The sequence below is a fragment of the Quercus suber genome, unplaced genomic scaffold (assembly GCF_002906115.3).
Source record: "Quercus suber isolate HL8 unplaced genomic scaffold, Cork oak 2.0 scaffold_654, whole genome shotgun sequence".
In the NCBI taxonomy this organism is placed as follows: Eukaryota; Viridiplantae; Streptophyta; class Magnoliopsida; order Fagales; family Fagaceae; genus Quercus; species Quercus suber.
In genome coordinates, this window is record NW_027070095.1 from 291,636 (window position 1) to 363,724 (window position 72,089).

Sequence of the window (72,089 nt, forward strand, 5' to 3'; positions counted from 1 at the left end):
TAATTAGTAGAGCATTACATTTTTCCAGAATTTACAGAAGTCTTGGGTCAACTAGACCAGCTAGAGTGGTTAAACCACCTTTCTTTTCTTTTTTTGGCTAACTGTTAAACCACTTGACCCATCAATGGTGATCGTCATGGACTCCTAGGAACATGGTATCTCAAGCAACCAGGGTATCCTATAACTAGAAAAAGGAGAAAACAGAAGGAAATGAACATGTACTTGATGTTTGATATGAATATTGTAAAAGAATTGGCAGCTAAATGGCAAGATAATTATTCATTTCAAGATTCTTTTAGCAAGTAAATGTTTTCTTTTCAGCTCACAGACCTAAGAACTTCCTCCTGCTTTGACCTCTAATTTTCTATAAAATTGTTTTGAACTCTTGTATAGCCTAGTTTAAGTAAAATGAATTGGTGGAATAAAAACCAGTTGTAATTAATTGGTTTGAGAAGGAAAAATGACAAGAAAAACTATCAGATAACGTTTCAAGAGGCATTATCCCATTAAACATAGAGAACAAGAAGCAGTAAGAGTGCAATGCACTCTACCATGGAATACTGATTTTAAAGTTGACACCACTTTTATTTTCTTTTACTTCTTCACATTGTCTTTGCTGATTAGTTTTACATGGCACAGATGTATACTACTATGCTTGAAACAATGCCCAGGGTACAGGTCTATGTTCATAATTACAGAGGTACACATCAAGATAAAGAAGAAGAGGTTGAAAAGACTCTGATGCATCAACAGCTCATATGTTGAACTTGATACTTACGTCCTTTTTGTCTTGGGGCAAAAGGAAAGGATCCCTGACACTAAGCCCAGATACTACTGTAAGAACAGGATCAAAGCACCGAAAGACAGCACCCATGATTAGCATTTTCCCAAGCTTGGGATCTACCGGAAGTATGGACAAAAACTTTCCTGAATGGATATTACAAAAAGAAAAAATGAGTGAGAACAATGAAATAACCATGAAAAAATATACAAATGATGAACACAATTAAGTACAAAAAGCTAAACTGACAAGAGTCGAGAGACTAACCAAGATTTGTCAGACTTTCCTTCTCATCTAGTGCCCCAATCATTTTCAGAAAATCAACGGCATTTTGTACCTGTCATCCCATTGAAGTTGTCAATTTATGCCATTGACTCAAAAGTAAATGATAAAATTGATGTATCAAATCACTGCACTACTTAACATTGAAGGGTTTCAAAAGAAATATCACGATTAAGAAATTTCCTAAACAATAATATCCAAATATTAATGACATGAACAATAAAAAAGGGCATCATTTTCAATTAATTTTAAGTACAAAGCAACATATCAGTAAAAGTGCATGGGATATTCAATGAGCAATATTACTTACAGCCAATGGTTTTGGTGGCTGAAGAGCTGAAGACAAGAAATTTCCTATACTTTCAACTTGCAAACTTTTAATTTGCAAGCAAAGAGAGTTCAAAGGAGTTCTCAAAAGTTCAGGAAGCTGATATTCGGAGAAAGCTTCATAAACACAATTGGGGTAAAGGTGGAAACATTCACCAGGTAGCACACGTCCTGCCCTACCCCTTCTCTGCAGCCAAATATAATCCAACGAAATATAAGATAGCCATTTGCAAATTACATGTACATCGGTAAACAAGTAAAAATAAAAATGAATATGCAACAGATAAGGCAAGAAAAGATGTCAAATAACTTCATAAGATGTGCTACATGCAATCAGCCACATACTGCCAACTCTTCAATCGGTCAGCATGAAATGGTTCTAGGTCATACAAATCACCAAGCAAGACCAGATTCAATCCCATAAAAGTCAACAGAACCTCTTACTCATAAACAAATATGTCCATACACATATCCACCAACAGGAAAATAATCATATCCAGAAAAAGTTCTTTTTTTTTTTTTTTTTTTTTTTTTTTTTTATGACCAGGAAATTTGAATTAAAGAAGAAAGAAAGAATAAACAAAAAAAATGAGAGCAAGATTCATGGCATCCATTTTATCACTACATGTACAATGGCAAACCAAAGTGGAGTAAGGCCTAGTCATGCAAGGCAACCAAACTTTGCAACAAGAATATAAAGATAGAACCCAGGGGTCAGCACCAAGCAAAGAAAACCACGAGGAGTCAACACCAAGATCCCAATATCTGTCTTCTATGTGGGAAGTAGTAATCTCATTGTGTTCTGTCATCCTTGGTACCCCCATTGAATGAAGTTGGTTCTTCATTTGTTTAATCTGACTAGTCAAGTCTTGAACAGCTGTCATTAGATTTTCTAAGGTTGGCTCCGTGGTAGACAACAATGGAGTGGGCTTGGACTAGAAACTGCACTGCCATTTATCTTTTTTTCTTCAAATTGTGTAATTGGTTAGCTGTTCTTTTGCCTCATACTGTCTCTTTGATTTTTTTGAAAGGCGCCAAGATAAGAGTGGGATAGATAACTCTGTAGATAAAATCGTGGTACATATTTTTTCCTAGAGTTGGCTCTCATTTTTTCCCAAGTTTTAAAAAATCCTCGGGAGTGAGTATGGAGAAGTCAAGAGCTCCTCCTGCTGTTGGTGGTCGAGGGGCTGGTTCTCTGGCAGTGTATGACCAGCAGCTCTCTCACTACTCCCGTCCCTCTGGTTCTGGAGTTAATCCCACCTCATCTGTTGGTCCGAAATCCCCTTCCAAATCTGCCTGTGATGCTAGGCCTTGTGGCCATCCTTGCCAGCATTTCTTATGGTTTGAGCACTGTTGCGCAAGAGAAAGTGCGTCCAGGCCAGTGATTTAAAGAACAAAAAAATTTAAAGTGAACCAATTATAGTTTCAGTACTCCAAAGCTCTACCAGCAACTCACGTTTTGGTGAGACCAACTTTGTCGTGTTCAATTGACACACCAAATGTTCAAACAATTGGTCTATTTCAAATAACCAAATGTTGAAAATCAATGGGTTTGACTCTTAATAACCTAAAAAAAAAAAAAGGTTTCTCAAATATTACCATGGTTCTCTAAAATAAAAGCTTCAACAAGAACTTGGATTGCCAACTAGTTCAAATGCTTTGAACTGATCATTGTTTGGGCCTTGAACTGCTGAAATTTCAGAACACCCTTATTGCACATGTGTGGGATCTGGGCTTTCAATTTTTTCCCAATTGGCTCAGATTTGGGCTATTCAAAAAATAAAATAAAATAAAATAAAAAATAATCTTTAAGGACCACTATTTTATTTTATTTTTGATAGGTAAGTAGTGCAATGTTTTTTTGGGGGGGAATAAGTAAGAAAGATGTATATTCAAAAAACTTCTATGCAGAAAAAGCAAAAAGCAAAACAAGGAGTACAAAAAAGAGAAAAAACAAAAATACAAAGAAGAGAACTAAGGAGCACAGGGATAGAATCACTAGATGTGAGTCCCCAACCTTAGACCAAACAAAAAGAGAGCCACTAAATGAAGCAAGCAGCTGGTCATCAAATCTGTCCTTGTTCTCAAAAGAAAATACAAAAATATTCATTCTAAACAAAAATATCATATGGCAGGTCTAAGAGAAACAAGGAACTCGGACAGATGAACAATTAGAAAATCCCCAACACCTTGACCAATCAAAAAGCGTGTGCTGAAACACATATTTTAATTGATCCAAGGAGTTTTTAGTGTCCTCAACCAGGTGACAATTCCGCTACTTCCAAACAATCCACAGAAAACAACCTACTAAGCCATGCTTCCCAAACCAATTCCTCCAACAAAAAACATAAATTCGCAACAGACCTAGGCATGACCCAATGAATCCCAAATATCTGAAATACATCCCCCCACAAAGCATGGGCAACATCACTATGAAGTAAGAGATGATCCACTAACTCCCCATTACTTGACACATACAACACCAATTCACTGAACACATTCCTTTTAGGAACTTTATTGGTCCAAATATCCTACCATGGAAAGAGGCAATTAGTAGCAACTCGAATCACCTGATAAAAAGATTGAGTATCAAACTTGCCACTTCCTTCTAGGCACCAATGAATCCTACCCCTCGCCTCACCCCTTGGAACCCAAGAATAAATATGATCAAGAAAAGAGAAGGCTACCTCTAATTCCCATTCATGAAAATCCCAGTGAAATCTCAAGTTCCAACCCCTACAATCCCCATCCACCAGGTGACCCAAAACATCAAAGATAAAAGCTTCCTCATCACTTGAATATGCAAAAAGATTGGGGTACAGAAGCTTAAGAGGAATGTCTCCAGCCCACGCCAGAAGAGAATATGATTACCCTCTCCAACTTCGAATGCCAAATGTTGCAAAAAATTATCCCATCATGCTCTTAAACCACACCCATGAGCCACCCTACTAACTTTAGTACTCCAGCCCCCCGTCCTCCGCATATTTGGTAGCAATAATCTTCTGCCATAAATGAGATGTTTCATGCCCAAACCTCCACAACCATTTCCCTAACAATGCTTGATTAAACTACACAACCCTCCTGACCCCAAAGCCACCCACATCAACGGGTGAACAAACCTTGTCCCATGCCATCAAGGGATGGTAAATAAACCCCCCTCTAAAGCCTCCCACAAGAAATTCCTCTGAATTGTTTCCAATCTATCAGCCACATATTTAGGGATGGTAAATAAAGATAAATAGCATGTTGGAAGGCTTGACAAAGTACTCTTTAACAAAGTGAGTCTACCTCCCTTTGATAAGTAGAGTCACTTCCAACCCAAAAAATTTCTTTCTATCTTCTCCAAAATGGGATTCCAAATAGAGGTAGCCTTAAACAGGGCACCAAAAGGCATTTCTAATATTTCATTGGCAAACTACCCACCTTGCACTGAAGAATACTTGCTAAATCATCCAAGTTACTTACCTCCCCAATAGGAACAATTTCACTTTTTCCCGCATTAACCTTCAAACCAGTAAGTAGTAACTGCTTATTTTCATGCCACTATTTTATAACAGACCAGATATCAGGAGTTTCAAGTCAGTTCAGGTAAAGGTCGTCAAACGGGTCAAGAGGGGGTCTGTTTGTTTTTAAGTGGATCGGGTAAGAACTCGTCAAATGCTAAAGAGGCAGGAGGCACTCAAATGGGGTGTGCTATCAATTTCCTTCTAAGATTTCCTCCATGGCTTGGCGGTGTCATGCAAGATCAAAGGCTGCCAGTGGGATTGCAGTGGCACAACATGGGGCAAGTCTGTGGCACAGCATCGAGAAGGGACAATGGTAACTGAAGGACTTTTTTTGTGTCAATTGGCCTCAGTATGGACGCTTGTACAATAGCAGTGTGTGGCGGTGGCTTTGAGGAGCTTGAAAATTTTCAATGAAGGTCATCAGAGGTAAGCAACCTGACCTTTTGGTGGATCAGGCTGTGCAGGTTGTTGATGGGTTGCTGGCAGCAGTGTGGTGTGAATGACAGTGGCAGGCTCTTCTCTCTCTCTCTCTCTCTCTCTCTCTCTCTCTCTCTCTTGTTTTTGTGGGTAGAAAATACAATGTGGCAAAGGGATTTTTTTTTTTTTACTTTTAATCTTTTCTGGTTTTGGCTTGACCAGCAATGCTTCAATAGCTTCAAATAGACCCAATTTTTACTGGGGTACCAAATTTGATGTAGGACAAGCCAGAATTTTGTAATAGGAAAATAAAGATAGAACCTAAGAGTCAGCACCTATGCTTGCTTGAAGTTATCACCAAGCAAAAAAAAACACACCACCTAAGGTTAGAATCGACACTAGACCATAAAGACAATTTCAACATAAATTTTATTTATCAAAATAATATTCCTTTGATAGGAGTACATTATTGTGCTCGTATAGACTACAAAACCTTAATTCAAACTGATGAAGGAAATATTACTCAATGAATTACAAAAAATAACCCTGATTTTAACAAAAATACTGATAATAAACCTACTTAATACTAGGACCTAAAAATAATATACAATTGACCAAAAATACAATTACCTTGCAAAATTAAATACTAGTATATTAAAATAAATAGCTCTATGAGCATCACACATCACCTAGATTATCAAAAGAAAGAAAGAATAAATGGATGAAAGCAAGTTGAGCTTCATAGCATGCATTTTATCTTTACAAGTGCAAGGGAAAGCCAAAGTATATAAGCCTGCCTAGGATACGATAGACTTACTTGACGAGCAGATGCTTGTGATATCCAAGAAGGTAGCAGACAAGGTGTATTATTCAAAGCATCATAGGTAGTCTCTTTTGCTTTTCCACAATCTACCACAAAAACTACATCATTGATTGTTATACTTGCCTCTGCCATATTTGTAGCAAGAACTATTTTACGTACATTTGGTGGTGGTTTCTCAAATATAAGTTTCTGCAGGAAATGACAACAGAAAACAATGGATAATATGATATGAAATCAGCAACCCCAGATGAAATGCAAATCATGTTACAAAAGCACATTATAAATGATATGTTTTAAACTACACGATGATATGAAAGCAAAATGAACCCTCACAAGCAGCAAGAATTAGAGGCATTGTCACAAGCTTTGAATGCTATTCTTTCAATGTATAAATCCTTTGTAAATTACAACTTTAACTGTAAGAAGTATTAATGGATGAATACATCCTCACAAAGCATGCAACAATTATGATGCTCCACTTCCAAAATATCATCAATAGACTCAATACCTCAACCAGAATACCAAGTACACACATTTGAAGAAAGAGTTGATAACCCATATCAAACATCTGAGGAATATTTTGCACACAATTCACTAACAACAAGTCTCCTTGAACAAGTGATATCTAACAGATTCTCTGCATAAATCAATTTCACAATCCTGAGAATAACTTCAAAAGTAGACCAGCCAACCCCAATTTCTTCCAACAAGACATAATTGCAAACCTAAGCATTGTAATCAAATACATTTCTACACAAATTAGTATCACAAGAAAAGGAGAAGCCCCAATCACAGACCTCACTGTATCCAGATACTATTTAGCATTTCACCACTTCTGCAAAAAAGGAGCCTATTTTTGAGATATCCCTAACCATGACCAAAACTAGTAGTAGTAATAGTTTCTAATCCATGCATTTTAATCAAATGCATTTCTATACAAATCAGGATTATATAAAAAGATGTACCAATTACAAATGTCACTGTATCCAGTTACTGTTTAATATTTCACCCACAACCATGGCAGGGATTACACCTACAAACTTCATTCTTCCCTTCTTACTAAGCCAAAATAAAACAAAAACAAAAACCTTTGAGCCTCATGGCCTTAGTCCCACATCACTAAGGAGTAAATTGGTGTGAGTTTATATACACTCATCACTACCTTAAAGATCAAAATACGCTTTTTGAGGTTGGCTTGGGATTATACCTATAGACTGATGAGAAAACAAATTTCTGATCTTTGAGCCTCATGGGCTTATTCCCACACCTACAAACTTCATCCTCCCCTCCTTCATTTCATATCCTATCTTTCTTTCTATTTCCACTTGTCAATCTTAACATTCTCAATTTGTATCCTATTTTTCCTTGTATTTCACCTATCCACAATAGTAGGACCATCAACAGGTCAGGTTAGAGCTCAAATTTGATCCAATAAATCAGATCCGAAACTGGTTAATACGTTCAACAGTTAGGATCCAACAAAAAATTTCAAAACCGATATAAATGGACCAAACTGAATTTTGTTCTGATCCAATTCTGTTAGCATCCAAATCCAATTATTTATTTATATTCAAATCATATTTTATCTATTAATTGAATTCACTTTTTATCCTAGCTTATTAAAAAAGAGAATTTATCTATTCAGATATAATGAGCCTGCACTTTTTAAGGACTTAGTGTTGGGAATGCAAATAATAACATTTAATTTTTTTCATTGCTAAGTTACACACGCACCCAGAGGATCTTGAACCCACAGTCTCACCCTCCAACCAATTGTTATGAAAGAAGGAAATGCCAATTGAGCTATAGTTCATTGGCATGTTTTCTACATTGCTTGAATTTACTTTTTTTCTGGCTTATTAAAAAAAAAAGAGAACTTTTTTTTTTTCTTTTTTGATAAGTAATAAACTTCATTAAATATGAAAAAGATCGAAAAGAAAAAAAGAAAAAGGGCACACAGGCAGAGTGCAAAGAGACAACAAAGAAAAAATCTAAACAAAAATGAAGCATGTTAGGTAAAGACATGAAAGTAACGACAGCTGAAGCATTTTCCTGTTCTAACAAAGTTTGAAGGAAGAAAAGCTTCAACTCATGAATTGACCTTTCATCCCCTTCAAAAGTACGTGTATTCCCCTCCCTCCATATGAGCCACATTAGACAATGAGGGATCATACTCCAAAGCAACTTAGTATTGAATCTACAATTCCTTCCTAACCAACTTGCTAAAAGATCCACAACCCCACAAGGCATGACCCGATAAACTCCAAAAAGGGAACTCACCATATTCCATAATTCTTGTGCAACTAGGCAATGTAGAAGTAAGTGATCAACAGTCTCCCCACTCCTCTTACACATACAACACCAATCCACCACCACCAATTTTCGCCTTCTTAAATTATCAACAGTTAATATTTTCCCTAACGCCACTATCCAAATAAAGAAGCTAACTTTTGTAGGTACTTTTGGTTTCCACAAAGGTTTCCATGGAGAAGGACAGATTATTGGAGGTTGTAAGGCCTTATAATAAGAGCGAACATTGAAAACACCCCGAAGAGAACATTTCCAACACAATTCATCCACCCCATTCCTTCTCACAAAGCAAGCATATATAAGTTCCATAAAGGAGAAGTATGATTCTGATTCCCAATCTTGAACCAGTAATAAACCTAATATTCCAATGGAAATTACCCCGACTTGTTGCTAGAAATATTGCAAAGTTGTGGGTACATATTTTCCAAAGGAAAAATCAACATATTTCAAATGTATGATTAGAGTAGCTCGAGAGAGACAAGTAAATTAATTTCTTAATGTAATGCGGTCATCTCTCCATGTCTCTTCCTCACCAACTTCTCACCTATCTCCACCACCACCACCACCACCACCTCTAACCTCTATACCATTCCACCCATTTTCCTCACAACAGTTTCCCTACTAATATCTTTTCAATCCCTTTTTTCCATGGACTATCCCCCAGTCACATCCCACACCACTTTTTGAACTACCTAGCCAACCACTCAAACCAAATACTAAACCATCCCAAACAAACACAGACAAACCAAACCAAAATACACACATCAAACCTAATCAGCCACCATCCAATATCGATAAACCACCCCCTTTAAACACATCTCAAACCTCAAGTAAAAAAGGTCCAACCTACACATGTTCACGCGATTTTTTATTCTCCATCACCGCTAGTGCTTTCCAACCAATGTCAACCACCATGGTAGCCGTCTTCCCTTTGCTATCCAGGGCTAAAATACTCTGTATTTTCTGGTATATTCCCTTCCATTCCCATCGGTTCTTACCCTCCGGAATGACAACCGACCCCTTGCCATTTTTTGCCCCATATTCCAATACCGATGTATATTGACCCCTCTCATTCTTATTCTTCTGAAATATCATCACCCACCCTGCCTCTCAAAAAGTTTTAACCACGTTCTGTTCTGACGGTAGGGCAACAACTTCTTCCACAGAAGCACAAAACCAGTGTATTCCTGCCTTGCCAAAAATTATGTTATTCATACTCTTTCTTAACCTTTCAAAAATTTGCAAACGACGGTTACTCCCACCCACTAATAAAAGCAATTCGTAGAATTTTGATTCTACTTGAAAAAAATTTCTGCGCCTACTCTCCCTATCTCGCTCCCTAATCCCTTCCTTTCTTGGTTTGGAAGGCTCCTTGGGAGCATGGTTGGCCAGGGGATTAACTGGAACATGTAGATTGGACCTGTTTTACTTGAAAGATTTGGTCTGTGTTTCAAGGGGGTGGTTTATTGATATTGGATGGTGGCTAATTGGGTTGGAAGTGTGTGTGTTGGTTTGGTTGGTTTGTATTTGTTTGGGATGGTTTAATTTTTGGTTCGAGTGGGTTGGCTAGGTAGTTCAAAAAGTGATGTGGGATGTAGGGGATAGTCCTTGGAAAAAAGGGATTGAAAAGATATTGGTAGGGAAACTGTTGTGAGAAAAATGGGTGGAATGGTATAGAGGTTAGAGGTGGTGGTGGTGATTGTGGTGGTGGAGGCAAGTGAGAAGTTGGTGAGGAAGAGATAGGAAGAGATGACCACATTACATTAAGAAATTACAACTTACCAAATTAACGGGGTAAAAAAAATTGAAAAAGAGAGAGAGAGAGAGAGAGAGAGAGAGAGAGAGAGAGAGAGAACTTATCTATTCACATATAACAAACTTGCACTTTTTAAGGACTTAGTGTTAAGAGTGTATCTTTCATATAGTGAATGATCGTACAATAAGGAGGATCTTATGGAGGAAATTCAGATTGAAAAATATAGTCATGCAAGAGATAAGGAATTTTAATGGGAAATAAGATTTCCAAAATTTGTTAGGTCTTGGCTTCTTTTCTCCACGTGGTATGCATTATCATTATTTTATTTTTATGTTACCTACTATTTAGTTTTCAACTTGTTTGACAGAACTCTTTGTACCTTTTCTAAGCTTGTATTCTTAATCATATAAAAAAAAAAATGAGCAAGATGGAGGGTGAGGTTGTGGATTCAAGACCCACTAGGTGCACATGTATTACCAATAATAAATAAATAAATAAACAAGAAACTTTTTTTTTTTTTTAGGTAATCAGAAAACTATTATTAATGAGTAAATAAGGAAAAGTACAAGTTGTTCATGATGATGAACAATAAGAAATAATAGAACAAACAACACAACAAAAAGAGTAATCAGAAAACTAAGCTAAGGGAAGACATAAAGTCAGAGAGAGAAGAACAATTAGTAAAACCCCAACAATGAGACCACTCCAAAAGACTACGCTGGCATAAAACCTTTAACTCATCCAACGTCTTCTCATTATCCTCAAAGGAACAACGGTTTCGTTCCAACCACAAAATCCACATTAAGCACCCTGGAACCAAATTCCAAATGTCCAAATTATGTTTCCCAAGCCACTGATGCTAACAAGATAACAAACCCGCCACTGATCCTGGCATAGCCCAATGAATACCAAAAGCCTGAAGCATAAAAGTCCATAGGGAACGAGTAACGGGACAATGAAGAAGAAGGTGGTCTACCAACTCCCCATCACAACAACACATACAACACCAACTAGCCAACGGGCAACCCCTAAGCATTAGATTATCCAAAGTGAAAATCTGACCATGTGCAACTATCCACAAAAAGAACACCACTCGCCTAGGAATCTTTGGTTTCCAAATACCCTTCTAACAAAACAAAGAATTCGAAGCACCCCGAATTGCATGGTAGTAAGACCGGGTGTCAAACTTACCATCACCTTTTAGCTACCAACAAAGAGTATCACACCTATCACCCCAAGGAATACAAGTTTGGATAAGCTGGCGTAGAGAATAAGATACTCCCAATCGTCAAAAGCTCTATAAAACCTTAAATCCCATACTCTAACAGTACCCCCTTCTGAAATCCACAAAACCTCAGAGATACAAGCATCATTGACCGCTGAACACACATAGAGCTCAAGATAGAGATCTTTTAGAGTATTATCACCAATCCACCTATCATGCCAAAAGTGGATACGAGTGCCTTCACCCACTACAAAAGACAAATGCTTAGAAAAGCTCTCCCACCCTTCATTAATACTTCTCCATAGGCCACACCCACAAGTCCTCCTGCAAACTTTAGTACACCACCCCCTTGACCCTCACCATATTTTGTGGAGGTAACTCACCGCCAAAGATGGGTAACTTCATGACCATATCTCCACAACCATCTCCCTAATAAAGCTTGATTAAATGACACCACACTGCTTATCCCCAAACCACCCATCTCGACGGGTAAACACACATTTTCCCAAGCCACCAAAGGATATTTGAAACTCCCCTCAAAAGACCCCCAAATAAAGTTCCTTTGAATACTTTCCAATCTAGCAGCCACAACTTTAGGAATAGTAAAAAGAGAAAAAGTATGTTGGAAGGCTTGAGAGAGTACTCTTTAGTAACATGAGCCTACCACCTTTACATAAATAGAGACGCTTCCACCCACATAGCTTCTTCTCCATTTTCTCCAAGATAGGATTCCAAATCAAAGCTGTCTTAAAAGAAGTCCCTAACGGCATCCCCAAATATTTCATAGGTAAGTTGCCCACTCTACATTGAAGAATATTAGCCAATGCATCTAGATTTTGGATTCAAATGCAATATACTAACATCCATAAGATTATCTATCAAATCCAGGTATTGGTTCAAATAATCCAATTCATTCAAAGTCAGACTCTACTGAGAGCTCACCAAATTTGACAAATTGACTCCCCTAACTATTACCATGATATTTTGAATAATAAAATCAATTGACTAAAGGCATGGACAGCAAAGCTAACCTTCAAGCAGAAATAAAATTTCCTAAAACTTCATGATTTAATCAAATTTCAAGTCCTTATGGAAACCAGGAGAAAGTGATAACCAACCTGTTCAGATGTTGCCATCGATCCATGGCATGTTAGAAGCAGCACCCGGTTAGGATCTCCTAGTAGGGGATGAGCTTTAAGTTGATCTCTCAAACAGCTAATATCCTCCCAACCAGTCATGAATACTAAGACCGCACCTGGTCTTTCCTTTCGACAGATATGACACAAAACAGCCTCAATAAGATTAAATCCAATGCATTCAGGCATCCAACATGCTAGAGAATCACGTGTCCTGGAGCTATACTTCTCAAAGCTTGATTTGTTAAGAGCATCCTGTGCAAGAATGACAAGATAACTAAGAGCATACAACAATTATCAGAAGAATCTTCAATCAGCTTCTGCCATAGTCTTGCAAATTTTTTTTTTCAATGGAAACAAATACATTGCAGTAATTTTAGTTTCCTTGAATTAAATTCAACCATTATACAGAACAACCAAAAAGATTAATTTACAAAAAGCTATTACTCAATTAATTTCTAGAAGTTTCAGAGAACATTTAACTAAACCCACGTGGAGGTCGACATGTGAGTTGCAGAGTTGGTGTCGTCTGTGCAAATGTAGTTAGGAGACAATGACCATCTTTTGATACATTAAACGTAGTGAGGAGACAGTGGGCCATCTTTTGATACATAGTAGTGTGGAATTTGAGCTGTGGAGTTATGTATATAGGTCCTTTGGGATTCAGTTGGTATTACCAGCTATGGTCTTTGATCTATTATGTCGGTGGCGGAATGGGTGAGCTAATTATTCTTCAGATATATACAATCTTGTGTTTTTACTTTTATTGTGGACTATGTGGAGGGAAGGAATCAATTTACTTTTGAAAATGTGGAATGCACGAGGACTCAATTGTTTGCAATCTTCAACAATTCCTTATATGAGTGGTCTTATGCTTCCGGTCTTACAAATAGTGATTCTGTTGAATCATTCAAAGAGTCATTATATATGAAAAAAATTCTTTTCTTTGTAATTTTTTAGGCTCCTTCATGCCATTTGTGCATGAATTGGTCTCTATTCAATAAAACTATTCTTATCTATCAAAAAAAATATTTTCTTCTCTTCTTCTTTTTTTGGCTAAAATTTAGAATTTTCAATTTCTCCTTGAATCCACCCCCGTGAACCTGGGTAGCACTCCTTTGCCTTTTTTAAAAAAATGAATTATTTACTGTTAAATAAAAAGGCATATTTGAGATCGTTATTTGTGTGGTTCCACACCTTTGGCACAAATGACATGCATTCTGTGATAGATCTTATTGATTTCCTCTCTTTTTTAATGTAATTATTTGACAATGTAATTTTTTAGGACTATTTTTTGAATACATCTTGTGTACATGTGGTGAGGTATCTCCTGCATTCTAATAAAATCTTATTCGTTATAAAAGAGGGAAAAAAAATCAAGTATCAAATTGATCACAAATATCCCACGATCTTTCTGCAAAGCCAATGCAAATTTTTTACCAAAATTTTGGATTTAAGATTTTTTAATTACATTTCAAATGTTTCTGAAATACCCCATATGAAATCCAAGTTGTTGGCAAATGCACATACCTCAACAAGAGCAGTAATCTGGCTTTTCCTTTTCCGTGGCGCTAGCTGCTTCTGTGTTTTCCACATTTTGTCTTGGCCATAATCATCAATTTGGTTGAAAGAGGTCAACTTATATCCTGTCATTTCCAGCACATCTTCTAAAAAGTGTGCTCTCACTGGATATGTAAAGCCCTGAATAATATCCAAATGCAGTTAAATCATATGGAGAAAAACTTACTTGAATTAGTCTTTATTTTACATGCAGAGCACAATATAAAACCTAAATGTAACTCTCAAGTCACTAAATAAAAGAATACCAAAATATATATACAGGACGCTGGCAGCTGAATTGTGACTAAAATCAATAGCAACATGGCATGATTAGGGTTTATATTATGTGCGACTACTAAAAGTGAAGTAACCAAAGAAGAAAAATAGAAGGCAATAGGACTGCTCATAAACGTTCAAAATGATTGATACAGCTTGCTGCAGACTAGGATAATTTGTTCACAAATCGATGTACTCATAAATGAACTCAATTTTTTTAGCTTACAGGAATGTGAAATGTTGGAGCTCCGCCAAAGTAGCTGGAGAAAAGCTCAGCATTTAGAGTGGCACTCATTAAAACCAATCTCAAATCTCGACGGCGTGGAAGAAGATCCTTCAAGACAATTAATAGGAAGTCTGTAAAAATGAAACCAAAAGAAAAATTTATAGTTATAATCAGTTGTTTCTTTAGCAAGTCAGATATTGAAGCAGACGTAATAGGAAATGCACCTTCATTCATGCCTCGCTCATGAATTTCATCAACAAAAACATGGGTTATACCATTCAGATTGCGATCACTCAGCAGCCGCCGAAGTAAAATACCACTGGTACAAAAAAGTAGATGGGTGTTTTTTCCTTTCATTCCCTCTAATCGAACTTTATAGCCAACCTACCAAAAAATTCTCTGTTGTGGTATAGCAGCAAGAATAAAAAGTTTTCAATCTTAAATGTCTATTGAAAAAAAATATAATGCTTGTGTCCATGTGTATATGTGTGTTTTCAAGGAGGCAAGGCTCACTGTATCCCCAAGAGGCTCTCCTCTCTCTGCAGACACTCTTTCTGCAACAGCCATGGCAGATATTCTTCGAGGCTGGGTACAGATTATGCTACAGAATGCTCCACGACCAGATTCTATTTCTGACTCTAATATATATTGGGGAAGCTGAGTGGTCTTACCGCATCCAGTCTCTCCAGATATTACTATCACCTATCAGTTCAACAACTTGTTTAGAATATCAGAAGGAAATATGAACATATATAATTTCCACAGAAATCTCTGTAATAAACTTAATATACGAATATCAAGTGTAACTAAGATAGCAAAGAAGAAATTGCTTTTGAAGCAATTTGAAAATCTAATTCCCTCAAAAAATTCAAAGTACACATGTAAGTTGAAAAACTCTAAAATGCTGATCAAACCTCCTAATCTAGCATATTTAACTGCATTGCACACTAAATGGCTTCCAGACTATGGCCCAATATTTAGAATTGTATACAAAAAAAAAAAAAAAAGCACATGGCAAATCAAAACATGCAAATTAAAAATATAATTATATAAAATAAAACATTAAAAGTAGGCTAAAGTCCTCAAATAAATCCTCAAGCTTCAAAAACACCTGATTAAGAACAAAAATAAGATCCCAACCTGTAAGCCACGTTTTTATTTAAACACCATAAGTGTGCTTCTGTGACACAAAATTGAAAAGTTGTTGCAAGGAACCAGGGAACTTAGAGCCCACGCATTGTAAAAAGCAAAAATGAAAGTAGATCATATAATTTTCCAAAATAAATGGTATTTCCTCCAATAGGAATGGGTCAAGGGGAGGTGTGGATCAAAATCCACTGGATTCTGTACCTTACCAGTCAAGAAAAATATTGTCTAGAATAAATGTTAGCCAAGCCATTTCAATCTAGCCCAATAGCACATCCAACTAAATCAAGAAAGCTATGATATAATCAATGTAAAACATGAACACCGAAAATACCAAATTCAGTCCATTGATATCCACATCTAAATACATGATGGAAGAGAAAACCTAAAAAAAAAAAAATTACATAATATAAAATTATTGTTCACATATACTGTAAAAGTGCTTTTTTATTAGTATTTACAAATGCACTCAGCAGGTTTCAAACACACAACCTCACCCTCCACCTTGCTCTTAAAAGGAAAGGATGTGTCATTTAAGCTAGAGCTTATTGGTGTACTATAACAATATTGTTCACAGTATTGTAGCGACAATACTGTTCATAGAAATGTTAGCAGTTATATAGGCTGTGTTTGTTTCAGGTGAAAAACATTCATAGAAAATATTTTACACCTGACTGGGTGATTAGGTGGACCAGAAAAAATACGTCAATTTCAGTTTGACCTTAAAATTGGGGTCCCTACAGTGTAAAATCTTTTACAATTCTATTTTACCTTCAACCGAATTACACTTCTATTTTTCAGCCTCTACCCGAACCAAGAGAGAGAGAGAGAGAGGGAGAGAGAAGCTCCAGCCGTGCATATTTTCCAGCATACATACATATTTTTTGGTAATAATTTTATGTGCAAACCAAACATTGGAAACCATTTTCCGGCGTATTTTCCAGAACACAACCAAACAACTGAAAATATTTTCCTTTCCAAAAAATATTTTCACTTGAAAAAATTTTACACTCAAAAAACATTTTAAATCAAGCCAAACACAGCCTTAGAATTATCAATTGTCCTGGAATAGTTAGGTTTTTTAAGACTATTTTGGTTTTTTATTTATTTTCATTTTAAGTTGATGTAATTCAGGTTATGGTTTAATGTTACTACATTTTCAGGGTTCCATCCTCTATTGAATAGAGGTTATGACAGTTTTGTAAGACAGCTTGGCTTTTAATTATAAACAAAAATTTAACCTTTGGCTTTAAAAGTTCTCTTAAGAAATTAGTGTTTGCTTAATTATGCTCTTAAGAAGAGGTATCTCCTTTATTTCCCTCAAAGAAACCTAGACTTCGATGGACAATCTAATTAAATCCTTAATCTCATCACTTATTATTCCACATTAATTCCCATCAAAGCCAAAGATGATCCATCCATTCACAACAAAAAAAAAAAAGTTGCAAAATCTGTAAAATAGTAAGATATCAAACTCCGACCATAGTTGATATTGGAATAAACATCTAAGTGCCTTAACAAATTTGAAGCTCATATGGAGATTCCAAAAGGGTGATTCCATTGACATATCAAAGGGTCATCTAGAGGTTGAAAGCAATTAAATAAAGGAAGAAAATTTATATACAGCAAGAGGAAATAAAGGATTAAAAATTGCAGGAATTTGTATCAACCTATAATGTCCGATCTGACAATGGAAAATTGATCCATACATATTAAAACTATGAAGAGAATGATACAGACCAAGCATGTGATGCAAGTCTCAAAAGTATTCTATTAGACATGGAAGGTTTGCATACACATGTTGATGTTTGATTATAGCCGGCATGATAAAAATTCAGGAAGATTAGATGTTCTTTCAACAAATATCGCATTGTATGATAGGCTTGGTTCGCATTATAATTAAGAGTGATATATGATCAAATATGGGAGAAGTTACAGCAAGGGTATAGCTTTGAAAAAATTGTAAGGATGCAAAGATGATGGTAGTCCAAAGTTTAGAAGAAAGCTGTCAAAAACTCAATGATAAACACTACAGACCACCTCAAAATCTACTGAAGAGAAACAAATTGTTGATTTTTCGGCAAAGGAATAAATTATTTGTTTCTGTTGGACACCATAGGAAGAAGGGTTAGAAATCATTTTTTAAAGATCTGATTGACCAGGGAAAATTTAATTAAAACTAGAGGTTTATCCACAAGCATAATACAGTACCATAATGATGCTCTATCCATGACACTGTTGTAGGTATTTAGAAGTAACATTTGTGCTAGACGCATGTAGTCGTAGTAGTCAACTCAGACTAGATCCTGGCTATCCGAAAAATGCAGACTGTCTTTTGGGATCTCTTGGGTTCTGCCAAGATCGGTTGCAGATACACTTTTTGGTTGGTGGAATTGGTTTGGAAAGCACTCTTCTAGCATTTGGAATTTAGCTCCTTTGTGCCTAATGTGGTGTATCTGGAAGGAGCGAAACTGGCGAACCTTTGAGGATACAGACAAATCCGATGACCAGTTGCTCGCTTTCTTTAGTGGTTCCCTCTTTGATTGGTCTAGGGCTTGGGGAATCACCTCTAGTGACTCTCTCCCTTTGTTCCTTAATTCTCTGCTCTGTACTTAGTTCTTTGTTGGTTTATGTTTGTTTTGTTGTCTTTTCTTTTTGTTTGTTTCCTTCTCTGTACTTCTTGCTCTACCTTATGTTTTTCATGAGGTAGCTCTTTGAATATACATCTTTTTACTTATCAAAAAAAAAAAAAAAAAGGATTAGGTATAATTATTGGTTATGATTTAATTTTAATGTGACTAGGGTTTTAGGGTTCAATCATCTTATAAGAGAAGTTATGACAGTTTTATAAGACAGTTATCTTTTAGCCTTTGGCTTAAAACCTAAAAGTTCTCCAAAAACTGTTTGCTTAAGCAACTAAGAAGAAGTGTTTGCTTTAGGTTTTGATGAACAACCAACATCTCGTATCACTCCACCCTGTTTAACATGACCAAGAAGACGAGGAGAAAGGACCAAGCAGGATTTCTTACAAAAGAGAAGACAAATAGCTGAAGGTGAGGATAGAAGATCAATAGTCAGACCTGATTTTGTGCTATTGCTTGGAGCAGCCTTTCTCTCTCCTTGAATGCCGGTAGAGATCTTCGGAAGTCCAGCATCTTCTTACCTTCAGGTGATTCCTGTAGATCAAAAGGTGACAAAGAGCTAAGAGGACAAATTGAAAAACAAAATAACACCATTACTTCTTGAGAGGAGAGAGAGTTATAGGATAAAAAAAAAAAAAAAAAAAGGATTAGGTATAATTATTGGTTATGATTTAATTTTAATGTGACTAGGGTTTTAGGGTTCAATCATCTTATAAGAGAAGTTATGACAGTTTTATAAGACAGTTATCTTTTAGCCTTTGGCTTAAAACCTAAAAGTTCTCCAAAAACTGTTTGCTTAAGCAACTAAGAAGAAGTGTTTGCTTTAGGTTTTGATGAACAACCAACATCTCGTATCACTCCACCCTGTTTAACATGACCAAGAAGACGAGGAGAAAGGACCAAGCAGGATTTCTTACAAAAGAGAAGACAAATAGCTGAAGGTGAGGATAGAAGATCAATAGTCAGACCTGATTTTGTGCTATTGCTTGGAGCAGCCTTTCTCTCTCCTTGAATGCCGGTAGAGATCTTCGGAAGTCCAGCATCTTCTTACCTTCAGGTGATTCCTGTAGATCAAAAGGTGACAAAGAGCTAAGAGGACAAATTGAAAAACAAAATAACACCATTACTTCTTGAGAGGAGAGAGAGTTATAGGATAGAAAGAGCTAAGAGGAAGAGAGGAAGTGGGGGAGAAAGTGGGAAAGATAGTTATAGGTTTTTTTTTTTTTTTTTAAAGTATAGATAATTATAATGGCCCTAAAAATTTATTTCACAAAAAGGTTAGTTGTAGAAGAAGGGATTTTTAGGAATATTTGGTTTTTTTTTTTATATAAGTAATATTTGGTGATAAAATTAATAATTGAAAACTACCCAAGAGTTCTCTTACATAGTAATAGAGATGACACCAAATCAAAAAATTTTGATAGCAAACAACAAAGATTAGCAAATATACCCGCCAAGTTCTTTGCATATTTCGCATTCGCAAACTCCTTCTCTGAAGAACCTTTTCCATAACGGACCCATCTACAAAAGAATCAGTGTTCTCATCCAGATTCACATCTTTGACCTGATCAATGGGTTTAGCATCATCTGAACCATCATTTTCCTTTCCAGAATTTAACATGACTCGATCAAGGTGCTCCTGAAGTAAACCCTCAACCCTCCTTTGCAAGCTTAGCGGGATTACCACCTGCACAAATTGGGCATCAAAAGTTTCAAGGTCTCGACTGACATCACTCATAGTGGTAACATACATAAATGCTCTTCAAGAGCCACTGGAGTATATTACCTCTCTTTGTGGACGCTTATCATCCAAATCTGGCCTGTAATTAGGAAGCGGAACCTTGCTTGCAACAACCACTTTTCCATACAGTTCACTACAAGTACAATTAACAGTGTTGTAAGGTGAACCATGTCCTACCAATCAATGTTACAAACAGATAAATCAAATGCCTATAATGCTTCTCTACCTGTAAAGTCCCATCCTTTTGGCTAGATTAGAGATTTGTTCATAGTCTCTCCTATCTCTCTTATCTCTGGATACAATCTCTTGGTCCTTTTCACTACGCAACAGCATGCTGAGCTTCCATTTCCACTCATCTATGTTGACCACCGAAGATGATGCCTGCAGTTATAAATACATTCTGTTAAAACTGCCAAGTTCCCCACATTTGATTTAAATGTGGTAAAAAGCTACTGCCCAGTGAATGGGTTCATAACCAATTTGATTATGAACTTCTGAAGCAAAAATCTTATATCTTATACAGCCTACTCTTCAAACTCCACAGGTTGACAATGTGCAGACTCATCTACTATCTATTCTCTCAGTTCCTTCCCTTACAAAATCGATGAGTTCCTAATTTTGCCAATCAATTATTTATAAAAAATTATTTATAAAATATATATATATATATATATATATATTTTTTTTACTGTTATGGACCTATGCTTATTTGCAATCTAATGCCCATTTCCATAAAAAGGAAATAAATATGAAAACTTTACATATTTCAATGTCTCAAAAAGACTATATAACAATTGCAACGTTATAAATTCCAATTAACTCAATTAGTAAAATCTCTTGTCATCGAAAAAACAACCTGGGTTTGAATCTCACCTTCCACAAAAACCAATTGGTATCTTGGCCTAATGATGCCACAAGTTCAAATCTTATCATATCTATCAAATGTTTGGTGGCTTGAACTGAACCATTTTGCAGCATTAAGTAAAGAGTTGAGCTAAGAATTCCAAACCCAATTGTTCTTTTTTATTTTTATTTCTTTTTCCTACACTAGCTTATCAAAATAACTGAGAACAACCTCAAACTCAAATTCGAAGAAATGAAACAATCTTGTAACAAAACAAAACACACCTTATTGTTGTCGAAATCGCAGTCGTACTCGTCGTCAGAGAACTGTTCAGCGGCGTAGCCGCAGAAACCTCGGTTGGAGAAGAAGTATCTGGCATTGGATACGGAAGAAGAATGAGGAGAAGAAGAAGGAGGGAAAGGGAGGAGTAGAAGGAGATTAAGCAAGGGGCGGTGGGGGCTTTGATTGTGAGCGTTGTTGGAGATTGAGATTGACTTCGCGAATCCAAAAAGGAGACCCACTACTGCTTTTGGATTTTGCATTCTAACGGAGGAGCTTCGGCCTTTCAGGCATGGCGGTTTTTGCCGAACGGTGCAATAAGAAACACAGTAGTAGAGAGTAGAGACTAGTGAGTCTCTGACATGGTTTCTTACTTTGTTACAGCATAGCTTTGAGTTGGGCCGGGTCAAATTCGAGTTGGGTCTGAATTTGCCCCGTTTATCATAGTGACTCTTTTTTAAAGGTAAAAAGTAAAAACCAAAAAAAAAATAATAATATAATAATTTTTATCCCTACTAATTTTAGAATTTGTATTTTACATTATTGACTATTCATGCATATATGCACGGTTATTGTAGCTCTTCCATTTCTTATTTTAATATTATCTTTGTATGGTATAAACACACATTTTTCACACTTTTTCTCTCTCTCCTCTCAGTAAGCAACACTAATGCCTCTCAGCTTGTCCCTTCCTATTTCATTCCTGGACTCTTTCTCTCATCTTCTCTCTTCGTCTACTTCTTATTAGCTCTTGCTCATTCTTATCACCACAGGAAATAATGTGATCGATTTGGGGGTTTTGTAGCCCTGGGAGAAAGGTGGATCAACTTGAAGGTATCTTTATTGACAGGCTATGGGGCAATTTTCCCTAAAAAGATATGGGTTTTTCTCATTGAGATTTTAGGGTTTTTTTTTTTTTTTTGTTTCAAGCAAGATTTTTGGGAGTTTCTCTAAACTAATTTTTTTTTTAGGGTTTCTTGGGAGTTTCTTATTTCAAATTTTTTATGGTTTGGGGCTTTTTTTTTAGGGATTATTCGGAACACACCCAAAGTTATTTTTGGAATTTATTAGTGATGGGATAGCAAAAATTACCATCTCTGGTTCGTCCATAGGGATTGTCCATGAGCATCAGTTAACCAAATGTTCAAATAAACCTTGGGAAGAGAAGCCTTGCCAGGATTTTGCTTCTTAGGACCTCAATGACTTAGAAGGTTGTCCAGATCCACAGCACTAGATATAGACTTAGACTTTCTCTTTCCTATCTAGACAGAAGTTTTCTAGATGACTAGTGGTGTAATGACATCCTCTTCTCCCCTAGTTATGGTTTTCTCTTTGTTCTCCCTCATTGTAGTCATTCCTGCGACGAGGAAAATCAAGTTTAAAAAAAAAAAAAGAAAAAAAAAAAAGAGAGAAGAATGGACGATACTTACTTTGACGGGTAGTTTCCTCGTGACCAAGATTCTCAGCGGTAGGTACTGGGCCAAGCCCCGACGTAGCTAGATGATTGAGAGTCACTAGATCGTGAAAGGTTCTCCTAGGGAAGGCACGTACTTGGTCAATTCGATCTAAGTAAAATTTGTCCAAGTGTGGACGAACAACAACTGCATCAATAAAAAGAAAAGAGGGTTAGACGAATGAAAGTTAGAAAATATGTAAAGAGAAATAAAATAAAATGGAAGGAGACATACCCTCAGGACGAAAATGACCTAAAAGACCGGTAAAATGTGGGAAGAGGGCATTACCCACATCAACTAGGTCCCTAGCCCAATTTCCAAAAATAATAAAAAAAATTCTTTTTTCCAAAGCCTGTCAAACGAGCTATGGCCCTTTATTAAACTATAGTAGGAGTCACTAGACGAGAACTGGTAAAAGCCAACAGACTTCTTTATCTCTAAGGGCTTATAACAGTAGAGGAACTCGTCCACTGCAATAGGACAGTCCCTTTCCAATGCCTCACGCCATAGCATTTGCATGACAACTATCGTCCTCCATCCATTGGGGTTGATCTGGTTAGGTCTAATACCCAACCTATGGAGAAGACCTCTACAAAAAGAATTTAAAGGAAACCTAAGGCCAACTAAAAGGTAAGACGTATATACTCCTAAACTAGAAGAAGGAGAACAACACCATTCTCCTTCCTTGGGTAGACGAGGTTTGAACTCAATGGGGATCTGGTATCTATCTACAAGGGTTTTTAATTTAGGGGCATCTAGGGTGGACGCTACTTCAGGAGCACAACTGTATATCACATTCTCCTCTTCCTCCTCCTCGTCTTGAGAAATGCTAGGTGGCTCTCTAGACGAGCTAGTCCCAGCTCTAGATGTCATCCTACGTTGAATCTCCTGAAATTCCTTAAAGGAAATGCCAGGTACCCCAAACGAGTAATGCTTGTTCGAGGAACTACTACTATAGCTCGTGCAACCCTCACCACTCTCATAACTCCTAGAAGAAATGTCCTAGTACTCGTCTATCTCTCTCTATACTACTACTAGAAAAAGACATGACTAAAATAAAGATTAAGACGAAAAACCGAAAAAGGAAGAGGAAATACCTGATAGAACTAGGACGAAGAGCTAGACGAGGCTCTTAGACAAGATGGGAGAGCGGAGATTATGAGAGAGGTGAAGGGCAAGAAAGAGAATGCACCTATTTATAGGGCCAAAAGCAGGGTCAACGAAAAGACGCTAGCCATTCAAAAGAAGACACGTGGTTGTCCCTTTGAAAAACACAATCGACGTGACGGGTTAACCAACGAAGTCACAACACGTGGTCCAAAAAAAAAAAGTTAGGTCAGAACCATAAAGGTGTAAATTAAATCTATCCTTAGACGACCCCTGGACAAGGGGACAACTGATGAGATAGTAAAAATTACCATCTCCGATTCGTCCATAGGGATCGTCCATGAGCATCAGTTAGCCAAATGTTAAAATAAACTGTAAGCAAAAGAGTCGTCNAATCATCCGTATGTCACCAATGGGAGGTCTTGGACGGTCATTGTCCCGTCGGGGAGGGTGTTCTGGGAGTGCTGGATCCGCTCTTTCCTTGCTTACGAATTTCTGCAATTTCCCTTGCCTTATAAGGGCCTCGATTTGTTGTTTCAGATCGTAACAATCGGCGGTGTCATGGCCGTGGTCTCGATGAAAGCGGCAGTACTTGTCTTTGGAGCGCCTGTTAGGATCCCCTTTAGTTTTCCAGGGAAGGTCAGCGCCCCCTCGTCCTTAATCTGCATTAGGACTTGATCTATTGGGGCGGTAAGCGGGTGAAGCTTGTGAATCTTCCCCCGGAGGCTTGGAACGCTTTTCGTCTCTTCGGTCTCCTGTTCTGGGCCTCTTTCTTCCTTGGTCTGGTCGCGCATCCTCCTGCCTTCCCTTTTTCTTGGCTTCTCTTCTCTGGCCTGCAACGCGTCCTCAGCATTCATATACTTAGTAGCCCTGTAGAGCACTTCCGACATGGTCTTTGGGTCGTTCTTGTATAAAGAGAACAAAAACTTGCCCTTCCGCAGCCCATTGGTGAAGGCTGCTACAAGTATTTTGTCGTCGGCTTCGTCAACCGATAGTGCTTCCTTATTAAAGCGCGTTATGTAGGATCGTAACGTCTCGTCCTCCCTTTGCTTGATACTCATTAAGCATGCCGTGGACTTCTTGTACCTGTGTCCGCCAATGAAGTGTGTAGTGAATTGGGCGCTTAGCTCCTTAAAGGTGCTGATAGAGTTGGGCGTCAGTCGACTGAACCATATCCTTGCGGGGCCTTTGAGTGTTGTGGGAAGGCCCTGCACATAATCTCATCTGCCACTCCCTGGAGATGCATCAGGGTTTTGAAAGTCTCCAGGTGATCCAAAGGATCCTTCACCCCGTCATAGCTTTCTATATTCGGCATGCGAAACTTGTGGGGCAGGGGAAAAGAGTTCACGGCCATAGTGAAGGGTGAATCGGTACGGTTGACGAGATCGTCAAGATCGCTAGAGACTCTCCCCTTGAGGGCGTTCATCATGACCTCCATCTGTTCCCTCATTGCTTGCATCTCGGCGGCAATATGTGGTGGAGTCGCATCCACGAGGGATGGCATGCTCACATGCTGCCTTTCCGGCCTGCTTGGGGCGTGGCTGCCCTCGGGTCTCTCCTGATTCCTGTTTGGAGCGCTAGTCCCTTCCTGATCTTCTGGCTGGCCATTTGGTGCTGTGTCCTTCTGGCGCAGTTGTTCTTCCAAGTCGAGGTTCCGTTTGGTGAGACGCTCCACGGCGGCACCGAGAGTCTGAACTTGCCTCTCAAGGGCAGTCGTGGGCGGTTCCTCTCCTTGTACGTCATTAGTAGTTGCCATTGAGCGAGTGAGTACCATGCAACCCTTTTAGTCCAGGAAACGAGTGTGGCTTAGTCACTTAAAAGCGCTTCCCACAGACGGCGCCAACTGATGATGCCGAAAATCTCACCAGTGAGTTGCACGACGCGTGTACGCTCAAAAACAACACCTGCACAATGAAAAAGAAAAAGACCTCACAGAGAGCACCGGTGTGGTGCGGCCAAATACCCTCCGAAGGTCAAGTTAGAACTTCTTTCAACTCTAGAGTGCTAGAGAGGGGTTAATTATGCGTACCTCGACTTATGAGGGTATTGGGGCTTTTATAGTAGTAAAGGGTGGACCTTTCTTTCTTGGAGTAGAAGTCTTTTCCTTATAGGAATCCTTATGCGCGTAGATTGCGGAATCCTTTCCTTATAGGACTCTGATTCTGGGCGTGGAACACAAGCAATCTCCCTAAAACCTATGCGTGGTGACCAAGTCATGGTCTGCGTGGAGTCGTCAGCTTCTAAGCCGTCAGCCTGCACTTCCCTTCAGCTTAGCGTCGGTTTCACACTTCGTTCAGCCCGTCGGTTTTGTCTTGGTTTTAGTCAGCATGCATTTTATTGTTCAGTTTACGTCACAACTTGACTCGTCAGCCAGAGCACAAGCTGACGGGTTAAGCTCATGGCGCCCGTCATAATTCTTCCATATCAGGTCTGAATCAAATCAAAGTAAGTGCATTCTGAAAAATTTTCTTCTAAAAAAGTTGAAACTCTTTTGCAAGAAATTAACTTAGCTATCGGAGGGTGTTTGGCCGGTCTACCCCGGTCCCCTTTGATAGTGTGTTCATCTTTGCAGTCTCTCACAACAATCATTATCCATCAAAGCCGGAGCATTCAACCTACTGATTCTGTGCAGCATCAATTAGTATTTCAGATTTTGTGTGTGTTTATATTTGATTATTTTAGAGTTTAGGTAAGGATTAAATTTCATTTCTTTTAGATAGGGATTAGTTTCTTCATTTGTAGGAAGTCTTTGAAGAATTTAGAGTTTTTTAAACTTGTATTAAATTTCTATTTCTCCCATGTTTTCAGATTGCTTGAATAGGGAATACATTGTATATGTTTTGGACTTCTTCCATTTCCAATGCATGCAGTCGATACTCCTTAGTATTCCTGGAAATCCACGTTGTTGGCCAACCGCTAACAACCTTGCAATGTCATTGTTGTTTGGTGACCTTAAATACTTTTCAGAAAAGATTGAAACTACCGCTTTAACAAATTTTTTAAAGCTTTTTATTGCTATGCTTTCTCCAATCCTCAAGTGTTCATCCATGAAATTAGCTGACACTCCATAAGCAAGCATTCTGATTGCAACGATCATCTTTTGAAGGGAAGACAACCTGAGCGTGTTAGCCGCATTTCTTTTTTGAACAAAGTATGGTTCAATAGCTTCAACTCTTGAATGGATACGTAGAAAAAGAGAATGACTCATTCGAAACCTCCTCTAAAATACATTAGGAGGACACACTAGTGTTTCAGCAAAATAATCATGGAAAAGCCTGTCATGACCTTGCAAAGGATTACACTAGATAAACTTGTGAGGTTGAACCGAACGACGATGTGATGTTGATGCTCCTTCATTGTTTAATTCTTCGATGGCAATAGCTAGAGTAAGAGTAAGTTCCAACTCATCATCATTAGAAGATGAGTCAAATGGAAGCTCATCATTTGGAAAAATAAAATCAATGTCATAATGGAAATCCATTAAGAGAGAACAAAAACCAAATGGAAGAGATGATTTTGTAGAAGTGGATGGAAATTAGAGAGAAAATGGTCATATTTATAGAGCAAGAATGTGACTTGAGTTTGAATTTCAAAAATTTGACCTTCAGGTTTGAATTTACCATTGGATTTAAGTTAAAAAATATGACATTTAGGTTTGAATTTACTATTGGGTTTAAAGTTAAAAAAAATATGACCTTTAGATTTGAATTTACCATTGGGTTTAAAGTTAGGTTTGAATTTACCGTTTGAATTTCAAAATTATGACTGGTGGATATAACAATAAAAATTATGATTGCTAGATCAAAAAAAAAAAAAAAAAGACCATTAGTCGGAGACATCGATATGGCAGCATCAGTTCGGTCATCAATTCTAGTAGTACGGTGGTCAGAGACATCGATTCGCCGGTGGTCATTGAAGCCACTATTACAACAATCGGCCCACCGGTGACGGCGATACAATGGTCGAAGACACCAATCCGGTGGGCGGTCACCAAAGCCACTATTTTGGTAGTTTGGGCATCGGCAGCGTTCATTGAAGCCACTATTTTAACAATCCACCCACCGGTGGGTCACTATTTGGTAATATGGTGGGTGGCAAGACCAATTTGGCGACGTTTGTCAGAGCCATTATTTTGGCGGTTTGGCCATTAGATCTCCACCACAAGCGACTCCATTAGCCGAGCCATTGGTGTTGGTAGTTTACTTAAAATATAAGTTTAAATTAAAAAAATATGACCATTAGGGAAAATAATAAAAATTGATAAAGAATAAATATTTTATTAAAATATCTTGTAAAATAGATAAACTGATGTAAGTGTTTTGTAAAAGTGATGGTATAAAATAGAAAAAATAAGTTTTTTGTGTAAAATAAATGGAATTTTTTAGACATACTGATGCGGTTGCTCTTATTGTAACAATTGTGCATAAATGCACAATTTTACACCCACTGATGTTGGTTTTTTTTTTTGGACAAAAATGTGTAAAAGGAGTAACTTTTTATACTTTGCAAAACTTTACACATACTGATGGTTGCTCTAATAGTATTAAAAAAAGCTAAAAACTGATTTAAGCTAAAACTTGTATTAGTTCCCAAATGCACTTTTATTGTCTGTTTGGGAACAACTTATTTAGTTTTTTTTTTTTTTTTTATTGAAAGTGTGTTAAAATATACTTGTACCTTGAAAAAATTTTGAAAAAGTGAAGAAATGCAAAAAAAAGGTAAGGTTTTAAAAGACCGTACATAAAAACTAAAATCTAAAAACTAAAAGTTGAAACTGATGCCAAACAAGTTCTTAATGTAGTGAACGTCAACTTATGTTGGTGTGAAAATTTTTAGGGGAAAGAAGGAACAGGTAATGAACGCATGGCTGCTGACTAGAGGTAACCCATTTGTCATGTGTTCCAAGTAGGGGTGTTTGCAATGCGGTGTGGTTTTGGGCAATTTTTAGGATCTGTTTGAGATCTACTTATTTTTCTTGAAACTAAAATTTTTTTGCTGAAAATATTATAGATAAAGGTAAAAGTTAGCTGAAATAGTACAGTAGGACCCATGAATAGAAACAAAAAGTGCAGTGGAGTCCATAAATAGTAACAAAAATAAGCTGAATAATAAAATAAGTTGGCAAAAAATAAGCTATCCATATTCCAAACGCAACCTTAGCACCATGCTTTGAACTATTAAGATGCTGTTTGAAGCTAGTATATATTTCAAATTTTGGGTTTTTTCTGTCCAGCCTAAAACTGATTTTTCTCTTTATTTTGGGTCAAGTTTTAAACTATTAAACTAACTTTTCTTTATTTTAGACTAGCTTTTCTAATCAACACTTGCTAGAGTTATTAATTTTTTTTGACAACTAGGGTTATTAAACTATTAACAATATATTTAATATTAAAAAAAAATTAATATATCGTGAGGATGCGGTGCGTTGCGGTTTTCTTATTATAAAACCACAAACTAAATTGAAGCATGCGGTGCAATGCACTGTTACTTGTGGTACGGTATGGTTATGCCATTTTGTAAGTGATTTTGGTGCGATTTTTACGATTTGTATAGTTTGATAAACACTCCTAGTTCCAAGCTAACACATAAACCAATGGCATGATTAAAAATTTAGAATTTTATTATTATTATTATTATTTTAAAAATCACTCCTCTACCTGTCAAACCACTATTTCTCCCTTATTGTAGGCTTCAAACTTCAAAGTGCCCATATTACTATTAGGCCATGGGTTAAAAAAGATTTGAGTCATAACTTAGCGGGCCTGGTGCACTTGAAACATATATGTCTGTGTAAAAAAAAAAAAAAAAAAAAAAAAGAACCCGGCCCATAAATTAAAAAGTACCTACATTTGAAGTCGTTAATATTTACATAACTTAGCGGGCCTGGTGCACTTGAAACATATATGTCTGTGTAAAAAAAAAAAAAAAAAAAAAAAAGAACCCGGCCCATAAATTAAAAAGTACCTACATTTGAAGTCGTTAATATTTCAATTAAACGGTCCAGAACTCCAGATCATACCCAAAGACACTTGGAAATTCCTAGGTACCAGAGGAACCGGGTTCTAGCTGCTTTTGGTTTTTTTTTTGGTTTGGTCTCTCACTTTCCCTCTCGTTTCCTATTTCGGTTCTCTCTCTCTCGCGCTCTCTAAACTCCCAAAATCAAAACCCCTGTCTCTGAAATACAATAATCAACACCATGAACGCACCCATAATTGGTGAGTCCCCACTCTCTCTCTAAAATATTTTTGATTTTGGCCTGAAATTTAGTCTTGAAATTATAATAATTTTTTTTTTTTGTATGCATCTGTTTTTTGTGTAAAGATCCACTGCAAGGAGATTTTCCGGAGGTAATAGAAGAGTATTTGGAACATGGGGTCATGAAGTGCATTGCTTTCAATCGCCGTGGCACCCTTCTTGCTGGTATTCATTTTTTTTTTTTTTTTTCACAAACTTTACCACTTACTACTTGTTTTTTGTTCCTAACTTGTTTGATTGTTTATTATTTTCATTGCAAATTTTGAATAATGATAATGGGTGCTACTGAAATTGTGATTTTGGTTACCTTGAGAAGAGTTGTGTTGTTTATGTTTCTGGGTATATCTATTTTCTTCTCCAAGTTGAACTGAAGAATGTCTTTTAGTTTCGTTAGCTGCATTGCAAGTTTTTGCTTATGTTGTTTTGTTGGGTTTCTTGTCTTGGGAAACAAATTGTTGGGGAAGTTTGTAATTAATTAACAGGAGCCCCTTGTGTAAATTTGGTATGCACCCAGATCTTTAAACAAAGTGTGAAAGCAAATTCTGTAGTTTTTTTTTTTTTTTTTGGAACATAACAAAGGGAGCTAAAATGGCACGGGCTTCCCTCGTAAGAGCTAGGTGGAGGGTGAGGTCGTGTGTTCTAGACTCACTAGTGCATCAGGAACAGTGCAACTTAACAGTGAAAAGAAAAAAAAAAAATTCATTGTTTGGTAGCATTGGTGGTCACTGTTATGTAAGATTAAAGGGATGGCACAACTGTGCGGTGGTAAATATACTCACTTTAAAAGAAAAACCAAATGCATTGCATGCACTTAACTTGTGTGCCTATAAAAATTAAGGTTGGTGCCTGGTAAGAAAAAATTGAATAAATTAGTTATTGCAATATTCTTGAGAGGTATTATAAGTTCTTTACTGCTCATGTTGACACTGGTTTGATTGACCAGCTGGTTGCTCTGATGGAAACTGTGTTATCTGGGATTTCGAAACTAGGGGCATTGCTAAAGAGCTCCGCGACAAAGAGTGTAATGCTGCCATAACAAGTGTCTGTTGGTCCAAGTATGGTCACCGTATTCTTGTATCTGCTGCTGACAAGTCGTTGACGCTTTGGGATGTTGTTAGTGGTGAAAGGATTACGCGTACAACTTTGCAGCAAACCCCTTTACAAGCTCGTCTACATCCTGGTTCCTCTACTCCATCTCTCTGCCTGGCATGCCCCCTCTCATCTGCTCCCATGATAGTTGACTTGACCACTGGAAGCACAACTGTGCTGCCAGTTTCAGTCCCTGACGCGGGCAACGGACTTGTCCCTGCATCACGCAACAAATTCTCAGATGGAACTCCTCCATTCACTCCAACTGCTGCTTGCTTTAACAAGTATGGGGACCTTGTTTATGTAGGGAACTCCAAAGGGGAAATTCTGATAATAGATTACAAAACCATTCAAGTGCATGCCATGGTTCCTGTTACTGGGGGTGCTGTGATCAAGAACATAGTATTCAGCAGAAATGGGCAGTATCTGCTAACAAATTCGAATGATCGGACGCTTAGGATCTATGAAAACCTTTTGCCCTTGAAAGATGGGCGTAGAGCTCTTGATGACTTAGAGGAGACCCATAAAGAGCTAAATGGTGTTGAGAAGTTGAAGGCGGTTGGATCAAAGTGCTTAACACTTTTCCGGGACTTTCAAGATTCTGTCACAAAGGTGCACTGGAAAGCACCTTGCTTTAGTGGTGATGGTGAGTGGGTAGTTGGTGGTTGTGCAAGCAAAGGAGAGCACAAGATTTATATATGGGATAGGGCTGGGCATCTTGTGAAAATCCTTGAAGGTCCAAAGGAAGCCTTGATTGACTTAGCATGGCATCCTGTTCACCCCATTGTTGTCTCTGTTTCCCTGACTGGCTTGGTTTATATTTGGGCTAAAGATTATACCGAGAACTGGAGTGCATTTGCTCCTGATTTCAAAGAGCTAGAGGAAAATGAGGAGTATGTAGAACGTGAAGATGAATTTGATCTGGTGCCTGAAACTGAAAAGGTGAGAGGCATTTAACCTGATAAGCAGATTATTTGTTCATTTCTTTATCTCTAAAATATATGTGTGCTTGCAGGTAAAAGACTCAGATGTTAATGAAGATGATGAAGTTGATATAGTGACATTGGAGAAGGATTCGGCTTTCAGTGATTCAGATATGTCCCAAGACGAATTGTGCTTCTTGCCGGCCATTCCTTCTCCTGATGTTCCTGAGCAGCAAGACAAGGGCGTAGAAAGCTCGTCAAAGTTGGTGGACAGTAATCATTCTGGATCCCCTCTTTCAGAAGAGGCTGGACCAAATGGACGTGCAACAAACCATGCATCTAGCCCTCTTGAAGGTAAAATTATGTCTTGTTTATATATTTTTCCAAGTCATAACATACCTTGAGTTGACCTTTACTAGGAACAACTGAACAAGTATTCCAGCAAGCTTTAGAAGTGAAGTTTGGATGTGTTTTTGCTTCATATCTCATATCCAAAGTCTGGGTTCAAAAACTCCCACATTGAGTTTGAAAACCTCAATTTCGCATCTACCTTTGTCTTGCACCTAAAAATTGTAGCCATAGTAATACATTACAAAGGAAAAAATGGGTGGCTCTGACAGTAATAGTTCCATTTTTAGCTTTTTAACCTCATGAAATATATATTAAACACCTCTATAACCTGCCTTACCTTGTCACTGCCTAAGCAAAAACCTAGTACAGAACATAAGTTCTTAAATTTGTTTATATGAAACAAGTTTCTTTAGTCCCACCCCATCCCTAAATAACAGGAAAAGTATTATGTGAAAAATTGTTAGGACCTTATTAGTACCTGTTACCCCTTTCCTTTCTCCCTTTGAACAGTGTCCTTCTGTAGACCTTGTGTACTTGGGTTTCACCCCCTTGTTTTTGTTGCTTCTAGTGATATTTTTTACAAAAAGGGGAAAAAAAAACAGAAAAAAAATGGTTAGATCCTATAAGAAAAACTATTAAGTAAAGATAAAAATCGTTCTAATTAAAGCGTTACTTGAACTATGTTCAGCCATTAAATATTGAGCTGCATATGAAATTCAATTGATTTTTGTGCTTGAAATGGTTGAGAATCAGATTTGTTGGGTGAGAAAGCATTGTCGTAAATGTTCTGAAAGTGATGCTTGATGTGCGTGTGTGTGTGTTTTTTTTTAATCTCAAAACCAGCAGTCCCAATTGATTTTCATGTCCTATGCTAGAACTTTTCTTTTACATAATCTAGTGCTACTAAACATTTGAGAGAGTGGAACTTCTTACATTTAGTTTTTATAGCATTAAAGACAATAATTGAACTTTTTGCTGGGGAATTANTTTTTTTTTTTTTTTTGGAACATAACAAAGGGAGCTAAAATGGCACGGGCTTCCCTCGTAAGAGCTAGGTGGAGGGTGAGGTCGTGTGTTCTAGACTCACTAGTGCATCAGGAACAGTGCAACTTAACAGTGAAAAGAAAAAAAAAAAATTCATTGTTTGGTAGCATTGGTGGTCACTGTTATGTAAGATTAAAGGGATGGCACAACTGTGCGGTGGTAAATATACTCACTTTAAAAGAAAAACCAAATGCATTGCATGCACTTAACTTGTGTGCCTATAAAAATTAAGGTTGGTGCCTGGTAAGAAAAAATTGAATAAATTAGTTATTGCAATATTCTTGAGAGGTATTATAAGTTCTTTACTGCTCATGTTGACACTGGTTTGATTGACCAGCTGGTTGCTCTGATGGAAACTGTGTTATCTGGGATTTCGAAACTAGGGGCATTGCTAAAGAGCTCCGCGACAAAGAGTGTAATGCTGCCATAACAAGTGTCTGTTGGTCCAAGTATGGTCACCGTATTCTTGTATCTGCTGCTGACAAGTCGTTGACGCTTTGGGATGTTGTTAGTGGTGAAAGGATTACGCGTACAACTTTGCAGCAAACCCCTTTACAAGCTCGTCTACATCCTGGTTCCTCTACTCCATCTCTCTGCCTGGCATGCCCCCTCTCATCTGCTCCCATGATAGTTGACTTGACCACTGGAAGCACAACTGTGCTGCCAGTTTCAGTCCCTGACGCGGGCAACGGACTTGTCCCTGCATCACGCAACAAATTCTCAGATGGAACTCCTCCATTCACTCCAACTGCTGCTTGCTTTAACAAGTATGGGGACCTTGTTTATGTAGGGAACTCCAAAGGGGAAATTCTGATAATAGATTACAAAACCATTCAAGTGCATGCCATGGTTCCTGTTACTGGGGGTGCTGTGATCAAGAACATAGTATTCAGCAGAAATGGGCAGTATCTGCTAACAAATTCGAATGATCGGACACTTAGGATCTATGAAAACCTTTTGCCCTTGAAAGATGGGCGTAGAGCTCTTGATGACTTAGAGGAGACCCATAAAGAGCTAAATGGTGTTGAGAAGTTGAAGGCGGTTGGATCAAAGTGCTTAACACTTTTCCGGGACTTTCAAGATTCTGTCACAAAGGTGCACTGGAAAGCACCTTGCTTTAGTGGTGATGGTGAGTGGGTAGTTGGTGGTTGTGCAAGCAAAGGAGAGCACAAGATTTATATATGGGATAGGGCTGGGCATCTTGTGAAAATCCTTGAAGGTCCAAAGGAAGCCTTGATTGACTTAGCATGGCATCCTGTTCACCCCATTGTTGTCTCTGTTTCCCTGACTGGCTTGGTTTATATTTGGGCTAAAGATTATACCGAGAACTGGAGTGCATTTGCTCCTGATTTCAAAGAGCTAGAGGAAAATGAGGAGTATGTAGAACGTGAAGATGAATTTGATCTGGTGCCTGAAACTGAAAAGGTGAGAGGCATTTAACCTGATAAGCAGATTATTTGTTCATTTCTTTATCTCTAAAATATATGTGTGCTTGCAGGTAAAAGACTCAGATGTTAATGAAGATGATGAAGTTGATATAGTGACATTGGAGAAGGATTCGGCTTTCAGTGATTCAGATATGTCCCAAGACGAATTGTGCTTCTTGCCGGCCATTCCTTCTCCTGATGTTCCTGAGCAGCAAGACAAGGGCGTAGAAAGCTCGTCAAAGTTGGTGGACAGTAATCATTCTGGATCCCCTCTTTCAGAAGAGGCTGGACCAAATGGACGTGCAACAAACCATGCATCTAGCCCTCTTGAAGGTAAAATTATGTCTTGTTTATATATTTTTCCAAGTCATAACATACCTTGAGTTGACCTTTACTAGGAACAACTGAACAAGTATTCCAGCAAGCTTTAGAAGTGAAGTTTGGATGTGTTTTTGCTTCATATCTCATATCCAAAGTCTGGGTTCAAAAACTCCCACATTGAGTTTGAAAACCTCAATTTCGCATCTACCTTTGTCTTGCACCTAAAAATTGTAGCCATAGTAATACATTACAAAGGAAAAAATGGGTGGCTCTGACAGTAATAGTTCCATTTTTAGCTTTTTAACCTCATGAAATATATATTAAACACCTCTATAACCTGCCTTACCTTGTCACTGCCTAAGCAAAAACCTAGTACAGAACATAAGTTCTTAAATTTGTTTATATGAAACAAGTTTCTTTAGTCCCACCCCATCCCTAAATAACAGGAAAAGTATTATGTGAAAAATTGTTAGGACCTTATTAGTACCTGTTACCCCTTTCCTTTCTCCCTTTGAACAGTGTCCTTCTGTAGACCTTGTGTACTTGGGTTTCACCCCCTTGTTTTTGTTGCTTCTAGTGATATTTTTTACAAAAAGGGGAAAAAAAAACAGAAAAAAAATGGTTAGATCCTATAAGAAAAACTATTAAGTAAAGATAAAAATCGTTCTAATTAAAGCGTTACTTGAACTATGTTCAGCCATTAAATATTGAGCTGCATATGAAATTCAATTGATTTTTGTGCTTGAAATGGTTGAGAATCAGATTTGTTGGGTGAGAAAGCATTGTCGTAAATGTTCTGAAAGTGATGCTTGATGTGCGTGTGTGTGTGTTTTTTTTTAATCTCAAAACCAGCAGTCCCAATTGATTTTCATGTCCTATGCTAGAACTTTTCTTTTACATAATCTAGTGCTACTAAACATTTGAGAGAGTGGAACTTCTTACATTTAGTTTTTATAGCATTAAAGACAATAATTGAACTTTTTGCTGGGGAATTACAGAATGCTATCAAGGCATAATAATCTAATCGAAAAAATTAGATTTTTTTTAATCGTACAAGATGTAAAGTTGTAAACATAACCTTTTTTGGGAGAAGTTGGGGGTTTTTTTTTGGGGGGGGGGGGGGGGGGTTGAAGTTAAGGTTTGAAAAACCAAAATTTACTTAATCTCATATGCTTGTAAATAGAATGGAATTTCTTCTTAAGCTCAATGTTCTGTGTGAGATTCCTTCAAATGAGGCACTGACTCATGCTGTTATAGATAATTCTATTGCAGATGATGCAGGAGGATCACGCATGAAAAGGAAGCGGAAGCCTTCAGAGAAAATTTTGGAATTGCAGGCAGAGAAGGTCAAGAAACCCTTGAAGCCTTCTGGTAGATTGTCAAAAGTTAAAAATAAATCTGTGGCTGATCTGGATAACGGTAATGGTTTTCTTGGGGATGATGTTTCTGATTAGTACAATTAGATATTGAATCTTATATATTTTTCTATCTGTATTTCTGTAATCTCTTTTTCCTGTGGACAACTTAGAGGCTTAGGTTTTTTTGCCCCTTCTTTTTTTAAATTTGTGGTTGGCCTGGTGAAATATGTATATTTTCTTGGATTCATGCCCCATCAAGTTAACGTATGGCTAAATTATGAAAGAGAAGGGTTCGGATACTACTTCTTAGTTTTGGTAGCATGATTTAGCAATGTTAAAGGTAGGTGTTACAGAGATTCTCCACATGTTTGCATCTTCTGATCAGTAAAACTTTGGGTCTTTGCCAAACTGGTTGTTATGATTTAGCAATAGTAAAGCAAGAAATTACAGAAAATTTTCCTAACTGGTTGTTAATAATAGGTTTGCGTCTTTGCCAAGAGCCTTTGTAGCTCAATGACATTGTTAGTTTTCTTTTATGAGAAGAACTAGGTTTAAATTCTTTATTGTAATTATCGAAAAATAGTAGGTTTGTGTCTTTAGACCTATTAAAGACCTATTGTATCTAATAAGAAATCTCCGCAAGTTTGGAAAAATATTATGACTTTGAGTGTCTGTAGGCTTATTGTGCCTAATACCAAGTTGTATATTTCACGTGTATAAGTGGCCTTTTCCGGCTTTGTTATTGGCTGTTTTGATTATATTCCATCTACAGCAGAAGACAACAGTAACTTGTACATTTGAGAACTGGTAGACAACCAGTGGCTTCAACTAAAGCAGCTAGAGTTTGAGCAAGTATGAATTTGGGTGCAGGTCTAATATGGACCAAGAGATCTTGTTTCTCTATTTATGCCACCCAACCTGCAACTGCATACAACACACTTCAACTGCACAGAACCATCCACTTTAACTGCATAGAACCATCCACTGTGACTTGGTAAATGGAGGCCTAAATCTAGACATGGCAAAACGGGTCAGAATTTTCTGACCCGACCCGACCCGACCCGAACCCGATTTTTTTGACCCGAAGCAAAAACGGGTTGACCCGTGACCCGACCCGTGTTTTTTGCGGGTCAACCCGACCCGCGACCCGACCCGAACCCGAACCATTTTTTTAAAACTTTTTTTTTTGGGTAAAAAAAATAGTAAAACTAAGACAATATTGGTTTAATTGTTTATTGTGAACTTTAAGGAAACAATTGATACATTTACATAACTATATGCAAATTAATTGAAAGATTAATGATTGAACATTCTGTAATGAGTGAATATTTTTAGATATCAAATAACAAAGTACATGCCAAGATAATTTGGTTACAGTAGAGTTAAAAACATAGATTTAAAATTGTAGACATGTAAGAAATATTCACAAGTGTGAAAATAGTGAAGCTAAAGTATCAAATTAGCATAAATTATGAATACTTAGACCTATTTTTTAATAATTTATGTCCAAAATAAATGGCTTTTCAAAATAAATTATGATATATCTTAGAGTGTGTGTTGCTTAACAATAATATGATATTCATAAAAGAGACTATGTATAAATAAGTAAGCAATCAAATTTTAAAGTATATCTCAAATTGAAATAGAGTGTCAACCACAACTGATAATAGATTATAAAATTAATTTTTAAGATTGTAAATTTCTTATATATTTTTATTCTTTATCAAATGAGTTATCCAATAAGTCATTTGTAATTTTGTTTTATATTTGGAATGTTGATATTGTGTAGAAATAAAACTTGTGTATTTGTTTTACTTATCTTTGTGTTATTTTGTTTTAGATAGTAATGTTAGGATTTGTATAATTTTAAAATTGTTGAATAAGTATTAATAAGTTTAATTGAGTTCATTCTTGATATAAGTGGTGAATTCAAAATAATGCATTTTACATTAACTAATTTGTTGCATAACTTTTCAAATGACAGATACATGTTGTTTTCTATATAAAAATTAAATAAAAAAAAATTCATGTGAAAAATACGGGTCAACCGACCCAACCCGACCCGACCCGCAACCCGATTGACCCGAACCCGATTTTGACCCGCTTAAAGTGACCCGTTTTTGACCAGTGACCCGTTTGACCCGTAACCCGATTGACCCGACCCGAACCCGACCCGACCGTTTTGCCATGTCTACCTAAATCGATGATAAAGTTTGGAGTTTGGACGAAATAGATTGATCACTTTTCAGGGCGTTGGTAAAATAAAGTGCTCTTATTAAAGTTTGAATAAGCATTCATTTTTAGTAGTTGAATGGCCTTCTCAGACAAGGCAACAAGGGCTTAACCCTTGAGCCGCGTTATTTTGGTTTTCCCAAAGCCTTGCCACAGCATTATCAATAATAATGGAGTGTACTTAGTAGTTTAAATGAGAAGAGCAAAAAAAGTAAATAAGTTTTCAACAGAAAACTGCATCTAATGGAATATGGAGTTAGTACTTTTTCTTAATTAGGTTTTAATTGTACAATTGATGTCAATAAGTGAGAAAAGATAATAGGCGAAACTACAATGTTGGTCTTTCAAATTTATCTTGAGAGTACAATTGGTTCCTCAAGTTTAAAAAATGAGTTGTATTAGTCATTTTACTAATTGCCGTTAATGGTGTTACATAACTAACAGAACAATGACTTGGCTTTGTTTTTAATGATGTGACATTTTTTTATTTAAAAAATTACAATAGTTAGTATAAACAAAGGCCATCCAAAATCACCCGAATGATGAGGAAAAAGATTAGATTGTATATTTGTATGCTGCCTAACTAATTCTGACACATGCATAATTCAAAATAAAATATTGATATATTATTCAGACACAAGACCAATGGAACACAATCAAAGGTTTGACTTGGTTCTTGAACTCTCACTCACAGTCTTTAGTTTATCTTCTCATCAAAGTTACATCTCTCAGTTATCGGTGATGGGAGTCAAATCAAAAGGTGGAGCTAGAACTCATTAACATCGCAATCCAGAGACTTGTTGAGGAGAGGAAAATCAAAGAAACCTCCAATACTGATGGCCTCATCCAAGATGATGTTGTTGATGACCAGCTTCTCCTCTCGATGTTGCTCTCTCAGATTTTATTTGATTACTTTTTAAAATCCCTAAAATGGGTTGCACAGCCACAAAGAGAGGAAAATAGCAATACTTGAGATGGGTTGGCCGGAGAGGAGAAGGGAGGTGGAGGGTAGTGGCTATGCAAGTATGACTAGGAAACAAAGTGGCTTATGGAGGATAATGCTGTCGCCATCATAGGGAGGTGGTGTTGTGTGGAGGAGGACGATGGATCTAGGGTTCAATCTATCACTCTCTCCCCCCTCTCTCTTACCCATTTGAGATTGTGGACTTGGAGATTCAGATTTGATTTGGTTGATTTGGTTACTTGTTTGATTCGTGAGGGTTCTTATGTGTAAATTCAATTTTTGTATTTTTTTAACAAAAAGAAATGCCACATCATTAAAAAAAAAAAAGTCAGGTTATTATTCCGTTAGCCATGTTAGCAACACCACTAATGGAATAATGACTTGACTTTTTATTTTATTTTATGATGTGGCATTTCTTTTTGTTAAAAAATTACAAAATTGAATTTACACATAAGAACCCTCACAAATCAAACAAGTAACCTGAATCAACCAAATCAAATCTGAATCTCCAAGTCCACAATCTGAAACGGGTAAGCCATTAACCACAGAAAGACTTATATTGCTTATTATGAAAACTTGAAGGACCAATTGTGCTCAGTTGAAACTTGAGAGACTAATTGTGTACATAAGATAAACTTGAGGGTTTAATAGTGTAGTTTTGCCAAGATAATATCAAACTATTAGTAATTAGTATAGGATCTATGGAAGAATATTTTAAGTTAATTTTTAATATGGTTTTATTTTGAAATTTGAACTACTTGTTTAATAAAAATTTTATTGTGAAAAACCTGTGGATGAATTGAAACATGTTGATATTGAGAAAGTTGAGGAAGACGTGGCTAGAATTTCAGCTTACTTTGATTTCATGAAAGAGCATCTTAAAATATTTCAGAAAACTGAATAAGAAATAAAACGAGGAAAAAAGAAAGTGCATACACAACACAAATGACCGAAAGATAATATATATCTTTGGAACAATTCTGAATGCTTTTCTTATTTATTTTTCAGATGATACACTTTTCAATGCTTATACACAAGGTATTTATAGAGTTGCCTTAATTCCCATATTTTGGGATTTGGTGGCAATTCGCAGTCATGCGTGTTTGAATTGTATCGACTCGTAAGTATTCAAACATATAGATTGATCACACAGATATGATATGTGTATTAACCTTAGTAAGATCCCTTTATCCTAACATGATTTGTTTATTAAATAGGTTGACATGACAAAACTTGCACAACTTGTTTAATAAACAAGTTGTGCTATGGTTCACACGATCTATTTGATAAATAAGTCATTTAGTTAGGTTGAAAAGTTTACCTAACATGAATAACTTGTTAGCAATTCTCATATTTTATAGAATGTAGAAGTATACAAATTGTAAGGGTTATATTTGCAAATTGGCATATCCCGAGAAAAAATGCACTTCACTTGTATTTGAGTCTTAGGTTCTAACATGTTCATGAAGATCATTTAGTGTTCACAACAAGATGTATTATTGAAGACATAAGAATTCTCAAGAATCAGTACAAGAAAAGTTAAAACTATGGATCTCAACACCTGATCGATACCTGTTGATCTATTAAAATTTAATGAACCTCGATGCCTAGCTTGATACCTCTAGATCTATCAAGCCACAGGAAAGTTGAAATCCAAGATCTGTTTTTGGCCCATGATGACAAGGCTTTCCTAGGGTTTTGTGTACTAGGGTTTCAAAGCCTATAAAAGCTATATTTTACAGTTGTCATCATACATACAGAGAGATATACAAAGATACACTCTTAATAGAAGTTGCTATGACTTTTTGAGCCCATTAATGTTTTGTAACAAGCTGCTTCTACATCTCCAAGCGTGGATTGAAGAACTTTGCCAAAGCTACAACAATCAAGTTGTTGTGGCGTTAGTCACGAATTGAGATTCGTACAAAGGAGAAGTCTCTATAAGGACAAGTCCAATTGGGTATTAATGCTGATATTGGTATAGGTTAGTAGGTTTTGTTGTAGGTATGTACTTTGAGATAATTTGGTTGGGTAGATTCCTTTACTTGTAACCGCTTGAGTCTTGATTGGTGGATTCTTTGGAAGTAGTGACTTGAAATTCACTCGATGGAGGGGGGGGGTTTGCATGTGAGGTTTTTCTCCATCGTGATCAAATCATCATGTTAAACTTATCTTCCATTGCTCTTTAATTTGGTTTAGTGATTTGATTGTGCCCTAATATGATTTGCATGTAATATTGACTAATTAATCAATTTGGGTAATTAATAATTAATCAACTTGGATAATTGGATTAATTAACTGGGGTCAATTTATAAGCCATCATAAATATATTCCAAACATAATCACCAATAATTAAAATATAATTATAATCATAAATTGGATAAATTGGTAAAATTGACATTTAGTTAAATAGATTAAATTGGTTCGAACAGGTTCCACATGTCAAATTCGTATCGACATATTTATTAAACAAGTCAATTTGTGTTGACTTAAATCTAATACGAACCTATTGAGTCTAAACCCTAACTTGCTAACTTCTTGTTGTATTTACAAGTTGTGTCAAATTTCGTCATCCCAAACTATTAGGGGTAACTTAACCAATTCTATTACAATTGGTTGGAATATAACGGCACAACTGTACCAACTAATTTGTAAAAGTGCATTATCCCATTATCTTTTTCATTAGCCACCGTTCGGTACTTCACTAATGGATAAAAAGAAAAAGAAAATTAGCATCTATAAACATAAAACTATAATAAATCCATTATTTTTCTTGCGAACATGGCAAACTATATATATCACTCTCACCATTTCACATATTATTTAGATGACTTGATAATCACATAATTATTGTGTCGTATTTTCTAACTAAATGATTTTTTCTTTTTATCACAAACTTGTTATGTTGTACTCATTATTTTTATTTTTATTTTTTGTGCTCATGTACTCTGATAGTTGCCTCTTAGTTAATATTATTAATTAAGTGGTATAATTTCGAAATAAAAAGTCATTTTCCTCTTTATTGTAATTTTACTTTTCAGAATCAATTAATGCACATTTAAACATGTGTTTTCCTCTAATTTATTTAGTTTTTGCCTATATATTCTCCCAGTGGCTTTCCCTTTGGCATTCAAGCCTTCAAAATTTGGTCTAGGTTTAATTGTTGCTTTGATCTCACTGTTTTCTGGGACAATGGCTAGCAGTTCCTTGCAACAACAGATTGCCTCCATGAGGCAATCCTTGTTTGATGAGGTTTTTATCTTCTTTAGTTCTTAATTGAAGAAACATTTGTAATAGTTTTTACTTCATTTTCAATATTCCATTACCATGCATAAAAATTATTTGAATGTCAAGTCCTCCTTTTCCCCTAGAAGATCACTGCTAAAATTTCTATGGGAGAATATTTTTATTAATAAAGAAAAATGAGTAGTAAAATAAAACTTAATCATGCACTTCACATCTTATCTAAGACATATTATATGTTGAATATTCTAGTTATCAACAAAATTTATGGTGGAAATGTGAAATCGTTCCAAGGAAAAATCCCAATGTTTTTCATAAACTTTTCAATAAGAAACTTGAAATTTGGTGCAGATATTAACATATAGTACTAACTAATAAAATCCCAATGTTTTGCATAAACCTTTCAACAAGAAACTTGAAATTTGATGCAGAAAATAACATATTTTACTAACTTAATGTTTTGCAGGGAATCCTAGATCGTCAACACTTCATTCAAGTGGAGTATTTGGAGGATGGGGGCGACCCAAACTTTGTTAAGGACTATATAGGTGTATATCTCAGTGACTCACTGAAAAATCTCAATGCCATAGAACAAGCACTGTGAGTGGCATAGTAAATAAAATTTCTTGTGATGTTTTTCCATTTAGTTTAAATCCACATTCGTTAGTTAATTTCTTTTCTGAGTAAATTTTGTGAAATTTTAATAAACAATAATATAAGAACAAGGAGAACAGTAATAGTACGTATCACCTTAAAATTCTAAACTTACGCTCCGTGATTGGATTCATTAAGATTAAATAATATTCAGCTATATTTGTTTATATAGTGAGGCTAAATCTCTTGATGTCGTTGAACTGGAAAAATGTCTTGAACTGTTGAAGGACGACTGCCTCAAGTAAGAATAACACTTCTTTTTAGGATTATTAAGACTGCTTACTATAATCTTTCTCAGACCCCACAAAAAATTAATGGAAACTTTATGCATTGGATACGACATTTTGTTTTTTATACTAATATGATTTTGTGCATTGGACGCGATCTCTATTTTGTTATTATTTCCAGCATTGGTGATCAAAAGGTCGCTGATGAAGTCGAGAAAATGCTGCAATGTTGCAAGGGAGCTGACATGGAAGGGTAAGTTCATTTATACCTACTTGAATCCTTTTCCTCAAGTAATAATAAAATTGCAGTATTAGATATAAAATTATATATGTTAATATTTTGTTATTATCTATGATTTCAGACTAGAAGCTAGTAGTTAATCACTACTATGTTGAAGTTTGATATCGAAGTAACACTTTCACGTATGCCATTAACAATAGTAGGATTGAGATAGGTTTTACAATTTACAAATGAGCTTAGACTATTATATGAAATATCTCATAGAAAATTATTGGGAGAATGCTACTACCATTGTTAGTAGTTTACGTCGTTATTTCATCAACACATTAAATTTGGAGTCCACATTCATTGGTACAAGTGTTAAACCATTTTTAGCATATTTAATGACTTATCAATAACTATGAGCAGAGCTAGGACTGCACTTCCTACTGTGAAACAAGAGTATAACACTCTGAGGAACAAACTGGAAGCTTATCATGAGGTCTCTCTCTCTCTCTCTCTCACAATTAATTCTCTTGCTTGTGGTCAGGATAAATGAGTGACATGTGGATTTGATTTCCATCCATTCTACAGCTACTTGAACAAAGGGCTGCAATGGCACCTAAAGCTCCAAGCAAACGGAAACTACATAGCCTAAGTGGGAATAAATGGTACGTGGTGGATTAGCAGATCATTCACCATTTCAATAATGCTAGTACTTGATTAATAATAACAAATATATTGCAGGCATTTTGCCTTCATTACTCAAATATATAGTAGTGAATAAAATATAGGTGTTTTACCTATGTGCATGAGTTTGTTGCCTCTACGTTTCTTGTTTGTCTAGAACTAGTTTGTTCTTGGTGTACCATGGATGGATACCAGTTCCTTCGTCAAGTTTGTTTGTAATAAAGGTTACCTATTTCAGGAAACCTTTCTACGTTGCTTTTAAATGTGAATCCAATTTATGTAATGTTATTATCCTTATTTAGGTGCAGTTTGTATGAACTCTAGTAACCAACTAACTTGATTGAGGCATGAACCAAGTCACTGTTTTGAGACAAATTGTGCCGTCTATAGTATATCCGATATAGAGCTATAAATAATTTCTGTACGTTATCTCTAGGATACAACAGCTTAGCCACGTTTGCTGATTATCCTTGCGAGCTTACACTACTCGTACGATATAAGCTTTTTATATAATACTTTCTTTTCCTAGAAAATTTAGTAAAAGATAAAATATATTTTGTGAGTAGTAAGAAGCAGTAGATAGTGAGTGTTTAGAACAATAATAAAATTGTTTTTGAAAGTTTGTAGCTTTGTAATCCAAATATAATGCAATGATTTTTCAAATTTTATTTCTTTCTAAATATATAGAGCCGGACATGTAACTTGTCCTTAGCCAAAGAATCAAAAACTCAAAAGGTTTGATATCTATTAAATGGTCATAAAACTATTGAATTCAATAGAAAATCAATAGCTTTCTTTCTTTCTATATATATATATATATAATATAAACCGGACATCAAATTTTCTTTGCCAAATCTGTACGTTGAGAACAAAATAATGGCGTCATAATGCTATTGAAAACAAATCAATAGCCCATAAGTGGCTGAACTTTATTACAAATCCTTTTAGAAAGCTTCAGAATATATATTACAAATATTGCTAGCTGTTTTGACTTTCCATTAAACCAAATAGTAAATACTTGTATAAATGGTAACTTGTTATAATATATAATAATTCAAAAATAGCTTGTATACTTAATTTGCTAACAAAACCTTCCAAATATGACGTTAACATATTATATTCAAATAAAAATGTTTGAATGCAAAATGTTTATAATGGAAAGTATATATTTGTAATAAACCAAATATGCTGGCAAAGTTAGTATTAGTATCACATTAATGTTCAGAAATTTTCTAATTAAAACCATTGACATTAGTTATTCAAATTCTGAATTATATTTGAATTTAAAAATTTAGCAATCAACGTATTTGTCATTAAGGGATAATTGATTTTCTCAATTCACATAAATGAGTATTAAATTAAAATATGGTATTTTTATAAAAATATCCAACAATCCCCTACTTATTTTTATAAAAAATAAATAGGTAAATATATATAAGAAATTTTTTTTGGGTTAAGTAGAGCATTATGCATAATGAGAGTGCCAATGACTTGAACCTTCATTTAGTGTTTCAGTAACATTGTTCCAAAGTTAATAGTGATCTAAGTCTTGAACTATAACTTTTTGTGTGGAAACAAAACATTACATCACACACATAATATTCCAGTACTCTACTATGAGCTTCTAAGCCAACACATTACGGCCTTGTGCTTAATCCTAGCATTCATGAGCTATTTAGAGAACTAGCCCTATTCTCAAAAGAAGTGGCCTCACTTCCATACTCACTTAGATGTGGCTATCAAGGATGTTCTTGTAACTCTAACATCCCACTCATAAGAGCTATAGTCCTCATTAAGAGTTTTTTAATAAATAAAAACTCATCCTATATAACGTTACAAGATACATGCACACACAACATAGGGAGGGACATGAGTACTAGTACTCATACATATATTTAGTGTATGTTAATCAAACTACTCTATGATTGGTTTTCCCTTTGAACCTAGTTCTTGGGATCTCCAACTAGCATCACTATATCCTTCAAGAACAGTAGGATATCTTTGATATAGCAAACCATAGTGCGTAGTTCTTTTTAAATATCTCATTAATTGAGTAATGACATTCTAATGCTCAAAATTAGGTTTGCTAGTAAATCTTGCTAGAACTCTTATGGCATAAGTAATATCAGGTCTAGTACAATCAGTAGCATATCTAAGACTACCAATAGGGTTGATGGGCATGGGTTTGATCGGCCTTGGGTGGGCATGGGTTTGATGGGTTTTGCTTTGCAGGTTCATGGTGGTGGGGATGGGTTCGACTTCTCCTCTGCTTCTGATCCCTCTTGGATTTGGATTGAGGTTTGGTGGGTGGGTTTAAGGGATTTATAACAAGATTGAATTCTGAAGCTATGATGGTGGTACCGGTGGCGGGTTTTGGTTGATTTTGTTGGTTGATTTTTTGCATGTGGTGGCTTCTTATGATACTTGGCGGTGGTTGATCATGGTTTGGATTGGCAGGTTTTGGTTGATTTTGTGGGTTTGATGGTTTTTTGTGATGTTTGGCAATGCTGTGGTGGTGGTTCGGTGGATTTGGTATAGGCTTTTTGGCTGGCTCTCAGTGGTTTGCCGTGTGAATGGTGGTGGGTCTTGGTGTTTTGCTGAGTCTATGGCAGTAGGTCTTGGTGTTTTGCTGGGTTTGTAGTATGTAGTGGTTTAGTTTTTTTTTTTTTTGGGTTGTGGGTGATGTTGGCGGGTAGCAGTGGGTAAGAGTTGTTGGGTAGAATAGAGAGATGGGAGAGAAGAGAGAAAAATAGATTTTTTTTTTATATAATATTATTTGATTGTGTAATTTATATTTTTTTATTGAAATATATGTAAAAATAGAAACTGGAATATAGGGTGAGTTGTAAAATAAGATAGTAAAATAGTGTTTGAGGATGTAAAATATGTGTTTTTTTACATCCTATATTGCTTGTGCTTTTATAGATCACCTAATCTCAACTGACAAAAAGAAAGAAAACAAAACTCATTATACAACTTGATAATTTGTACTAGCCAAACAAATAAAATGAGCTCCCTTTAGAAAAGCCAAAAAGAATTAACAAATAATTTATTCTTCCTTTTTGTGAATAACAAGGTGCAATGATATGACAACAAAATAATGGTGAAATAGTTGCTACGGTCCATCAAGTACTATGTGTAATAAGCCTAACACGTAATGATCAACTGCCAGACTTTTTCATGGTTGGAGAATTAAGGAGGGTAAGTTGGTAGAGCTTTTGTATTCTACATACTAAAAACCCATAGATAGACAATCTTAATCTCTTAGTCTCTACTTTAATAACCAAAAAACGTTTCCAATTTCAAACTTCTAAATTCTAAGAAGGACCATTGAAAGTATTTGTTGATTTCTTTTGTTTATAATTTGATAGTTGCAATAAAGAAGAGAGAATTTAAAACCCTCAAATATTTTTNCAGGTTGCCGACTAGTATATAATAATTGACAAAGATCTGTAAACTAATTATAGTAATAATGATAAATATAATAATTCAAAAGGTGAGTTCAGCTTCTCCTATATAGTATTTTCTTTATTTCCTATTTTACAGTGTAAACGGGCATGCTGCCTATACTAAATTTGGACAGTTTTTGGAGGTGGTTACTTTTCTAGACTCCCCCCCCTCCCCCCCCAACAACTTTAATGGCAAGTATTCAATTCACCTCAAGGGGAAAATGAATAGATTTCAGGTAGCTAAGAGCTTGCCATTTAAGGCTAAGAAGTTAGGGTGATATATAGTAGTAATAATCTTATCTTATAGAATAATGGACCAAATAAAAGACATGTTATAATACTTTAGAGTTATTAACATAATTCAATCATAAAGTTGTTAAAAATTTATCCTTCCATGGTCAATGAAATTGATTAAATCTTAACTAGTCATCAACGGTTTGATTATAACGATAAATATTAATTAATTAGTGAAGGAGGAAGCACAAAAGCTAATAATAGTATAGAAGTTGAAGTGTAAATAGGAGAGTTCTTCGCAACCATGCATAAAATTAGTTAATATCAACTGGATGGCTTTAATGGTGATGAGCTCAGGTACTGCAGTATAAATAGCTTTAAACCAAATAGGGAAACCATCATACCATACAAAAAATTGTTAATAGCAGAGAAATAAAGAACAATAAAATGGGAGAGAATTTGAGCATTGTAACAATTTCCTTGCTATTGTTGTTGGCATCCACCAGTGCTGTGCAAGTCTTTGACGTTAAATCATATGGAGGACAACCTAATGCCGATATCACCCAGGTATAAATATGTGTAGCACAATTAACTATACCTAATTAACACAAAAAGTGGGTTCTAGTTAACTTAATCAATAAAGTCTTTTACTGTCAAATAAAAGAACTTGGGTTCAATCTCTACTTATACTAGAAACTATTCGGTGCCTTGACCAGATGATAAAACACTAACTTGAAAAATGATTGTAATATACTGATTTTGATTTTTCATAATGTGTTTATTAGGCTTTGACGAAAGCTTGGACAGCTGCATGCGCAGTAGCAGGAAGTAAAGTTGTGATTTCAGCAGGGACATACAAACTAGGTGTAGTGACTTTGTTAGGTCCATGCAAAGGTGCTATTGAGTTTAACCTTCAGGGCACCCTAAAGGCCCCATCAGACATTGCCTCCTTCAAGGGTAAAGACTTTTGGGTTTCTTTTCAACGTATCGACAGTCTCACTGTGTCAGGTGGTGGAGTTTTTGATGGCAAAGGACAAACGGCATGGCAAAAAAATAATTGTAACCAAGAGTACAAATGCAAAATACTTCCTACCGTAAGATTTCAATCTTAATAATTAGCATTTAAATTTCCATTATTTTTATGTAGATATATACAGACACTACAACTTTAAGAACTTTAACCATCACGAAATACTAATTCAAGCACTTATTCATCTAATGATGCTAAGGATATTATCATATTATTAATAATTTGACGTAAGCTTTATATAGTGAGGTGTCACAACTCACCAAAAAAGAAAATTCAAAATTTATATATGAGAAAGTCCATATACGGAATATGGACACAACTTTTGTGCCACGACCCTAACTTGTGCAATTGTGTGTAATGGAGAAAAAGTGGTGGTTAAAGGTGAAAGTGATGGCTCACCAATCATACTCACATATAACATCAAATTATGACAAATTGTTTGGTCTAGAAAGAATTTTTTATATAATATTGTTGAAGTAGTACCAACAACATTCATTGATATATAATTGTAATTTTTTTAATATAGTAACTCAAAGAAGTGTTAGCATTTTGCTATAATATATTTAAATGAAAATATGGCATTCATATTTGGTGTTTTGATTTATCTAACTTGTAAAACATGAACAGAATATAAGGTTCGATTTTGTCACAAATTCAATAGTCCGTGACATTCAATCGAAGGACAGCAAATTTTTCCACATAAACGTTTACGGATGCAAGAGCTTGCAAATCCAACATGTTACCATAACTGCACCTGGAAATAGCCCTAACACCGATGGAATCCACATCGGACATTCATCTAGCATCACCATCACCAATGCCAATATTGGAACAGGTGACGATTGCATCTCCATTGGTGATGGAACCCAAGATGTTACTGTTAACCAAGTAACTTGTGGACCTGGCCATGGTATCAGCATTGGAAGTCTTGGAAGGTACCAAAATGAACAACCAGTTTTAGGAATTAGAGTAATTGGTGGCACCCTTAGCAGTACAACGAATGGTGTTAGAATAAAAACATGGCCTTCTTCCCCTCCTGGAATTGCTTCTGATATTCATTTCGAGAATATTATCATGAACAATGTTGCCAATCCTATCCTCATTGATCAAGGCTATTGCCCAAATAGTCAATGCTCAAACAAGGTTATTATAAACATCACAAATATATACACTCATTTTGATGTTAAAAGTTAAAAAAAGAAAAATAAATTACACATACTAATATCAAATTCTTGGGTGGGTTTTTGTTTGTTTGTTTTACTTTCAGTCTCCCTCGAAAGTTAAGATCAGCAATGTTAGCTTCAAGAACATTAGAGGCACTTCTTCAACAAAGGAAGCTGTGAAGCTTATTTGCAGTAACGGTGTACCATGCCAACAAGTGGTGGTTGCTGACATTGATCTCATATACAAAGGTGCTGGAGGATCTACTACTTCCACTTGTGTTAATGTCAAGCCCGCCGTTTCGGGCAAGCAGAATCCTCCTGCTTGTACCACCAAACAATAATAAAATGTCTCCCAAGCTATTGTAACTAATGCGGAATAAGGAAATACTATTTGCAAATAGGTTATAGGAGTTCTATATTAAGTAGAATTTCATTTACTTTAGTCTATCATGTTCACTTTTTCTTTATTTAAATGAAATTGTGGAATGTTGGATAGTTATTTTTAGAGCTGTTTGAGTTCAGGATTTTACTAAAAGCTACTATGATCTGGAGTGCTATTGTAGATAGTATTTGTTTTGTTACTGTAGCTGGGATATTTCGGAATAAAACAAAATTTGTTATTAAACTTTTTGTAATTTTTTTTTTTTATTCTTCACCAAATAAATGCTTGTATTCATGATATGGTAACATTCAATTCATCTGCATGCATGTTTTTAATGCCAAATTAACTTGCTCTCATACTCTTCGACGTCGGTAAGATGTAAAACTCATAAAACGGACGCCATATATTCAAATTTGTTTCTCTAAATATTGTATATTTTTAATATAGATTTCTGTAACAACTAAACTTTAATCACTTTTATTTTTAAAAATATAACACATATTATTGAAGTTGACTATACCACCAACGCAAAAATTAAGGTAGGAAATAAAAACCAATTACATAAATATTTTAGTAAACTTACTTAATTTTCTTACTAACACTCTATTTATTTTAGCAATAATGTTTTCTAGAAAATGAGTCATTTTCCAAAAAACATTTTCCATAAAACTATTTTGTTTTTCTATGTTTGGTAGCAACCTTAAATGAGTTGAAAAACAATCTCATAACTTCCCTTATTTAGCTTGCTGTGAGATATAGTTGTTTTCCAAAAAAAATTAGTGGAAAACAATCTCTTAAAATAAGTTATTCGTTTTATGTTGAAATAGTTTTCCTTTGACTCATTTATTTAGTGCTACCAAACACTGGAAAATACAAAAAACTATCTTTACACAATATTTTCTATCGAAACAAACAAAGCGTAAAATGAAGCAATTTCGAATGATTAATCTGCATAATCTAACAAATGATTAACAGTGAAATTAAATGATTTCAAGTACCTAAATGGTTTGTTGCATTAACTATTGTCTTTTATCAATAATTTTGCAGCTCACTGACATAACACGCTGTCATTTATTAAGAGAATCACAGTTCAAATCCTCCTAATATTAACTATCAAATTATAAAAATAAAACTACTACTTTTTTAAAAACCTAAATTAAAAATTTTTCATTCAAAATGACAAATATTTACATTTATTTATTTTATTTATTTATTTATTTATTTTTGGCGTTGGTAAAAGATAATATGCATAAAGTTTACATAAATAAAAATGAAAAATAAGAAAAATATTTATAATATAATGGTATCCCCATTGATATAATCTCTTGTACACCCTTTACATTTTAAACAATATTATTTTGATATCCAAAAAAATAGTACTACTTACGTACTATTTACATATTATTGAAATCTATTATTATTATATAATGTATTGTAAATATGAATGTTACGTCATTCCAAGGCAAACATAACTATTTTCTCAGCTACTACTAATGATTGTGATTGAAAATAACAAAGCTTCAATTTGCAAAATGCAATAGCAACCAATGGGCCACTTCTAACAGAATATTAAGAAACGAGGCTAGATCCTTACAACAGCTTAATAATAATTTAATCAATTTAATCAAATATTAACTGGATAGTTAAGCAATCAAGATTCAAGTTTGGCATTGTTCATGGAGAAGCGTTTTCAATGTAGTGAGGAATATACACACCCACACAAAGATTTTATAGGGCAAAAACCCAAACTGTAAAAAACATTACGAGACTAAGACCAACTCAATAAGTCTCCCATGAGTTACTACGACGCACATAGAAATGAAATGTGTCCAAACCATGTCATTTCCCACATGAGCAAAGTACCACATCTTCGCCATGTCATTTCCCACATGAGCATCATCCCGATTAGCTTGGTCGGACTAAACAGTTCGGTTCGTGTTTAAAAACAATGCCTGTTATGTGGCGCTCTAAGTTTCTATTTAGTCTTTTTAACCTTTTTTCGTTAAATTTTTTAACTGTTACCTAATAGATTAGGGTAAATTATTTTTACTGATATCCAATATTGGCTGAGCTTGACAATTAGACCAAATATAATTCTCTAAAATAAAATCACTATCTTTTAAAAATAGATCAAATTTACAAAAGGCCCAAGCTCAAACCTTATGAGCCAGGTTTGAACTCCCTACCCATGTGTAGATCAAAGGCTAAAGGGTTTGACCGTCCCCACACACGTGTATATCAAAGCTTAAAGGCAGATCAAAGCCTAATGGTCTAACCCTCCCCACCACGTGTGGATCAAAGGCTAGATCAAAGCCTATATTTAACCACAAACTCTCTTTTTTCTCTTCGCTATGAAACCCAACCACTTATAAACTCTCTTCTTCCTTCCCATGTGTAGATGCACACTACAATGACACGTGTCCCTTTACTCAAGTACAAAATATTGACATATAGCAAAATCCTCAATAAAGCTAGGGTGACATGGACTAATAATGCTCTGTGGCACATTTCAAATTGTTTATAGTTTTATATATATATATATATAAAGTTATTTAATGGTATTATGAAAGTCTAATACCATAATTAAATCACTATTAGTAGAAATATATATTTATGGCAAAATATAGAAGAGAGATTTGAATAGACAAATCATGTGCCGGTTATATAATACCATAATTAATAAAGTCAATTCTTCTTAAAAAAATAATTTTAATTCCTCATTATGACCTATTGCTATTAGTGAACATATATATTCAAAGCAAAATACAGAAGAGATATTCAAATAGACAATTGTATGGATACTCAAAGAAGTCAAAAAGACAATGTGTAAATCAATTGGATGGTGAAATAAAAATGGTAAATGGTAAATTAATTGTCTACCAATATTTAAGTTCCAATACCATATAAGCATACACGGCTTTTTGTTTTTGTTTTTTGTTTTTTTTTTTTTTTTGTTTTTTTTTTTGAGGGATAACAGGCATACACGGCTGATATAGTTTTCCTCATAAAAAAATTATTAAAAAAAAAAAAACTCCGTATGTGTTAGCACAATAAACACATGACTCATTGAGTTATATATCCCATTTTCCATTTGATATTTTCCCCTCTCTAATATACTTCCTCAATCTCATAATCTTCTTCAACTTTTGGGTTTCTCTATGTTCTTTATCCCTCCATTAAGGCCTCCGTGGGTTACTACTTGAAAAATTATAAAGCCAATATCAGTTTCTCACATTGGTAATATCCCTATGTTCAATAGCTGATTGTTCTTTGTCCATTGCCAAGGTAAGTTTTCATGAACCAAGAATAAGGAAAAGTTGTGTGTTACTTTAGTCATTTGTATTTGTGAGAGGCCGGAAAATTAGGGCCCCCAAAAAAGAGATTGGGGTGCTTTTAAGGGCATCTCTCTTTTTGGGTAAGTGGTGTGGAGTCGCCACTTTTTTTTTATACTAAAAAATAAATACAAATTACATATTCAAAATACTTCATTGTCATTGATTGGATAAAAATAATACAATTTTGGTAAATTAACCTTACAAGGCTTTGGTCCTAATTACAATCTATGCAAAAGAATACAAAGCTTTGGTCCTAATTACAATCTACAAAAATTAAAAGACAAAACACTAATCTACCTATCCAAAAGTCTTAAACTCAGGGGCTAGGTTACGGAATAGGAAGGTGTTAGGCACCCATTTTGCCTAAACAAAGTCTGGTCTTCTAAACTCTAATGACCAATATACCCTCTTTGAATGATGTTGAACGATATGTTATAATGCACATGACAAAAAATAATTTAAAGAAATTTGCCTTATGAATAATGTTCTTTTTTGAAGAAAATTCAGATCTGTTTTGAAAATTTAAAAAATAAGACTAGGTTTGTGAAAAAAAATCAGATATATTTTATGAAAGAAAAAAAAAATGAGATTTTGTTAAAAAGAATTAGATCTCTTTTTAAAAGTTAAAAAGAGATTTGATTTGTAAAAATCAGATCAGTTTTTGAAAGTAAAAAAAAAAAAGAAAAAAAAAAAGATTTGGTTTGAAAAAAAAAAAAAAATCAGATCTGTTTTGTATAAAGTTTAAAGGAGATTTGATTTGTAAAAATCAAGTCTATTTTTGAAAGTTAAAAAAAAAAAAAAAAGTGATTTGGTATGTAAAAGAAAAATCAGATATGTTGTTAGAAACTAATTAAAAAAAACTTTTGAAAGAGGATCCACATCCATGACACAAATTTATTATGCATGCATCACATATTAAAAAAGAAATGACATCAACCTAACTTTCAATCCCTTCTTTAAAATTTCTTCTTTAAAATTTCAAAACCTGCAATTCTAAGACAAAGAAAAACTTTCAAAAAAAAAAAATCAGGTCTGTATTTAATGAAAATATAGATCAGTTTTGAGTTTTAGAAAAAAATCAAATCTATATTTGATGAAAATATAGATCAGTTTTGAGTTTTAGAAAAAATCAGACTTATATTTAATGAAAATATAGATTAGTTTTGAGTTAAAAAAAAAAAAAAAAAGGTTTTGATAGTCATTACAAATTTTGAAGTCAAAGAGAAAGAATTGAAATAAACAATCATCTAAAGTATCTAAGCATGGAAATTATATATTAAGAATGAGACATAATAAAACATGCTAAACATATTAATGCATCAAACAATAACATAATAATTAATGGAAAAAGAAAAGAAAGGAAACAGAATACCTAGACACATTTTTAATCCGTATTCTAAAAATTAATCTATTTTTCTTGATATTCAAGTCTTTAAAGTGATAATTATCTTGTAGATAAATATTCCTAAAAAGACTTGATTATCCACAACTTCTTTGTTATCAGATTATTCACTTTATTCCCATGCAAGCAAGCCAATTTTTGACACTAACCAACAACCAGTCACAAAATTATCTAATTAATTTTCATTGTCTAACTAATCAGAATTAATTTAAATTAATCATGCGTGAACGGTTCCACCCAAACATAATGCATGCAGAATGTGAAAACTTAATCATGTGATATCTTTTAATCTGACGGCCCGATTTGGAAATTGGGCATACCGTCGTGATCGTTAGAATCTCAAGATCATTTTTATGATATTCAATTAATGAATTAATGCGTGTAATGCTATTTTAAATTTTAGGGTATATGAATGGTCACTCTAGTCATCTTCCAAGATTAAATTATAGGTGCAAAATCGAGTGTATATAGAATACTCCTCATTGATAGAGCTTGCAAAGTGAATGTCAATATAAAACAAAGACACTGATTTTAGCAGCCATTATTTAATTGAGGTTGATCTTTAAAAGATCACCAGCCTTAGAACCTAAAACCTTGGAACATAGAACTAGTGTTTTGCTATTTTGAAAGAAATGAGAATTGTGAATACTCAACCTACTTGATAACTGATAAACTTGAAATGAATCTTGAAATATGGGGTGACTGAGAGGCTTCTCTATCTCAATGTTGAATTGTGGGCGACCAAGGGGCATTCCTTACCTCGATCTGAATGGGAGGTAACCAAGGAGCTTCTCTATCTTGGAACCTGGGGTGATTAAGAGGCTTCTCTATCTCAATCTTTGAATGGTGGTGACCAAGGGGCTTCTCTACCTCGATCTGAATGGAAGGTAACCAAGGGGCTTCTCTACCTCGAAACTTGGGGAGATTGAGAGGCTTTTCTATCTCAATCTTGAACTATGATGACCAAAGGGCTTCTTTATCTTGGAACCTAAGGTGATTGAGAGGCTTCTTTATCTCAATCTTGAATTGTGACGACCAAGGCGATTCTCTACCTCGATCTGAATGGAAGGTAACCAAGGGGCTTCTCTACCTCAGAACCTAGGGTGAATGAAAGGCTTCTCTATCTCAATCTTGAATTGTGACGATCAAGGGGCTTCTCTACCTCGATCTAAATAGAAGGTAACCAAGGGGCTTCTCTACCTCAAAACCTAGGGCAAGTAAGACGCCTCTCTATCTCAATCTTGAATTGTGATGACCAAAGGGCTTCTCTACCTTAATCTGAATGGAAGGTGACCAAGAGGCTTCTTTACCTCAGAACCTGGGGTGATTGAGAGGCTTCTCTATCTTAATCTTGAATTGTGGCGACCAAGAGGCTTCTCTACCTCGATCTGAATGGAAGGTAACCAAGAAACTTCTCTACCTCGGAACCTGGGACAATTAAGAGGCTTCTCTATCTCAATCTTGAATTGAGGCGACCAAGGGGCTTCTTTATCTCGATTCGAATGGAAGGTAACCAAGGGGCTTCTCTACCTCGAAACCTAAGGCAATTGAGAGGTTTCTCTATCTTAATCTTGAATTACGGCAACCAAGGGGCTTTTCTATCTCGATCCAAATAGAAGGTAACCAAGGGGCTTCTCTCCTCGAAACTTAGGGCGATTAAGAGGCTTCTCTATCTCAATCTTGAACTATGACAACCAAGGGGCTTCTCTACCTTGGAACCTAAGGTGATTGAGAGGCTTCTCTATCTCAATCTTGAATTGTGACGACCAAGGTGCTTCTCTATCTCGATCTGAATGGAAGGTAATCAAGGGGCTTCTCTACCTCGAAACCTAGGGTGAATGAGAGGATTCTCTATCTTAATCTTGAATTATGATGACCAAGGGGTTTTTCTACCTCGATCCGAATAGAAGGTAACCAAGGGGCTTCTCTACCTCGAAACTTAGGGCGATTGAGAGGCTTCTCTATCTCAATCTTGAACTATGACAACTAAGGGGCTTCTCTACCTTGGAACCTAAGGTGATTGAGAGGCTTCTATATCTCAATCTTGAATTGTGATGACTAAGGTGCTTCTCTATCTCGATTTGAATGGAAGGTAATCAAGGGGCTTCTCTACCTCGAAACCTAGGGTGAATGAGAGGATTCTCTATCTCAATCTTGAATTATGATGGGCAAGGGGGTTTTCTACCTCGATCTGAATAGAAGGTAACCAAGGGGCTTCTCTACCTCGGAACCTAGGGCGAGTAAGAGGCCTCTCTATCTCAATCTTGAATTATGATGACCAAAGAGCTTTTCTACCTTAATCTGAATGGAAGGTGACCAAGGGGCTTCTTTACCTCAGAACCTGGGGCGATTGAGAGACTTCTCTATCTCAATCTTGAATTGTAGCAACCAAGGGGCTTTACTACCTCGATCTGAATTGAAGGTAACTAATGGGTTTCTCTACCTCGGAACCTAGGACAATTAAAAGTCTTCTCTATCTGAATATTGAATTGCGACGACCAAGGGGCTTCTCTACCTCGGAACGTGGGGAAATTGAGAGGTTTCTTTATCTCAATCTTGAATTGTGGCAACCAAGGGGCTTCTCTACCTTGATTCGAATGGAAGGTAACTAAGGGGCTTCTCTACCTTGGAAGTTATGGCGATTGAGAGGCTTCTCTATCTCAATCTTGAATTGTGACAACCAAGGGGCTTCTCTACCTTGATCTAAATAAAAGGTAACCAAGGGGCTTCTCTACCTTGAAACCTGAGGTGATTGAGAGGCTTCTCTATCTCAATCTTAAATTGTGACGACCTAGGGGCTTCTCTACCTCGATCTGAATGGAAGGTAAACAAGGGGCTTATTGTTAGGATTAGTGCCCTTAAATCCTATTATATGATGCTATGTATGATATTATATATGACATTATGTATGACTTAATATTGTGATTAATAAAGTTGTTTTGTTATTATCTAAAATAATGGTATCATGAATATTCGGACATTATCATATAGTCCATGAGATGCATAGTATGTGATTTAGTCACAGAAGATATAAGTCACAAGTTCTTTGTAAACTCAGAATTTTAGTTCGTAGTCGGTAATGAAATTAGGCATTTCATTTGTGAAGGCTATAACATATCAACTAAGATGATTTGTCTTGATCATGGAATTAGAGACTTCTAGTTGATATGTTGTGTTTTAAGTGTTAAGACATATTGAACTGGACCACTGTATGATTTATTATTCTCTTAATGACTGTCAAATGAATAATAAATCTCACGACTTCGATTTACATGAACTCTTAATCCTCAGAGAATAATGGACCTGACCATGAAGTGTAGGTTGCTTTGATATATCAGGAGTGAGATCTAAAGTCACGATCAAAACCTCAGTATGTTAGGCAACCAAATTTAGTGTTGATGGAACATCTATTCTCAAGATGGAATTCATAGTCTTTTAAAGGAGATATAAAATATTCCCTTGAGATAAGTTTAATGGGTTTGATTATTCAGAATGTTAGGCTTAACTACTTTACTAAAGACTTACTAAAGTACATATTTATGAAATTGGATTTCATAAATATATGATAAATAATTTAAAGGATTAAACCGAGTACTCAATGATTAAGATGTAGTAATCTTCAAAGTGGCAGTCTACATTCATTACTTTGTATTACTATGAATATTTTATGAAGGGGTTACATGTACAATAAAGTCTTGGGATATAATTTATTAATAAGGCCTAGAGTGCAATTATTTTTACTTAGTTGTATTAAATATAATTAATGGTAATTTTGGACTTGTCAAGAGTTGACAGAAAATGCCAAGGCTCATAGGAGTTAGAGTCTTATTTGTTCCCTTTTGGTCCCACTCCAAGCCACATAAAGCTCAATTGGAAATGCCCAAAAGGCTAGCCCAATTAGATAATCAGTTATAAGGAGAGAAACATATAGAATTTTGTATGAGAATGAAATGGTTTGTAGGTGAGTGTTGGACACTCTCTTATTTTCCCTTGAAGATTAAGAGTGAAAGTTCAATATGTGTCTAAAACACCCATGAACGATAAGACCCCCAATTACAAAATTACCAGTTCAAGCTTTATATCAAACAATATATGTGTGAAAAATGATTACAGGCTTACAACAAAATTGATACACAATCTAAATCATAAATAATCACAATCACAGTAGTAATTAAATGGTAAAGATAAAGGAAAGAGAAATGCAAACACAAGGACAACACGCAATGTGTTATCGAAGAGGAAACCGAAGCCCTTGACGTAAAACCTCTCCACCGCCCTCCAAGCGGTCAATAATCTACTAGAAAATGTAATTGGGATACATGAACAGTAATAGACTCTCTAAGTCTAATCTACCCAGGTACCTAAGCCCTTAAAGCTTCCTGCTCCAATGAGGTTGCGTCGAAGCTTTTCCTTTTCTAGCTTACTGGATTACGCTACTAAACCATAGCATCAACCAATGAATATTGGTTCCTTCCAAACCATTTCCCTTAGCACCAAATGAACCTTCTCACAGACGTGGGTCTGGTGAGAAAATGATTTGGTTAATGCCCTCTCAAGGATGTGTCAATAGAGAGGAAGAGATTAAAGGAATTTGTAGAGTCTCTTAGGTGAAGAATGGGGATAAGGCAATCTTGTTTTGCTCTAGGGTTTCTCTCACAAAATTCTCTCTAGAAGCTCTCTACATTTCGTGGGTATAAGGGTCTATACATAGTGGTATGTGTTTGGAATACAAAGAGACAGTTTTTGCCAAACAGGGCTGTTTGGTGACTTGGCCTTGCGGCTTGTCCAAGTCGTGAGTTCAAGTTACGAAGTAACGGCCTGGCCAGCGTGGGACTTTTGTCCTATAGTGCGACAGCTAGTGTGACCCTTCAGCTCCCCTGTGTGCTTCTCACGTGCTTGCAGTTGGTGGCTTGCCAGTCACAAGTCAGCCGCGAGTCCTAGCCGCGAAACTCTGCTTCTTTGCACAAACTTGAGCTTTTCTTCACACTCTCTTCACACACTACCCTTACATGAATCCCACCTAAATACAGGGTTACTAAGTGCTAAATTACAAGCAAATTGGCACGGAATAAAGCCAACAAAATGGTTGATAAATTTCAACCTTACAATCTCCCCCTTTGGCTATTCCATGACAAAACCCTAAAACAAACTCTAAACTTAACGCGTGAGTTGTGAACAGTTGGAAATTTCACTCACACCTAACTCTAGAATCTGTGAAGCTTTAGAACCATAACAACAAGTACTCCTGAAACACAGCAACATAATAAGTTCATTGTATGCAGAAAACTTGTAATGCAAATGGATCAAGCACAATGCAATCAAGCACAATGGAATAAAAATAATAAACCAAGACCAAAACCAGTAATCACTACGAACAAGTGATCATAATGCTCATTCACACTTGGAATGAACATCTGGACATTCAAGCTGACAAGCACAAGACAAATCACTTGAATGACCAACACTCAACCAATGCACAGTGCATGAAGTATGTGCATCTAGGAAAAATCCTACAAGGGCATAAGAGTGACAGTACTTAAAAAAGAAATGCATAACATTAAGTTAGAAGTATTGATTTTCCATAGCACACAGGCTGCATAAAGCAAGGTACAAACCATAAAGCCTACAAAGTGCAAAAACAAAACTTAACTAAAACCTTAACAACCTACAAAGGTACCAGGTACAAAACAAAAGCATAACAGTATATATGCTGAATAACATCATATTATATAAACTGAATAACTACCACCAAAGATTCACTAATAGTTAAGAGTTTTAGCCAATTAAACAACTAACACCACAGTGTTTTAAATTAGTAATTACAGCAGAAAACCAAAAAAATATAAAAGCTATACACAAAACATCAAGTGATAAAGAAATCTCCCCCTCAAAACAAGCACTCCCCCTTAAGTGTATCCCAAAAATTCTCCTCCTTTTTGACCGGAATGGCCAAAGGGTCAGTGCTCTTGGTTGGTGTGGATATTGTCAAACTTAGCTGAAAGTACATCAAGTTGATCCTGCATTGTTGTCATCCTCTCAGTATGCTGATTTTGAACATCTCTGAGTCCATCAAGCCTTTCCAGGATGATCTGAAATGCATTAGGAGGTACAGCTGATGAAATAGAAGCTCTACTCCACTTGGCTCTGCTTTTGGGTGTGGATACCTGTCCTACAGCCTCAGATTCAGTCTCCATTGGATCACCTTCTTCTTGGACAGCCTCCTCTTTTTCACCTGGAAGACGACTTTGTATCCTTGTGAGAGTGAATTTGTTTATGGCTGATAAAGGAGTCATGAGACTAATATCTTATGGGATTGCAACACCCTTTGCTCTGAAAATCCTCATAAGAAGACTTAGAAATACCAGCTTAGGCCTCGAGGTGGTTTTAGTCTCATCCACAATTGTATCATATATGTGAGAACTTATATCTATGAAGGTTTTCTCCTTGAGCTCCATGAGGAAGATAGCTCTTGCATTTGTAAGAGTGGTCATCTTTCTTATAGGATACAAGTTAAACATCATGATAGTGGTCAGACACCTCAATTCAGCAGAGAAATCAGCAGTGTTGAGACATTTCTTTTCTTTAACACCACCAAGTCAAGACTGGACGACATCCAAAGATAGCATCCTATCTTTGTAATTTGTGAACTCATATTCCTCTAAACCTTCAAGACCTAGCACTTCATCAATGTCATGTGCATCTATGGTGAATTCCTTTCTTCTCACCTAACAACTTAACTCCTCCTTCCTTATCACAACATTGGCATAGAATTCTCTGATGAGAGGCTCACAGACAGGAGGTAGGTCACTTAACAATTTTTCCCAACCTCTACCCTCAAAACAACTTGGAATAAAAGTATCTTTCAACTCCCTTAGATCAACACATCTTTCCTGAATGATGGTTCTGTTCAAGAAAGAGTCCCTATATCTCTCAAAGTGTTGAACTGACCTAAATAGGTTAGGATCCATTTTCAACCTTTTGTCAAATTTCTTAGCAACAGTCTTCTTCTTTGTAGGAGATGGGCCTAACTATAAACAAATAGAAAGTGGCCACAACAAGAACAAAACACAATATGTGGAAATGCACACATATTAGTAACAAGTTAGTTACAAAGAGATTAACAGAGTGACAAGACAGCATACAAATCAAGCAAAGTAGATAACCAAAAGATGGATATATCAAATCAAACAAGTTTAATCAGTATAAGTGCCAACAATATCAAGCAAAAAAAATGACATTGTAAAACACATTCAGATAGATATGAGCAAATGTCAATGAGACATGACATAATGAGTATGAAATGTGCAAGAAAGAGACCGAAAGCAGCAGCACACACAAGATATGGTGATTTAAAATAAAACAATGCTAGCCATATACACCAAAAGCTCAAACAACTTGATAATCCTAACACCACAATCAGAGAGAAATACAGAAACCCCAAACCCATATGCTCAAAGAACAAAAATCTATCAAATAACTATGAACAAACCAAAAATTAGCAAACAGATGAAAACACATAACACTAAAACACCTCTGCACCAAGAGAAAACAACCACAAACAATCAAACCCAACATTTTAGGCACACCTAAGTTCGAACCCTTCTAAACACAAACCAACATCATAACACCCAGAATCGAGAAAACAACAACAGAAACATGAAGAATGAAGTGAAGACAAGAAAACCCATACCTTCTTCTTAGTGTTTGATGAAGACATGATACCAAAAATGAAGGCTTTTTCAAGAATACACGGAGTGTTTGAGAGAGAGAAATGGGGAAGACAATGAACAGTCACTAAAGTTCGAGGGAAAACTGAAAAAAATTTTAAAAATTGTCTTTAAAACGCAAAAACACACGTTTTTCGTGACTAGAGTAAGTCGCCAGGTTGAGCCGCGAAACACTGTAAAACCAAGATTTTCAAAAAATCTTTTAAGTGTTTTTCATGACTAGAAGTTCTACTCGCGAGATAGTCACGAGATGAGCTGCGAAAATCTCTAAGTACTCCTCGCGACTAGACCTTCCACCTGCGTACAAGTCGCTACACTGAGCTGCAAAAAACATAAAACTTAAACTTTTGAAAAATTTTCTAAGTATTTTTCGCGACTAAGACCTTGAATTACTAGTGACCCACAAAAATCTCGGAGAGAGTTTCACGATTGGAGCATGTGACTGGACCTACTCGTGGCTGAGTCGTTAAAACAGGGCAACACTGTTTTTGAAATTTTGACATTTTTGTAAAAACAAAAACGCTTTCCAAAAACAAACTAAAACACTCAAAAATATTTTTGTGTTTGATCAATAAAGATTGAGCTTGTGAAAACACATTTAATCAGGCACAATCACACAAATGAATATGGTATTTCATGAACATAAACTTGTGTGTTGTGTGTAGATATCAAAAATGAGATAGTCCTTAATCTAATGTGAACCTTCAATGATCAATTCACTCAAGGCATACACAACTAGCACTAGATAATGTGACCCATCTCAATTATAGAAGTATGCATATATGACCTCCCACATAAACTTGAGTACAGTTCAATGAAGCTTTTCATTTGGCTCCATTTTTAACATAACATTTGATCTTTTTGAATTAACAAATCTCATTGTGAGATTAATACCTGAAATTTTTAATATTTCAATTTGATGGTTAGCCTTTGGCTTTTTGGGCATCATATAATTTATTTTGGTTGCTTTCCCTTTTTTCTAGTCAAATACTAGTATGTACGACAGGCTTTTGCAGCTTAATATCTCTTTTTATTTGGAGATTTACATTTGGTGAGCTCTTTGAGTAAAGCAATAAAAATAAAAGTGGGAAGATATATAAGCACAAGTCTATGCATGTCTCAAGATCAACAAAATTATTCACTAATCATTCATGACAAGGTTGAAGATCTATTTACAACAGTCACATAGATTTCAGAATTTCTTCCACAATGATATGAGTGCATAAGAGACAAGCTAAGCTAGTTAAATGCATGAAGCCATTAGTACAAACGTACAAGGCAAAACTTGTTTTGAGACAAGACTCTACAAAGCCGATCAAACTTTTTGGATTTTCTACTTTTTATGTAGTTTTTGGATTTTTGACACAAAAGCAGTAAAAGATTGATCAAAAGCAACATAAATAACAATGTAAAAACATTTGAGCCAAAGACAAACACACAAACAAAATAACAACCTAAATACTAGCAAGAAGCACATAACCCAGCATATTCACAAACATGGGAAGAATTAATGCATGGACATGTTGTAATGCTTATGCATGAGTACCTTTCGTCACCCACACGTCATGTGCGTTTGGGATGATATCCTTGATAGATTGAGTACGAGAGTTTGGACTTTCAAACCTTCTTGTGAAGCTTTCCAAGCAGTTGGTGAAGGCACCGATCATCTTCATAACATCCATCATTCTTAGATCATGGTTTTGACTTCTTGGTTGCTCTCCACCCCAAGACCTCTCGTCATTTCTCCTTCCTCTTGATCGAGGAGCGCTTGCATTGTTCAATGCTCTTAGTTTGTGACAGTTGGGTCTAGTATGTCCTTGCAATCTACAATAGTGACATAGATAGTTTGTTCTAGGACCCTGTTGTGATCTTCTTCTAGCTCCAAATCTGACTTCTGATTGATTGTGGGACTTGTAAACCACTTGTTGATCATTCACATTCTTCTTGCTTTTAGTCTTAACTTTCTCAGGAATAGGCTTATCCACAGCCGTCTCTTTGGCCTTTACAAACTTCACTTCTTTGGTGACATTGGCTGATGAGCTACTTCCTCCGGTATATACCAATCCGGACTTGTCTGAGGCATGTTTTTGAGATGAAATAACATTATCTAACTTCTTCGAGGAGACCATATCTATCTTGGCATGAGCTTGCACTACCTCTTGCTCAAGAAATCTCACTTTTGTGTAAGCTTCTAATAGCTCACCATTAAGTGCTTCAATCTCACACTTTGCCTCCTTGTATCTGACCAGCAAGCTTTTGTAATCTTCCTCAGCTCTCTTCATCTTCTTCACAACCGCCTTTGCCACCTTTGTATACTCACCTGATTTCTCAAGAAGTAAGGCGAAATTCTTTTGAAGAATAGATGTATCTTCTTCTTCTTCAGCCTCTGATTCTTCAACAATCCCAATAGACTCCAAATCAGAATGTTCGCCAAACTCCTTCACAAGTGAACCCAAATCATCCGAGGATTCCACATGTGCAATGGTCATGAATGCGAAGTAATTTCCTTCTCCGTCACAGCTATCTTCAGAGTCAAAATTTGATGAATCAATATCACTCAAGGTAGTGGCATAGACCTTTCCTTTTGACTTCAAATAATTGGGACATTCCTTTTTGAAGTGTCCATGTCCATTACACTTGAAACATGTAATTCCTTGAGAGGATTGGGAATCTCTATCATCTTTCCTTCGAAATTCTTACTTCTCCCTCCCGGAACTCTGAAATTTTCCTTTGTCACCAAATTTCCCACCATTCTTGAATTTCAAGAATTTCTGGAAGTTCTTTACAAGATACGCCACATCTTTATCTACTACATCCTCTTCCGAAGGATCATGAGATGCCACTCTCTCATCAATTGTTTTAAGAGCAAGAGATTTGCTTTTCTTCTATGTGGGCAGTGACAATTCGTACGTCTGCAGTGAACCGACCAGCTCTGAACTTTGTTGTCAAGATCCTTGCTCTCTTCAATGGCCGTCACTTTGGCACGAAAACTTTCTGGTAGCGACCGAAGGATCTTCCTTACAACTTTAGAATCCTCCGTCTTTTCCCCCAAATTAAATTTGCCGAAGACCACCTCGTTCAGCTTACTGTAAAATGAATCAAAGGACTCATCCTCACTCATCTTTAGCTCCTCAAAGCGACTGGTCAACATTTGTAGTTTGGTGTCTCTCACCTTCTTAGTCCCTTCATAAGTTGTCTCCAGAATTTCCCATGCTTCCTTAGCAACGGTGATATGTGAAATTCTGTGAAATTCTTCTGGAGAGACACCACAAAAAATAGCATTCAATGCTTTACTGTTAGCATTAGCCGCTGCAAGAGCTACCTTATCCCAAGTGGATTTGACAGCCTCCGACCTAGTCCAACCAACCTCAACAGCATCCCACATAGCATCATCAATAGAACACAAAAATACCCTCATGCGGACTTTCCAAAATGCATAATTATTACCATCAAAAAATGGTGGTACATTAAGAGATTGAGACCTATCCATCTTAACAAGGGGTCAAGGATCACACTTAGGTATTAAAACCACAGCAAGTGTACCCGCTCTGATACCAATTGAAAGTTCAATATGTGTCTAAAACACCTTTGAACGATAAGACCCCCAATTACAAAATTACCAATTCAAGCTTTATATCAAACAATGTATGTGCGAAAAATGATAACAAACTTATAATAAAATTGATACACAATCTAAACCATAAATAATCGCAATCATAGCAGTAATTAAATGGTAAAGATAAAGGAAAGAGAGATGCAAATACAAGGACAACACGCGATGTGTTATCGAAGAGGAAACCGAAGCCCTCGGCGTAAAAACTCTCCACCGCCCTCCAAGCAGTCAATAATCCACTAGAAAATGTATTTGGGATACATGAACAGTAATAGACCCTCCAAGCCTAATCTACCCAAGTACCTAAGCCCTCCAAGCTTCCTACTCCAATGAGGTTGTGCCGAACCTTTTTCTTTTCTACCTTACCGGATTCCGCTACTAAACCATAGCATCAATCAATGAATATTGGTTCCTTCTAAACTGCTTCCCTTAGCACCAAATGAACATTCTCACAGAAGTGGGTATGGTTATGAAAGGATTTGGTCAATGACCTTTCAAGGATGTGTCAATGGAAAGGAAGAGAGTAGAGGAATTTGTAGAGTCTCTTAGGTGAAGATTGGGGATAAGGCAATCTTATTTTTTTCTAGGGTTTCTCTCACAAAATTCTCTCTAGAAGCTCTCTACATTTCGTGGATATAAGGGTCTATATGTAGTGGTGTGTGTTTGGAATACGAAGAGACAATTTTTGCCAAACAGGGTTGGTTGGTGGCTTGGCCTCGCGGCTTGTCCAAGTCGCGAGTTCAAGTCATGAAGTAACGGCCTGGCCAGCGTGGGACTTTTGTCCTGTAGTGCGACAGCTGGCACGACCCTTCAACTCCCCTGTGTGCTTCTCACATGCCTGCAGTTGGCAGTTTGCCAGTCGTGAGTCAGCCGCGAGTCCTAGCCGCGAAACTCTGCTTCTTTGCACAAACTTAAGCTTTTCTTTACACTCTCTTCACACACTACCCTTACATGAATCCCACCTAAATACAGGGTTACTAAGTGCTAAATTACAAGCAAATTGGCATGGAATAAAGCCAACAGGATGATTGATAAATTTCAACCTTACAAAGAGTGTTCCTAAGTACTTCTAATCTTTGGTTTTGAATTTCACCGCACCAAGGTATACTCTCTTGTTCTTGTATTCTTAAATTTACATATTACATATTATTAATTGCAAATGAAGTAGGTCCGTTAGTTTTTCGATGTGTATGTTTTGTATGCGATAAAAAGATGTATTTTTCTATCATTTCTCTACCTCGGAACCTAGGGCGATTGAGAGACTTCTTTATCTCAATCTTGAATTGTGACGACCAGGGGGCTTCTTTACCTCGATCTGAATAGAACATAACCAAAGGGCTTCTTTACTTCAGAACCTAGGGCGATTGAGATTCTTCTCTATCTTAATCTTAAATTGTGATGACCAAGGGGCTTCTCTACCTCAATCTGAATGGAAGGTAACCAAGGGGTTTCTCTACCTCAGAACCTAGAGCGATTGAGAGGCTTCTCTATCTCAATCTTGAATTGCAGTAATCGAGGGCCTTCTCTACCTCAATCTAAATGGAAGGTAACTAAGGGGCTTCTCTACCTCGGAACCTAGGACGATTGAGAGGCTTCTCTATCTCAATCTTAAATTGCAACAACCAAGGGGCTTCTCTACCTCGGAACCTGGGGCAATTGAAAGGTTTCTCTATCTCAATCTTGAATTGCAGCGACCAAGGGGCTTCTCTACCTTGATCTGAATGGAAGGTAACTAAGGGACTTATCTACCTCGGAACTTGTGGTGATTGAGAGGCTTCTCTATCTCAATCTTGAATTGTGACGACCAAGGGGCTTCTCTACCTTGGAACCTGAGGCGATTAAGAGGCTTCTCTATCTTAATCTTGAATTATGACGACCAAGGGACTTCTCTACCTCAATCTGAATGGAAGGTAACCAAGGGACTTCTCTACCTCGAAACCTAGTGTGATTGAGGGGCTTCTCTATCTCAATCTTGAATTGGTCTACCTCAATTTGAATGGAAGGTAACCAAGAGGCTTCTCTACCTCAGAACCTGGGGCAATTGAGAGGCTTCTCTATCTCAATCTTGAATTTCTACGACCAAGGGGCTTCTCTACCTCGATTTGAATGACAAGTAACCAAGGGGCTTCTATACCTCGGAACCTAGGATGATTGAGAGGCATCTCTATCTCAATCTTGAATTATGACAACCAAGGGGCTTCTCTACCTCAATCTAAATAGACGGTAACTAAAGGGCTTCTCTACCTTGGAACCTGGGGTTTTGCCTGCAAATGACCAAAATTGATATTAGATTTTAAATGATGGGTGCCCTGTGAGTTCATTTTTTCTTTGTTGGAAAATTTGTTGATTTCATGTTTTGTTGAGAGCTTGATGGTGGGACATTATCATTTTGTGGTTGTTTGGAATTTTGAATATTGTATGATTTGGTTGGAAATCCTTATGTGATCATGTTGTGCTCTTTGTTTTGGAAAATTTTTGAATTTTTGAGTTTTTTTGAACTTGTGGATTTGTGCTTCAGGTCGGGGTTGATCTTGTGGGAGAAAGTATGTAATTGGGGGTTTGCAGCTTGTGGCATGCACTCAATCTTCTCAATATGTCCTCAATGAAATGAACTAGGTAAAAGATGATGCTTCCTTAGTGTTTCTGCTTAGACTTTCATGATAATGAATTTAACACTTGTCTCTGTTAATTTTTCAAAACAACCAAATAGCAATGGCTGATGCTAACACAAGATCCTTGGAGGATAGGATCAAAAATCTTTGAACTTTAGAACTGGCAACAAGAATCTCAGTTTTATGCAAGTCAGGAAGGAGACACTGAAGGTGGCTCCAAGAGATCTTCATGCAAGTGGACCCAAAGTCCAAATGATGTTTGACTTGTATTTTAATTTTTCTGCAAAAACAAGAAAGTACTCCTTAGAAAATTTGCATTAATTTCGGCTTTTAGATCTTTACCTTTGGATTGTTTCTGATCTTGTTGAAGCTTTAAATGAGACAAGTTTAGAATTCACCTGATGAAGTTTTGTAGTAAACAATTTGAACTTGTCTACCTACTTTTGATGGGATTTTCACTTACTTGAATGAGGCACGGCCGAATGCCCCTAGTTTGAAAACTTTATGCTTGATAACCCTTCATTTTTTGAAAAGAATTTTTCTACCTTCTTTTTTCAAAAAAGAGTGAGTAATTTTTACTTGTTCCAGAAAGAGGGATAAGGCATAACTAAATGCCCTTGAGATAATGAAACCTTCGGATTGAAAGGAAAAAACTCTTCCTCTCACTCTCTCTCTCTTCATAGCCTGCTACCGACTTTAATTTTCAACCTTATGTGGATGGTGATAATAAATACACTCGATCGATGTAGTAGCTAGGATTCTAATGTCAACAAAAAATCTAATCCTCTTTGAAAGTTCCTCAATTAATTTCCACATGGTGATTATTATTTTTATTATGGATGAATAATAATGGTGCAATAGACACAACTAATTTGACAATTTTTTTTGCGTCTTATTAAGACGGCAGGTTGTAATTTTTGTCATTTTGTCAGATCAAATTTTACTATATACTAATTATAATTTATTATGAAAAAGGTTATGAAATTTGACACGTCTCTGTATATATGGACCTATATATTGAGAGTCTAGTCTTGCACAATTCTCTCATAACCACAACCATGGCTTCTCTCTCACAACCATCACTTACTACCACCACCAAGACCCACATTCCCCCTTCCTATCTATCTCCATTTTTCCCCAAAATACCCAACTTTCTAAACTTCCAAAACGCAACCATCACCTTGCTTCTAGAGTAGTCTCATGCAAAGCCCAAAATGATGACCAAAATGGACAAGAACAGCAATCTCCTCTAGAAAAGTTTGATAGGAGAGATGTACTCATTGGCTTAGGAGGCCTCTATGGTGCTAGAAATCTTTACAATGATGACCCTTTTGCCATGGCAACTCCTGTGTCTGCCCCAGATCTAACAAAGTGTAGCAAAGCTGATTTACCAGCTGGAGCGAAACCAGTCAATTGTTGCCCACCATCAGCCACAAAAATCATTGATTTTAAGCTTCCTCCACAAAACTCACCCTTGCGTGTTAGACCTGCAGCTCATTTAGCTGACAAAAAATACATAGTCAAATATTCACAAGCCATTAAGCTCATGAAAGCTTTACCAGCTAATGACCCAAGAAATTTCACACAACAAGCTAATGTTCATTGTGCTTATTGTGATGGTGCATATGACCAAGTTGGTTTCCCTGACCTTGAAGTCCAAGTTCACAACTCCTGGCTCTTTTATCCCTTCCATCGTTACTACTTATACTTCTATGAAAAAATCTTGGGAAAGTTGATTGATGACCCAACTTTTGCTGTGCCATTTTGGAATTGGGATTCACCTTCTGGCATGAAAAATGCCAGCCATGTTAGCTGACCCCAAATCACCACTTTATGATACTTACCGCAATGCAAAACATCAGCCACCGACCTTGCTTGACCTTGATTATAGTGGCACTGATGAATCAACAAGTAGTCAAGACCAATTGTCTAGCAACCTCACCGTCATGTATCGCCAAATGGTGTCAAATGGTAAGAATCCTAAGCTATTCTTTGGCAATGCTTACCGTGCTGGAAGTAATCCGGACCCGGGTGCTGGATCGATTGAGAACATTCCACACGGTCCTGTACACTTATGGTGCGGTGACACCACTCAGCCTAATCTTGAAGACATGGGCAACTTCTACTCAGACGGTAAGAGATAAATTAATTATTGATAAATTACTAATTCTTTCATAATTTTAACCCGTTAGAATACAGCGAGTTCGATCATTATTCTTAATATCTAGCCTTCCATTAATCATAGTATGTTATGCTACTAATTTTTTTTATTTTATTTTAAAAAGGTACATATACTAGAATTAGAT

The 72,089-nt window shown here is 36.1% G+C and overlaps 5 protein-coding genes across 5 annotated transcripts in view; 4 read left to right on the forward strand and 1 right to left on the reverse strand.

Annotated features, from left to right (window-relative positions):
- LOC112010343 (DExH-box ATP-dependent RNA helicase DExH3) overlaps nucleotides 1-21,671 on the reverse strand; it is a 22,885-nt gene extending 1,214 nt beyond the window's left edge. Inside the window, exons 1-14 of the mRNA XM_065765797.1 lie at nucleotides 21,283-21,671; nucleotides 20,381-20,535; nucleotides 20,200-20,287; nucleotides 19,864-20,100; nucleotides 19,382-19,477; nucleotides 15,139-15,327; nucleotides 14,850-15,009; nucleotides 14,626-14,756; nucleotides 14,094-14,264; nucleotides 12,546-12,818; nucleotides 6,131-6,325; nucleotides 1,374-1,577; nucleotides 1,049-1,118; nucleotides 779-927 (exon numbers count right to left, since the gene is read on the reverse strand). Of these exons, the coding sequence (XP_065621869.1) occupies nucleotides 779-927; nucleotides 1,049-1,118; nucleotides 1,374-1,577; nucleotides 6,131-6,325; nucleotides 12,546-12,818; nucleotides 14,094-14,264; nucleotides 14,626-14,756; nucleotides 14,850-15,009; nucleotides 15,139-15,327; nucleotides 19,382-19,477; nucleotides 19,864-20,100; nucleotides 20,200-20,287; nucleotides 20,381-20,535; nucleotides 21,283-21,540 (2,376 nt within the window). The 5' untranslated portion in view covers nucleotides 21,541-21,671. The remainder of the gene's footprint in view (nucleotides 1-778; nucleotides 928-1,048; nucleotides 1,119-1,373; nucleotides 1,578-6,130; nucleotides 6,326-12,545; nucleotides 12,819-14,093; nucleotides 14,265-14,625; nucleotides 14,757-14,849; nucleotides 15,010-15,138; nucleotides 15,328-19,381; nucleotides 19,478-19,863; nucleotides 20,101-20,199; nucleotides 20,288-20,380; nucleotides 20,536-21,282) is intronic.
- An 8,175-nt stretch (nucleotides 21,672-29,846) lies between these two features.
- On the forward strand, nucleotides 29,847-33,042 carry LOC136061416 (protein RBL-like). The gene is made up of 4 exons (XM_065765807.1): nucleotides 29,847-30,053; nucleotides 30,160-30,258; nucleotides 31,037-32,124; nucleotides 32,198-33,042. The coding sequence occupies exons 1-4, from the start codon at nucleotides 30,035-30,037 to the stop codon at nucleotides 32,507-32,509; spliced, it is 1,518 nt and encodes a 505-aa protein (XP_065621879.1). The 5' UTR covers nucleotides 29,847-30,034; the 3' UTR covers nucleotides 32,510-33,042.
- LOC136064268 (protein RBL-like) lies at nucleotides 32,709-36,908 on the forward strand. Its single transcript, XM_065765806.1, has 4 exons — nucleotides 32,709-32,724; nucleotides 33,838-34,925; nucleotides 34,999-35,260; nucleotides 36,521-36,908. Exons 1-4 carry the CDS (start codon nucleotides 32,709-32,711, stop codon nucleotides 36,700-36,702), a joined length of 1,548 nt encoding a protein of 515 aa, XP_065621878.1. The 3' UTR covers nucleotides 36,703-36,908.
- Nucleotides 36,909-48,950: 12,042 nt separating this feature from the next.
- LOC112010361 (exopolygalacturonase) lies at nucleotides 48,951-51,053 on the forward strand. Its single transcript, XM_024042710.2, has 4 exons — nucleotides 48,951-49,086; nucleotides 49,305-49,613; nucleotides 50,177-50,692; nucleotides 50,817-51,053. The coding sequence occupies exons 1-4, from the start codon at nucleotides 48,967-48,969 to the stop codon at nucleotides 51,051-51,053; spliced, it is 1,182 nt and encodes a 393-aa protein (XP_023898478.1). The 5' UTR covers nucleotides 48,951-48,966.
- A 19,389-nt stretch (nucleotides 51,054-70,442) lies between these two features.
- The window catches only part of LOC112025363 (polyphenol oxidase, chloroplastic), a 1,755-nt gene continuing 108 nt past the window's right edge, over nucleotides 70,443-72,089 (forward strand). Inside the window, 3 exon segments of the mRNA XM_065765809.1 lie at nucleotides 70,443-70,923; nucleotides 70,926-71,575; nucleotides 71,577-72,089. The exon segment at nucleotides 71,577-72,089 is cut by the window's right edge and continues 108 nt beyond it. Of these exon segments, the coding sequence (XP_065621881.1) occupies nucleotides 70,788-70,923; nucleotides 70,926-71,575; nucleotides 71,577-71,927 (1,137 nt within the window). The 5' untranslated portion in view covers nucleotides 70,443-70,787 and the 3' untranslated portion in view covers nucleotides 71,928-72,089.

Coding starts and splice junctions, on each gene's coding strand:
- LOC136061416 (XM_065765807.1), top strand. Junction 30,259..31,036: donor CCGTGGCACCCTTCTTGCTG/GTATTCATTTTT, acceptor TTGATTGACCAG/CTGGTTGCTCTGATGGAAAC. Junction 32,125..32,197: donor TGGTGCCTGAAACTGAAAAG/GTGAGAGGCATT, acceptor GTGTGCTTGCAG/GTAAAAGACTCAGATGTTAA.
- LOC136064268 (XM_065765806.1), top strand. Junction 34,926..34,998: donor TGGTGCCTGAAACTGAAAAG/GTGAGAGGCATT, acceptor GTGTGCTTGCAG/GTAAAAGACTCAGATGTTAA. Junction 35,261..36,520: donor TGCATCTAGCCCTCTTGAAG/GTAAAATTATGT, acceptor ATTCTATTGCAG/ATGATGCAGGAGGATCACGC.
- LOC112010361 (XM_024042710.2), top strand. CDS start 48,967: ATGGGAGAGAATTTGAGCATTGTAACAATTTCCTTGCTATTGTTGTTG. Junction 49,087..49,304: donor CTAATGCCGATATCACCCAG/GTATAAATATGT, acceptor TGTGTTTATTAG/GCTTTGACGAAAGCTTGGAC. Junction 50,693..50,816: donor ATAGTCAATGCTCAAACAAG/GTTATTATAAAC, acceptor TTTTACTTTCAG/TCTCCCTCGAAAGTTAAGAT.